The sequence below is a fragment of the Chlorocebus sabaeus genome, chromosome 14 (assembly GCF_047675955.1).
Source record: "Chlorocebus sabaeus isolate Y175 chromosome 14, mChlSab1.0.hap1, whole genome shotgun sequence".
NCBI lineage: Eukaryota > Metazoa > Chordata > Mammalia > Primates > Cercopithecidae > Chlorocebus > Chlorocebus sabaeus.
Genome location: NC_132917.1, coordinates 24591569 through 24648137, shown reverse-complemented (window position 1 = coordinate 24648137; position 56569 = coordinate 24591569). Strand labels below are relative to the sequence as shown.

At 43.4% G+C, this 56569-nt stretch overlaps 2 protein-coding genes and 1 long non-coding RNA gene across 6 annotated transcripts; 1 reads left to right on the top strand and 2 right to left on the bottom strand.

The window, feature by feature from the left end:
* Nucleotides 1–942: 942 nt before the first annotated feature.
* On the bottom strand, nucleotides 943–3892 carry LOC140713299 (uncharacterized). The gene is made up of 2 exons (XR_012095233.1): nucleotides 3821–3892; nucleotides 943–3504 (listed from the first exon to the last, which is right to left on the bottom strand). It is a non-coding gene; the product is annotated as an uncharacterized lncRNA (long non-coding RNA).
* Nucleotides 3893–4052: 160 nt separating this feature from the next.
* DNAJC27 (DnaJ heat shock protein family (Hsp40) member C27) lies at nucleotides 4053–33422 on the top strand. 4 transcript variants are annotated; one of them, XM_038006646.2, is made up of 7 exons: nucleotides 4053–4328; nucleotides 9171–9253; nucleotides 13276–13345; nucleotides 19353–19517; nucleotides 20165–20287; nucleotides 25479–25639; nucleotides 29311–33422. In XM_038006646.2, exons 1-7 carry the CDS (start codon nucleotides 4242–4244, stop codon nucleotides 29441–29443), a joined length of 822 nt encoding a protein of 273 aa, XP_037862574.1. In that variant the 5' UTR covers nucleotides 4053–4241; the 3' UTR covers nucleotides 29444–33422. The 4 variants fall into 4 exon arrangements, with proteins under 4 accessions (XP_037862574.1, XP_072878932.1, XP_037862576.1 ...); XM_038006648.2 differs by lacking the exon at nucleotides 4053–4328 and adding an exon at nucleotides 4377–4590; XM_073022832.1 differs by lacking the exon at nucleotides 4053–4328 and adding an exon at nucleotides 4737–5498.
* Nucleotides 33423–34501: 1079 nt separating this feature from the next.
* On the bottom strand, nucleotides 34502–35715 carry LOC103220662 (large ribosomal subunit protein mL45). Its single transcript, XM_007971277.3, has one exon. It carries the CDS (start codon nucleotides 35611–35613, stop codon nucleotides 34864–34866), a length of 750 nt encoding a protein of 249 aa, XP_007969468.3. The 5' UTR covers nucleotides 35614–35715; the 3' UTR covers nucleotides 34502–34863.
* Nucleotides 35716–56569: the final 20854 nt, after the last annotated feature.

The following is a 56569-nucleotide window of genomic DNA, read 5'->3' as shown; positions in this document are numbered from 1 at the left end:
TACTCACTTTCCATCACAACCAACTGGAAAGCCCAGATGCCCCAAGGTATGACATAGACAAGGAATTTGGCGCCATCTATTGTTGAAACTGTAAACAACCTAGTAGCTAGTAGTTTTGCACAGTCGTTTAGATTTCATTTTGTTTGCCTTGAAAATTTAGAATGCAAGCTATTCCACAGATATCCCCCTGTGGATTTACTGTGGGAATGTGAGGTACCTCAGTGCACAGTTTGATTCAAACAACAGGATTTTATAATACTGCTGTATAAATACTGCATTTTCTGATTTTGATAAATTACTGTTGCCATGTAGAAGAAAGTCCTTCTGAGGAAACACACATTTAATTATTTATGGATAAAGAAACATGCTGGCTGGGCGCACTGGCTCATGCCTATAATCTCAGCACTTTGGAAGGCTGAGGCAGGAGGACCGCTTGAACCCAGGAGTTCAAAACCAGCCTGGGTGACATAGTGAGACTCCTCTAAAAAAATGAAATATATATATACACACATATTTATATATATATACCCATATACATAATATATACACATATGCATATATTATCCACTATATATATGTGTACATATTATATATGTGTTTATATATATTTCTGAACAATTCTCCTGCCTCAGCCTCCCAAGTCACTGGGATTACAGGTGTGTGCCACCACATCTACTAATTTTTGTATTTTCAGTAGAGATGGGGTTTCACCATGTTGGCAAGGCTGGTCTCGAACTCCTGACCGCAAGTGATCTACCCGTCTTGGCATCCCAAAGTGCTGGGATTGTAGGTGTGAGCCACCGAGCTGGGTCTGTGTTTGTTCATATCTATCTATCTATCTATCTATCTATCTATTAAAATGTCTGCAAATAAACCTCAAACTACTCAGAAAAATGTGAGTATACATGTACATATAGACAGCACAAGTGATAGAAAAAATGGGACAAAATGTTAACAATTTATGAATTTGGATAAAGGGTAGACAAGATTTTTTTGGTACCATTCTTGAAACTTTTCTGTGTAAAAATATTTCAAAATAGTTTTGAAAGATGAAAGGCAATACTACCTTTTAAGGTATATATTCATACATAGTAAAACAATTTTAAATGCCTGGAAATTAAAGCAGCATTCAGATTGTTGCAACTGTTTGTTGAGAGTGAAGAGGGATGTATTGGGAAAGGCTATGCACAGTATCAGTGATGTTTTCTTTTTTCATTTATTTATTTTTAGACAGGGTCCAACTTTGTTGCCCAGGCTAGAGGGCAATGGCACGATCATAGCTCACTGCAGCCTCAACCTCCCAGGATCAGGTGATTCTCCCACCTCAGCCTCCTGAGTGGCTGGGACTACAGGCTTGGGCCACCACACAGCTAATTTTTTTTTTTTGTAGAGACAGGGTTCTGCCATGTTGCCCAGGCTGATCTCGAACTCCTGGGCTCAAATGATCCACTGGGCCTTGGCCTCCCAAGGTGCTGGGATTATGGGCATGGGCTACCATGCCCAGTGGTGATATTGTATTTCTTAGACTGGGTGGGGGATACATGGCTATTCATTCCATTATACTTCATACCTTTAAGTATGTCCAAAATATTTCATAATTTCCTTTCTAAAAATACACATTGCCGGGCGCGGTGGCTCAAGCCTGTAATCCCAGCACTTTGGGAGGCTGAGACGGGCGGATCACGAGGTCAGGAGATCGAGACCATCCTGGCTAACACGGTGAAACCCCGTCTCCACTAAAAAATACAAAAAAAAAAAAAAACTAGCCGGGCAAAGTGGTGGGCGCCTGTAGTCCCAGCTACTCGGGAGGCTGACGCAGGAGAATGGCGTAAACCTGGGAGACGGAGCTTGCAGTGAGCTGAGATGCGGCCACCGCACTCCAGCCTGGGTGTCCGAGCGAGAGTCCCTCTCAAAAAAAAAAAAAAAAGAAGAAAAAAAAATACACATTAAAAAGATGTAGGATTTTTCTTAATACATAAAAAAAGTATGAGCTAATGAGAGCATGTAGCTGCTGTATGCTGGGGACTACTACGTACTTCGTGTGCATTATCTCCTACAATCCTTATCACCACCTCATGCCTACAACACATGCCAACATTAAGTGTATCGGGCTGGCTCCAGAATGCATGCTCGCACCATACCTCCCAGGTTCATACTATGGAAAGAACAGCTAACTTGTGCTCATTTTTATTTTTTTTATATTCAAAGAGTGGGGGAAAAAAACAACTTTCTTGCTCTTTCAATTCCAAACTAATTTAATACATACAGTAGAAAATGTAGCTATATATAATAAAATGTCAAAAGCATCAATATGGGCTGGACACTGTGGCTCATGCCTGTAATCCCAGCACTTTGGGAGGCCAAGGCAGGCGGGTCACCTGAGGTCAGGAGTTCGAGACCAGCCTGGCCAACATGGAGAAACCCCATGTCTACTAAAAACACAAAAATTAGCTGGGCATGGTGGTAGGCACCTGTAATCCCAGCTACTGAGGTGGCTGAGGCAGGAGAATCGCTTGAACCTGGGAGGTGGAGGTTGCAGTGAGCAGAGATTATGCCACTGGACTCTAGCCTGGGCAGAAAGAGTGACACTGTCTCAAAACAAAAACAAACAAAAAGAAACCCATCAATATGAAAAAAATAGTAATCAATTTTAATCTCTGGCATGTTTTACTGCTTAGTCTCAACAGTACCACACTTAAATCAGTCGTTAAACAGCTGAAGATTTGACATTTTACAATTATTCTTCCACAATACCAGTTACCCTATTACAGGGCCAAAGATGAACTGCCGAAGAAATCAGATGTTTAGCAGTTTGATTTATTAAATCATACTGAGAAGTTAGCATGTGGATTCTTTTACGCTTTAAAACTATCCAAATTCTAACCAGGACTTATGTTTCATATTTGTAAATAATTTTAGAAGCTTCAGTGAATTAAGTTATATTATTTGATTATCAAAACAATCCAGAATAAACGTCTTAAAAAAACTTAATGTTTAAAAAATACATTTTAAAATTAAAATGTCGAAAATCTGACTTTACTATGAAATGTTGAGCCTTTGTTCATTGCCTTCCCGTAATGCACTTCCCTTAAGATGTTTAAAGTTAGGTGAGAAAAGAAGGAATACTTTGTAATATACAAGGAAATTGGCAGCCATTCTTTTTCAGGGCACTATAATCATTGTCAAGTTCTATTTATCTTCTGTAACTGAAGATATTGACTGAAAAAATAAATTACCATTCCTCTCAGACTGACTTTTATTCAAGCAGCTGCTTTTCTCATCTGCTGGAACGTAGCAGAAAGGTGGTTATCTTAGGACTCTTTATTCTTCCACTGTTACATTGTCAGCTAAAGGGAAGGGGAGAGCAGACCTCGAGGTCACGTTCGAAGTGAAGAGCTGGGAGCTGAGGAAACTGACGTCCACAGCTCCAGCATGGCTTAGCGTTAACACCTGCAGCAGGCCGAGCCTTTCTCACACAGAGGAGTCAACAAATCCATCAGATCTCTGTAATAGGAGGGCCAAGACTAAACACTCTTGCCTTGACTCCAAATAGACAACTCCATTTAAAATGAAAAGCGATAGGAACCAGATTCAGAATCGCTTCCCGCCTTGCCCAAGGCCCTCTTCCAGAACCAGGGTTCCGACCTCCCCACTTTCCTGACTCTGGGGTCCGCCTCTCGGAGATCTCGAGCAAGGGGAACATAATATTGGAGGGGGAAGAGGAGCAGCAGACCGGTCCATGGAACCGAAGAAAAATCCAGGAAAAAACCAAACCAAACAAAAAACAAAACACTCCCCAAAGGACCAGATACTACCAGACCTGCCCTGAAGAGCCAATACATTTCCACCACTCGGCTGCGAAAGCAACAAACGCCTCCCGTCCGGGCGTCCCTGAAAACAAGGCCGCGCTCACCTCGAAGGGTAAACCCAACCGCCCCCCAACGCCCCCTTCCCGTCAGGGGACGCGGCCCCAGAGACCCGGTAACCCCGGCCGCGTATCCAGGGCCTGCAGATGACGTCAGCAGCCCCGCGCTAGCATCGCGAGACTCCCGCCTCCCTCTCCCGGCTCCCCGCGCTCCCAACCGCCCGCGCCTGCTGCCAGGCAGCGGCTGGGATGGCAAGCAGCGGAGGCGAGGCGGTGACGAGAGCAGCGGGTCCGCCATTGGACGAGGAGGCCTGAGGGACGGGCCAGCGGTGCACAAGGAGAGACCGAGGCGGGTGGCCCCGAGAGAACCAAGGCCATGGAGGCCAACATGCCGAAGCGGAAGGAGCCCGGCAGGTCTCTCCGCATCAAAGTCATCTCCATGGGCAACGCCGAAGTGGGGAAAGTGAGTACTGCGCGCCGGGAGGGGCGGGCCCCAGCCTGGCGGGGCGACGTGCCCATTGGCTGGAAGGGCGGCCACTCAACGGCCTGGGGCCCGGCCTCCTCTCCGCCCCCGAGCAGGCCCGGGTCTCCGCCGAGGGGTGCGGCTCCGCGAGCGAAGCTCCCCGACCTTTTTGACCTTTGCGTTGCCCCCTCGTCCTCCGACGTCACTCTCCCGGAGATGGAGTCTGGGGTGGCCTCTAGGCCTTGAATATGTCCCCAAAAGAGTAAGGAGGCCTGGGTCCCCATGTGGGGCCGTCGGCCTAGTTGCCTTGCCCGCGTTCTAGGGGGCTGTCCGGGACCAGGAGGTGGAGGATGAAAGTTTAGTTCCCCCAGCCGGGCCTGGGAGTTGGCGGAACATCATGGGGTGCGTGTGAGAATTTGGGGTTCGCGAAATGGTGCCCGGCAGCCCAGATTCTGCATTCCCGTCACGAGAGAGTGTAACTGACGTTGACGTGTTTCACAGGGCAGGTGCCAGGGATGGCCGGGGTCCGGCGCTGTTTTGTTTTGCGTTGTGTTTTATTTCTGGTTGTGTTCCCATATCTATTAGTTCCACCGCCCTTCTCTGCCCCAGCTATGGTTCACCAGCTATAAACTCTTCTTTAGTATGCGGGAAGGTAAGGCCAGAGGTAACCTGAGGCCTTTTCCCTGACGAATTCCAAGACGGCCTTCTCTTCACCCAAATTATTTCCTTCTGGGCAAGTGGAAGCTGTTGGTTAAGAACTTCCCAACGACATCAAATCAATGACCGAGAAAAGATTAGAACCTAAGTTTTCACATTCCCACTGCGGTGCTCTTTCCATCGTTGTCAAAATCAACTCCGAAAGAGCTGTTAAGGCAGTGCTTAGGCCAGCGCCTGGCACCCAGGAGATGTTCAGTAAATGTTTACTTAGTGTTTTTTATTTCTACGTAGCATGATCCTGTACTGCCTGTGTGTGTATGTGCTAGCATAGTATTCACTGAAAGTCAACATTTTTTTGAACGTCAGCTGTGTACGTGCGAGGTTTTTTGTTTGTTTTTTTTAAGCCTCTAGGGACCGCGCACGGTAGCTCAGGCCTGTAATCCCAGCACTTTGGGAGGCCGAGGCGGGCGGATCACTTGAGGTCAGCAGTTCAAGACCAGCATGACCAACAAGGTGAAACCCCATCTCTACTAAAAATGCAAAATTAGCCAGGCATGGTGGTACACGCCTTTAATCCCAGCTACTTGGGAGGCTGACGCAGGAGAATCGCTTAAACCTGGGAGACAGAGGGTGCAGTGGGCCAAGATCGCACCATTGCACTCCAGCCTGGGCGGCAGTAAGACTGTCTCAAAAAAAAAAAAAAAAAAGTTATTTATTGTGTCTAATGATGCAACATTAGAAGCAGCTCAGAATGCCTGGTGTCACCACATCTATTTAACATTTTTCTAGTTTTATTAGCCAGTGCAATTAGACAAGAGTAAGAAAATACAAAAATATTAGAAAAGAGAAGGTAAAATTAACATTATTTGCTAATAATGCGATTGTTTACCTGGAAACCTAAAGAGAATTAACTGAAAAACTATTAGAAACATGAAAATTCAATAAAGCAAATACCCACAAATTAATAACTTTATTATGTCCAAATTATATTCAGAATTATATTGGAATTACACATTCCAAATGTGTAATTGAAAAACAATTTTAATTTACAGTTACAACAAAAACAAAGTGCCTAGGTTTAAACTTAACATGAAGTAGGCAGCACCTATATGAAGACAAGTTTCAAACTCTACGAAGAGACATAAATTACTTAGGCAAATGGAAACATATACTTTTTCCTTAGATAGGATTATGCAATATTTTATAGATGTGAATTACTCAACCTACAAATGAAATTCAATTCCAGTGAAAACATCAATAAGGGTTTTTTTTGTTTGTTTGTTTGTTTTTTTCCAGAGCATAATACAAGACTACTAAAGTCTTTTTGAAAAATTAATGTGAAAACAACAAAGAAAATTTTTTGGGAAAAAAAGAGAAATGAGAGAAGACTAACTGTTATCAGCCTTGTTAAAATATTTTTCAGGTCGGGCACAGTGGCTAACGCCTGTAATTCTAGCACTTTGGGAGGCCAAGGCAGGCGGATTGCCTGAGCTCAGGAGTTTGAGACCAGCCTGGGCAACACGGTGAAACCCCATCTCCACTAAAATACAAAAAATTAGCCAGGCATGGTGGCACATGCCTGTAGTCCCAGCTACTTGGGAGGCTGAGGCAGGAGAATTGCTTGAACCTGGGAGGCGGAGGTTGCAGTGAGCTGAGATCTTGCCACTGCACTCCAGCTTGGAGACAGAGTGAGACTGTCTCTAAAAAGAAAAAAATTTTTTTATTCACAGTGATGATGGCTTTTCAACGTTCACAATTTCCACCAGAAAGGTTTTCCTTAGTGTTGGGTAAACCTTCCTTGGATGTCTGTGAGAGCTTTTTGCATGCATTCCCATATTGGTTTCTGTGATGTATAAAAGTAGACTCCCATGTTACAAATAGGAAACTATGCCGTGATACCTGAGTCTTGACATCATCACATTCACATGTTTGGTGTTGGAAGTTAAAACATGATTCCCTTTTCAAGTGTGGTTCTTGAGAGACTCAAGTACGTTTTGTGACAGGCAGTAGCATCTTAAGAATTCTTAAGTCCAAGAAGGGACTTGCTCCTGATCTTCCTGAAGATCCCTACCATTTAATTAAGAAGTAGTTGTTGTTCGAAAGTATCTTGAACAGAAAGAATATAAGGATGCTAAATTCCGTCTGATTCTGATAGAGAGCCAGAGTCACCCTTTGGCTCAATATTGTAAGATCGGCCGGGCGCGGTGGCTCAAGCCTGTAATCCCAGCACTTAGGGAGGCCGAGACGGGCGGATCACGAGGTCAGGAGATCGAGACCATCCTGGCTAACACGGTGAAACCCCGTCTCTACTAAAAATACAAAAAACTAGCCGGGCGAGGTGGCGGGCGCCTGTAGTCCCAGCTACTCCGGAGGCTGAGGCAGGAGAATGGCGTGAACCCGGGAGGCGGAGCTTGCAGTGAGCTGAGATCCGGCCACTGCACTCCAGCCCGGGCTACAGAGCAAGACTCCGTCTCAAAAAAAAAAAAAAAAAAATATTGTAAGATCAAGTGAGTCCTCCCTCCCAATTGGAAATAAGTGATCTGCAGCCTCTGTCCTGGTCACATAAATTTGTCTATGTACTCAAGCAATGAAATGATTGTGTAATTTAAAAAAAAATTTTTTTTCAAGCTACCAAACTTTTCCCATTGGTATTGGGAAGGAAAATGGAGACATCAGTGGAACAGAGTAGAGTCCAGTAATAAACACAAATACATAAGGAAATTCAATTTACAACAAATGTAGTAAAAGTATGGGAAAATAGAGACCATTTAGTAAATATTGCTGGAACAACTATGTACTATTTGAGAGTAGGTTCGATTCCTATTACATTCCTTTCTCAAAAATAAATTCTAGGCTGGGCACGGTGGCTCATGCCTGTAATTCCAACACTTTGGGAGGCTGAGGCGGGCAGATCACGAGGTCAGAAGATCGAGACCATCCTGGCCAACATGGTGAAACCCCATCTCTCCTAAAAATATATATATAAATAAATTCTAGATGGATAAAAGTTTTAAGTGTAACTTTTTAAAGAACTTATTATTTTTCCTTAGTAGGAAAAGTAACACATACTCATTTTAAAGCATTTGGAAAATATAGGATGATATACAGGTAAAGCATTTTAAAGTTAAAAATTAAGGAATGCCTTAGTAATTAATCATTGGCTCAAACAGCAAATCAAAACAAATGACAAAGTAACTAGCTAGCAATGAAAAGGAGGGAATATTTGTGTATCACAGACTATTGTGCAACCATAAAAAAGTGAGTAGAGCTATTTTAAAGTTAACTTGGGAACCATAATTTGTTATTGCTAAGAGAGAAAAGCAAACTCTAAAAGTACGTGCAATACTCTATGAAGTGAGTACTTTTTACTGCAAGTAGGACAAACCCAATTCAACTGATTTAACAGGAAATTTTTTTTTTCTCTTTTTGAGACAGTGTCTCCCTCTGCCACCCAGGCTGGAGTGCAGTGGCACCATCGTGGTTCACTGCAGCCTCTCCTCCTAGGCTCAAAAAAAAAAAAAAAAAAAAAAAAGGAACTAATCTAATAGATATTTGGAGATGTGGATCTCATCTTGGCAGTGAGGTCAAGGCTAGACAGGTATCATTGAAAGCGTAAGAATAGAAGACATCTTCAAAAGAAAAGAGCACAGGATTGAGAACTCAACTGAAAACATATGCGTATTTAGTAATAAGGGAAGAATTTAAAAATAATTTTTCTTAAAATCTTTTAACACTTGTTTCAGTTATCTTATAGTTTTGTCTTTTTTTTTTTTTTTTTTAGGACAGAGTTCACTTTTACCACCCAGGCTGGAGTGCAATGGCAGCAATCTCAGCTCACTGCAACCTCCGCCTCCCAGGTTTACACAATTCTCCTGCCTTAGCCTCCCGAGTAGCTGGGATTACAGGTGCCTGCCACCATGCCTGGCTAATTTTTATATCTTTGTAGAGAGGGTTTTTGCCATGTTGGCCAGGCTAATCCTGAACTCGTGACCTCAGGTGATCCGCCCTCCTCAGCCTCTGAAAGTGCTGAGATTACAGGTGTGAGCCACCACGCCACACCACTTTTGTCTTTTGAAAATGCTTTTACATGGTGGTGAATGGAGGAACTATAATGAAGAAATATACTTATTATGTGTGTGTTCTCACTGTATATTTACTAAATGCCTGTATTTTTTACCTTTTTAGAGCTGTATTATAAAGCGATACTGTGAGAAAAGATTCGTGTCTAAATACCTGGCAACAATTGGAATTGACTATGGAGTTACAAAGTAAGTATATTGTTCCCCTGGGTTTGTAAGTTACATAGAAGTTCAGAACTTTCCAAAGTGATCTACATTTGCATCAGTGCACTTGTGTAGGTAATCTTGAAATGGAGACTTTGCAGATAAGTTGGGAAAGATGGGAATAGGAGACCTTTAAAGGTATCTAGTGATCATATCATTCATTCAGCCCATGTATTGGTATTGAGCGCATCCAGTTCGCCAGGCCTCATGTTAGGTGTAGGCTACAATGATGAAGATGTCAACACGAAGCCTAAATGGCAGGTGTAACTTTCCAGGAAACATGTTTTTATATTAGCAGTTCCTTCTAGCAGGTGTGTTTTTAGAGCATTTTGAAATATTCTCTCTAAAAAGTCTATAAATACTGTGTGAAACATTTTCTACCAGATAACTTTTTTTATTGGTTTATGATCTTCATAGCTATTAGAATCCAGCAAAAATGGGCCAGACACGGTGGCTCACACCTGTAATCCCAGCACTTTGGGAGGCCGAGGTGGGTGGATCACGAGGTCAGGAGTTCAAGACCAGCCTGACCAACATAGTGAAACCCTATCTCTAAGAAAAATACAAAAATTAGCCAGGTGTGGTAGCACACATCTGTAGTCCCAGCTACTCAAGAGCCTGAGGCAGGAGAATCACTTGAACCTGGGAGGCAGAGGTTGCAGTGAGCCGAGACCGTGCCATTGCACTCCAGCCTGGGCAACAGTGAGACTCCATCCCAAAAAAAGAAAAAAAAAATGAACAGGTAAAAGTAAAGTTGGGTCTAATTGGGGATTTATCTGGCGATGAGTCAGGAGGGGGTTGAGCTTGAAGAGTTGGATGTAATTAGCAGGAAATAGCCATACAGTAGAATTGGAGTAGGTAGCGTACTCCCTAAACATGAAATTTCAGGTGTTCACTGTCTTGGCCCCATTCTGGCCTTCCCCCTTTTCTCTCTTCCATTACACACTTTACTTTCCATCCACACTGAACTGCTACCCTCAGACTTTCTACCTCAGCATCATTATGCAGCCTGTCCACTTGGAACACCTCTGCCAGTTTCTCTGAGATATAAACATTCTCCTGTTCCCGTAAGGTCTTCTAAACATGCCCTTTATTGGTCAGTACTCTTTTTGGTTGCAAATAACAGAAATCCTAAACTTCTCTATGCTATTTATGGTACTTACCAAAAATTGTCTTGTATTGTTATTATTTGTATATGTTTAATGTCTCCTTCTAGATTATAAACTCCCTGAAAATGTATTAGTATAAATTTTCTCCAAGTGCCTGGCATAGTGCTTATACCTAATAGGTACTCAACAAATATTTATTGTTAGGTAAGATAGATACATCTAAAGAGGAAGACTGCCAGATTAGACTATGAGGGCAATTTTTAAGAAGGTAGACTAAAGTCATGACATATAGCTAGCAGAATGTCAATTAGGTGAAGAGTGGAATCAAGTTCAGATGTATTCTTCATGGCTATTTAAAGTGGCCCCAGTAAATGGTAAAGTAAAACTCAAGAGTTCTGTGTAATGCTCTTATAGCACTGTTTTTCAACTGACAGCAGCAGAGGGTATTTCTGCAAATTTTCTTTAAAGAATGAAAATTGTAGCTCTTGGCAGTGAAATGTACGAAGCTCTTCATTTGAAATTCACATTTCTGGCTTGGCACAGTGGCTCACGCGTGTAATCCCAGCACTTTGGGAGGCCAAGGTGGGCGGATCACCTGAGACCAGGAGTTCGAGACCAGCCTGGCCAACATGGTGAAACCTCGTCTCTACTAAAAATACAAAAATTAGCCAGATGTGGTAGCAGGTGCCTATAATCCCAACTACTTGGGAGGCTGAGGTGGGAAAATCACTTGAACCTGGGAGGCGGTGGTTGCAGTAAGCCAAGATTACGCCACTGCACTCCAACCTGGGCAGCAGAATAAGACTCCTTCTCAAAACTAAATAAAAATAAAAATGAAATTCACATTCTTTCTTTTTTTCCCCCCGACACAGAGTTTCGCTCTTGTCACCCAGGCTGGAGTGCAGTGGTGCAATCTCAGCTCGCTGCAACCTCCGCCTCCCGGGTTTAAGTGATTCTCCTGTCTCAGCCTCCCGAGTTGCTGGGATTACAGGCACGTGCCACCACACCCAGCTAATTTTTGTATTCTTAGTAGAGACAGGGTTTCACCATGTTGGCCAGGCTGGTCTCAAACTCCTGACCTCGTGATCCGTCCACCTCAGCCTCCCAAAGTGCTGGGTTTACAGTCATGAGCCACTGCATCCAGTCTGAAATTTACCTTTTTTTCTAGTTTTCTTTTCCTCTTTCCTACTTCAAAGCATAGGATTTCATCAGTGATGTAGTAGGACATCCTGTTTAGGATAGTTCTGTTCTGAATTCATATAAGTAGCTAGTTCATTTATCTAAGATGTGAGAATTACCATATTATGCCATAGGACCGTGGTATATTCAACAGACTATTTTGTTTCTGGCAGAAATTTTTTTGGAAGAGATGTTTGCCCCATGGTGAATCAGGAGAATATAATTGACAGAAACCTATTTCAAACCAACTTAAGCAAAATAAAAGAAAAAGGATATTAATCAGTTCACATAATCTAGCAACAAGGGTGCAGCTGGGCCTCACAGAGATGGCTGGAATCAGGGAGGATTATAGACAGGTCATTTCACTACATCTCTCTCCCTCTCTACCTATTGGCCTGGAATAACTTTTTTTTTTTTTTTTTCCGAGATGGAGTCTGGCTCTGTCGCCCAGGCTGGAGTGCAGTGGCCGGTTCTCAGCTCACTGCAAGCTCCGCCTCCCGGATTCACAACATTCTCCTGCCTCAGCCTCCCGAGTAGCTGGGACTACAGGCGCCCGCCACCTCGCCCGGCTAGTTTTTTGTATTTTTTAGTAGAGACGGGGTTTCACCGTGTTAGCCAGGATGGTCTCGATCTCCTGACCTCGTGATCTGCCCGTCTCAGCCTCCCAAAGTGCTGGGATTACAGGCTTGAGCCACCACGCCCGGCCTGGGATAACTTTTAAACATTCATCCTTGTGTTTTTCTTTAGTGTTTGAATTATTTCTAATGTTCCTTTATCATTTTCCAATGGTGATTTTTCGTGGGAAAAAAAAGACTGGAAGCAAATATGCTATGATGTTAACAGTAGTTAATTCTAATATGAATAGTTACTGTTTCCCCTTTGGTTTTATTCTTTATTTCCAAATATCTGAAAACAAATTCACTATTGCTCTTGCTCAAATAAAGATCTCAAGAAAATTAAACATACATGATTCATATACATCTTTGTTATTCTACTGTGTGATAACCAAATATAACCAGTGGTAATTAAGATGTCTCTTACTAAGTGAAATAAAAGTTTTCATTTTCCTTCATCTTGCTCCTACTTATCCCAAATCAATTTTTCTTAATACCATAGTAATAGCTACCCTTTGTTGGTTGGGAGTGGTGGACCAAAGTTTCTAGAGGTGAAGGTGAAAGTGAAGTAATTGAGAATGCCTACTGCATGTGGGTTCAGTGTTCTTGGGATAAGAAAGCAGGATGGGCCGGGCACGGTGGCTCAAGCCTGTAATCCCAGCACTTTGGGAGGCCAAGACGGGCAGATCACGAGGTCAGGAGATCGAGACCATCCTGGCTAACACGGTGTAACCCCGTCTCTACTAAAAAAATACAAAAAACTAGCCGGGTGTGGTGGCAGGCGCCTGTAGTCCCAGCTACTCAGGAGGCTGAGGCAGGAGAATGGCATAAACCCGGGAGGCAGAGCTTGCAGTGAGCTGAGATCTGGCCACTGCACTCCAGCCTGGGCAACAGAGTGAGACTCCGTCTCAAAAAAAAAAGAAAGAAAGAAAGGTCATCTGTCAGGTTGCTGACTGCTGTTGTAAAGATGATTTGGAATGAAGAAGAGGCACTAAGAAAGCTTCATAAATTGCATACACATACCCTTTTGAAATTTATAAATGATACTAAGGTAAATGGAGAAACCATGACTTTCTTTGGGATTGTTTCCATTTGAACATTTCAGGGTACACGTCAGAGACAGAGAAATCAAAGTTAACATCTTTGATATGGCTGGACATCCCTTCTTCTATGAGGTAAGAAAGCCTTTTTGACAAAAGCTATATCCAGTATTGGTGGTGGTTTGGGGAGAGATCCCAAATTATATGAAACAACCAATATTGATATCATGTGTAAAATTGCATAATTTTAGCTTGATCGTGGCTTGCCTTCAGAGCCTTAAGTTAATAGACACCTGTTGATCTTTTAGGTTATCCTGTTAAATAGTGGTAGGAAATTTCATTGCCAATATTTCAAACATTTCGATAAGACATTTTGACTTTCAGAGGACTTTTGCTTTTTACCTCATACTTTAGCCTAAAATGTGAAAAAAAAAAAAAATTACATTTATGCTTGGACTTAAGAATTCAGTGATGTGACTTCTTTGACAGCAGAGTACTGGAGTGATCGTTCCTATTCATGCGTAGTCATCTGCATTCTTTCCAGAGAAGAAGCTAAAGCAACCACTTGGTTTATTTTCATCTGCTTGCCAGCTCTAAGTAATCCCCACATGAATCTCATGACCATTCTCTTTTGTTTTTCCTTCCTTGGGCTTTGTCATTTTTCCTAAGGAGGTTTTTTAGTCTTTTCTGGTTTGGCTGTTTCACTTCTGCCCTTATCTTCGTCATTTCCTTCTCTCTGCTTGCTTTAAGCTTATTTTGCTCTTTTTGTTTTAGATTCTTGAGGTGGGATCTTAGATTATTGATTTGAGACTTTTTCCTTTTTTAATAAATTCATTTAATGCTACATATTTCCCTCTCAGCACAGCTTTGTGTCCCACAAATTCTGAGATGTTGTATTTTCATTTTCATTCAGTTCAATGTATTTCTTTAATTTCCCTTGAGACTTTGTGTTTGACGCATGAGTTATTTAGAAGTGTGTTATTCAGGCCGGGCACAGTAGCTCATGCCTGTAATCCCAGCACTTTGGGAGGCCAAGAAGGGTAGATTACCTGAGGTCAGGAATTCGAGACCAGCCTGGCCAACATGGCGAAACCCTGTCTCTATTAAAAATACAAAAATGAGCCGGGCGTGGTGGTGCATCCCTGTAATCCCAGCTTCTCAGGAGGCTGAGGCAGGAGAATCACTTGAACAGGCGGAGGTTACAGGGATCCAAAATCGCGCCACCTCACTCCAGCCTGGGTGAAAGAGTGAAACTCCATTTTGAAAAAGAAAGTGTGTTATTCAAAAACAAAAAAAAAAAACACAAAAAATTGCTGGGCGCGGTGGCTCACGCCTGTAATCCCAGCACTTTGGGAGGCCGAGGCGGGTAGATCACCTGAGGTCGGGAGTTCAAGACCAGCCTGACCAACATGGAGAAACCCCATCTCTACTGAAAATACAAAATTAGCTAGGCATAGTGGCACATGCATATAATCCCAGTTACTCGGAAGGCTGAGGCAGGAGAATCGCTTGAATCCGGGAGGTGGAGGTTGCAGTGAGCCGAGATCACACCATTGCACTCTAGCCTGGGCAAAAAGAGCGAAACTCCGTCTCGAAAAAAAAAAACCACATACACACATACAAAAACAAAAGAAAAAAAGTGTGTTGTTTAGTTTCCAAGTGTTAGGAGATTTTCCTGTTATCCTTCTGTTACTGATTTCTAGTTTGATTCCATTGTGATCAGAGGCTGCCTCAGTGATTATGGCTGCTGACTAATCAGGGTGGTGGTTGATGTGGCAGTTTCTTAAAATAAGACAACAATAAAGTTTGCCACATTGATTGACTTCCTTTCATGAAAGATTTCTCTGTACCATGCAATGCTATTTGACAGCATTTTCACCCACATTAGAACTTCATTCAAAATTGGAGTCAATTCAGTTAAACTCTGCTGCTGCTTTATCAACTAAGTTTATGTAATATTCTAAATTCTTGGTTGTCATTTCAACAATGTTCATAGCATCTTCACTAGGAGTAGATTCCATCTCAAGAAACCACTTTCTTTGCTCATTGATATGAAGCAATTCCTTATTTATTTTTTACTGTGAGACTGCAGTAATTCAGTCACATCTTCAGGCCCTATTTCTAATTCTAGTTTTCTTCCTGTTTCCACCACATCTGCAGTTACTTCCTCCACTGATGTCTTGAACAACTCCAAAGTTATCTGCAAGGGTTGGATTCAACTTCCAAACTCTTGTTAAGGTTGATACTTTGACCTCTCCCCTGAATCACAAATGTTCTTAATGGTATCTAGCATGGTGAATGCTTTCCAAAAGGTTTTCAATTTGCTTTGCCATGCAAATTGAATCACTATGGAAGCTATAGCCTTGCAAAATGTATTTCTTTTTTTTTTTTTTTTTTTGAGACGGAGTCTTGCTCTGTCACCCAGGCTGGAGTGCAGTGGCCGAATCTCAGCTCACTGCAAGCTCCGCCTCCCGGGTTTACGCCATTCTCCTGCCTCAGCCTCCCGAGTAGCTGGAACTACAGGCGCCCACCACCTCGCCTGGCTAGTTTTTTTTGTATTTTTTAGTAGAAACGGGGTTTCACCATGTTAGCCAGGATGGTCTCGATCTCCTGACCTCGTGATCCGCCCGTCTCGGCCTCCCAAAGTGCTGGGATTACAGTCTTGAGCCACCGCGCCTGGCCTCAAAATGTATTTCTTAAACAGTAAGACTTCAAAGTCAAAATTACTCCTTGATCCATGGATTGCAGAATGGATGTTGTATTAGCAGGCTTAATAAAAACAGCTTTAATCTCCTTGTATATCTCCATCAGAGCTCTTGGGTAACTAAGTGCATTGTGAATGAGCAGTAATATTTTGAAAGGAATCTTTTTTTCTGAGTAGTAAGTCTCAATAGTGGGCTTAAAATATTCAGTAAACTGTGCTTAAACAGATGTGCTGTCATCCAGACCTTGCTGTTACATTTATAGAGCACGGGCAGAGCAGATTTAGCATAATTCTTAAGGGCCCTAGGATTTTCATTATGGCAAATGAGCATCAGCTCATTTAGCCCCTAATAGCTCTGTTAGCCTGTAACAAGAGAGTCAGCCTGTCCTTTGAAGCTTTTGAAGCCAGGCATTGACTTTTCCTTTCTAGCCTTGAAAGTCTTAGATATCATCTTCTTCCATTAGATCTATCTATTCCAAGGCTGTTTCATCTACATTGAAAATCTGTTGCTTAGATTAACCACCTTCATCAATGATCTTAGCTAGATATTTTGAATAATTTGCAGCACTATATCAACATATGCTGCTTCATGTTGCCCTTTTATGTTGCGAAGATGGCTTTTTTCCTTAAACCTCACGAACCAACCACTGCTAGCTTCCAACTTTTCCTCTGCAGCTTCCTCATCTCTCTCAGCCTTCATGGAAATGAAGAGAGTTAGAGACTTGTGCATTAGGTTTTGGCTTAAGAGAAGGTTGAGGCTGGTTTGGACTTCTATCCAGACCACTAACGCTTTCTCCATGTCAGCAATATGCTGTCTCACTTTCTTATCATTCATGTGTTTACAAGAGTAGCACTTTTAATTTGGTACAAAAGGCCCAGCTTTTGGCCAGTTTTCGAAATGCCTTCTTCACTAAGCTTAATCATTTCAAGATTTTAATTTAAAATGAGAGATATGTGACTATTCCTTTTACTTGAACACTTAGAGGCCATTGTATTGTTATTAATTAACCTACTTTCAATATTGTTTTGTCTCATGGAATAGGAAGGCCCAAGGAGTGGAAGAGAGATGGGGCAACAGCCATTTGGTGGAACAGTCAGAATATATACAACATTTATTAAGTTTGCTGTCTTAAATGATCTTATATGTTCATGGTACCCCAAAACACTTAAAATAGTAACAGATATCACTGATCACAGATCATCATAACAGATATTATGATGAAGTTTGAAATATTATAAGTGTTACCAAAATGTGACACACACATAAAATGAACACACACTGTGGAAAAATGGCACTGATAGACTTGCTTGACTTGGGGTTGCCACAAATCTTCACTTTGTAAAAAAACACAATATGTACATACCGTGCAATAAAGTGAGGTGTGCCTGTGTGCCTTACATAGGTGCAATAAAGTGAGGTGTGCCTGTCTCTGCTAGGCCCTGTGGGTGACACAAGGGTGGATACATGAAGATACATGTCTTCACATTTCTTCTAGTGTAGGAGGGAAGACAGCTGGATATGCTACTAACTGTAAAACTGGGCAGGAAGTGATAGCACTATTAGGAGTACAAAACCATATGGTACTCCAGGGGACGTAGAGATTACATTCTGTTTTGCAGGAGTAGGGGGCTGGATGGTGAGGAATGGGACAGAGAAAGCTGCATGAGAGATACAGCATTATAGCCAGGGCTTGAACAATTAAAGACAAAGAGGTGTCTGTTTCCAGATGGAATTAGAAAGGCATGGGGCAGGTTTGGGGAATGAGAGATTACCCACTTTGAAGGTCGGGGATAGTGGGAGGATAAGACTCAGAAGGTTGGTGGAGGACTGATCAGAAACTTTTAACATTGTTTGAGAAAGTTGGAACTTTGGAGAATAGTTTAAGAAGGAAGAAGTTGAAGGGTTTCCTGTGTGCATATTGAATTTGAGATTCCAACAGGACATTCAGCTGGAAGAATCTGGTGCTAATTAGAAATGGAAGTCTGGAACCTCAGAGGAGAGGGCTCATCTTGGAGATTCTCACAGTTGAAACTGTATAAGTGGTTGATGTTGCTGATTTGGGAGGAAGGATTCAAAAAGACAGGAAGAGGGCACAGGACAGGATTTGGGGGATTTTGGTGGTAAGCTGGAGTGGGAGCAATAGAGAGAAGAGGAGTTGGTGAAAGAGAGTTTAAGAGCCTAGGGAATGTAATGTATGGAAGCCAAGGCAGCAAGAGTTTTAAGAAAGAAGAGAGAGCCCATTGTTACTACTGTAGAAGGGCTAAAGACCATGAGTACTGAGGAAGGGGACTGGTGGCTTAGTCATCTTCAGTTCTTTCTGATTTTGTTGGCTTTAACTTTAGGGGATAGCTTCTTAGTTTTCTGTAAACAAATAGGAGCACTTAATATCTTTGGTGCAGATACCTGCCTATGCCCAGAAACCCTACCTGATATGTATAACATGTTTTCATTTCTTATACTACATAGCCTGTGTGGGTTTGAGTACATTTGGGAATTCTGTGAAAAGAATGTATAATATATGGCCTCTGTCAGGGTTCTTTCTGGAACTTTGTCCCGGAAACCCTGTCTGTCAATGCTGCTCCTCACCCACTTAACCTCTCTCTGGCCCTAATGTTTGAGTATGCCCATACTTCATGCTGCTTCTTCCCGGATTTGGAATGAAGCCCAGAGAATGGATGCAAGGAAGGAAGGGGAGGGTGTTAAATAGACATTGTTTTTCAGGCACCGTGCTAAGTACTTTGCCTGCATTATCTCATTTAACCTTCATAATAACCCTGTGAAGTAAGTAGTATTATCCCCATTTTACAGATGAGGAAACTGAGACGCAGAGAGGTTAAGTGACTTGCCCAAGATCACACAACTAGTAAGTAAGTGTGAACCCAGATCTGTCTGACTCCAGAGCCTGTGCTCTTTTCCATTGTATTACACTGAGGCTCTGAGTTTGGAGTTCTAAAGTTGGTGTGCAGACCCGAGAGTCAGGGAAGCTCTGTCTAGCACCCTGGGGGAAGCCAGCTTTGGGATATGATTTATAAATGGCTGTACCCATTGCTGACACTTGTGTCATTTTTGCCTTAAGTTCTTTTGAATTGCTCACTCACCCTCCTAATTCTTCCTAAGAAGAACTTTATATAATTGGTGTTCTTTTAAGGTCTACTAATAATTAAAGACTGATTTCCTCTAGGGAGTGGAACTGGAGGTGGGATGGGGTGGGGCAGGAGGCTATTGTTTTCCATTGTAGGTCCTTTCTATACTAATACATTTTTAGAATGATGTTACTTTGATTCTATAAAAAATCCTCTGAAGACCAGTAGAAACAGATGCAATAGCAAACACTAAGAATACATAAGAGAACACACTTTGCCAGGTTAATGACTATGAGATATATTCTTATAACATCACAAAAACTACGTTTTGTGTATCTGTCCTTTTATTTGAAGGTTCGAAATGAGTTTTACAAGGACACACAGGGTGTGATACTGGTCTATGATGTTGGGCAGAAAGACTCCTTTGACGCCCTTGATGCATGGCTGGCAGAAATGAAGCAAGAGCTTGGACCTCATGGAAACATGGAAAATATTATATTTGTAGTTTGTGCCAACAAGGTAACCCCTCTGGAAATGGTGTGTTCAGGTTTCTAGGGGAAGAGTGGAGCTTTGAGTGTTGGGAAACAAAAAGAAAAGAAAAATTCCTTATTGTATAATATGGGAGTCAACAACCTTTCAAAACCTAACGTCCCTAAGACAAAAAGAAAACAGCACAGCAACCTAAAACCTGCTACATCAAGATTTGTGTACTTTTTTTTTTTTTTCCTGGTGCCATACTTGGGGAAGGATGTTTGTGACTGAGTGGGAGCAATGGGTCCTAATAATCACACTCTGACCCGACTGGAGTAGGGGCATTAATTGGGTGATGTGGACTATGGAAAGGTATGAAAAGCAGACTGTGGCCCCAAGGGTATGGCAGATATCATGAAACCAACTTTCACACAACTGAGTAACAGCTGAGTAACAAGGGATCAGGTGGGACATTACAGCAACAGGCATTCGTCCTATTGCCATAGAATATCAGTCTACATTCAATATTAGGTTTTGTTTGTGTCCCTTTGGTCCTGGTAATTTTACATACTAGTGCAGACGTTTACTAAGAATAGCTTTGCCTTAGTAAAGGATTGACAAAGACCCTCACTAGGTCCATTCTAGTAGGACAAGGTTGTAATCTTCTCTCTGCCCCCCGGCCCCTTCTATTTCAGATTGATTGTACCAAACACCGCTGTGTAGATGAAAGTGAAGGACGTCTTTGGGCTGAAAGCAAAGGGTTCCTGTACTTTGAAACTTCAGCACAAACTGGAGAAGGCATTAATGAGATGTTCCAGGTAAGCTAGCATTTTGTCGTTTTAAGGTTTGTGTCAAGGCCACTGTGCCAATTTTTAGTTTAAATTATAGGAAGCAAAAAAGTAATAGGAATTTCTCATTAGAATAAGCTCTTTCTTTTCAAAGAATCTAGTGAGATAGAAATAGAGAACGGGAGAGAGAAAGGAAGAGAGAGTGAGAATGAGTGATCTGCCTGCTGTCTATTTTAGATGAGACTTAGCTGATCATCAGAATTACCTGAGGAAATTCTTCAAAATACATACCTCTGGGCTCCAGACCTACTGGAAGCTTATGTTGCAGTGGAGCCCAGGAAGCTATATTTTGAAAAAACTCTCCAGGTGATCCTGAAGATCATCAAGTTTAACAGCAGTTATTATACACTGCTTAAGCAGGACAGAGATTTTCTTCAAAGCCGCCTTTAGCTAATTGTATTACATTTATATGCATAATCAAATAGAAGCATTACTGTGGCAAAATTGCCTTGCCACAGCTCGTATAATCCTATATTGTAGCCCACAGGGGTACAGTTAGAGAATAGGAGGCTCTCAGTATAGACTCCAGCCAGTCACACAAAAATAAGGCCTTGCCAATCAAGCAGGAAATGGAGGGAGATGCTCATATTGCAACCTGAATAGATGGCCACTTTAAAAAAACCTACTCATCTTGAGTAATTTTAAGGGAAATAGGCTATTTAAAACAGTAACTTATAAAGTCAGCCCTTAATTATAGATACATTTGGAGGTAAGTGGTAGCATGAATAATGTATTTTTCTTCTTATGAATATATCTGATATTTTGGGAATTTTTAGCATTTCAAATAATATAGTTACACTATAAAGAGTTGTTCTTAATTGTTGAGTGGGATTGTACTTAATCTTTTATGCTGAATTTCCTTCTCACAAGATGTCACTCCTCCTACTAGAAGACAGATTTCTTCCTTGGCTGACAGGCTGAATTAAGCAAAAGTATTTTCTATTTCAAAATGAAATAAAGTTGATGCTGGTTTGCCATGCTTTCTATTCTTTTGAGTACATGGAGCAATGTGAGTTTGTGCTTGTATGTGTATAATAATGATACCTAACCATTTGACTAGTACTTTACCATTCTGGAGAAGTTATACATTTCATCACATGGAGACTTATAACAACAATGTATGGCAGGTATTGTTATCATTTCATATATGAGAGCATCTAAGGGTAGTAAAGTGATTTGTCCAAGGGACATAATTGTTAGAAATGAAATTTTTTTCAGCACTTTAAAGATGCTGGTCCATTCTCTTCTGGCTTCCATTGTGTTTCATGAGATGTTAGCACTCATTCTGACTCTTACTAATCTCTGTGCCTAATGTGCCCTTTTTTCTCCCTGGCTGCTTTCAAGAGTTTCTCTTTTCTTTGGTTTTCAGCAGTTAGAATATGATGTGCCAAGATGTGATTCTCTTCATTTTTATTCTATTTGGGATTTACTGAGTTTCTAAGATTGGTAGGTAGGTGTTTTTCATCAAACATGGGAAGTTTTTTGTTTTGTTTTTGTTTTACTGTTATTTCTTCAGATTTTTTTTTTGGCCACATTCTGGCTCTCTTTACCTTCTTGGCCTCCAATTACATGTATATTAGACCATTTGATTTTGTCCCAGAGTCCCTGAGGCTATATTTATTTTTAATCTATTTTTTTCTGCATTTTTCAGATTGCATAGTCTCTGTTGATTTTACTTCACCACTGACAATCTACTGTTAAATTCACTGAGGGAAGTTTTCAGCTCTAGAATTTGCATTTGGTTCCCAGTATAGTTCTCAGTTCTCTATTAGATTGTCTGCTCACTCATTAAGAGTATATTTTCCTTTACTTCTTTGAATGTATTTTTCTTTACCTCTTTGAAATATTTATAATAGCTGTTTTACAGTCTTTGCGAAGTCCAACATTTGAACCATCTTGGGTTCAGTTTCTATTTACTACTTTTTTTTCCTAACTATGGATCACATTTTCATGTTTCTTTGTATGAATAGTGGTTTTTGATTGAACACCAGACATTGTGGATAACACATTGTAGAGACTCTAGATTCTTTTATCTTCCTCAGAAGACTGTTGATTCTTGATTGAAGACTGTTTAGTGTTGATTTTTGATTCCTCAGGAGGCAGTTTAATTATTGGCAAATTACAATGAACTTGTGTTGACTTGGTTTTTTTTTTTTTTTGCCTTAATAGCAAGGATTTGAAGAAAGCTCAGAGTGTTTCCCAAGCCCTTCTAATTTGACAGGACTCAGCTTCCAAATTCTGTCTCTTTTGCAGATCTTGTCAGCTCTTGGTTTTAGGTTTTGTTAGGATGAGTCTATAATTTTTAGGGCACAGCCTTTCTGTGGTGCCTCAATAGGTGGTAGGGCAATTAATGAGGGGTTAAGGCAATATCTCCACTCTGACAAGGCTAAACCATACTGTTCCCAGGATAGCTCTTTCTGTAGCACCACTAGAACTCAGGATATTGGTTTTGTTCTCAGCCCCATAGCAGCTGTTACCTGGTAAGCCTTGAGTGATCTCACCCTATGCATATTATAGCCCAGCCTTTGGCCACAGACTCATGAGAGACCCCCATATGGACTTGGTGCCCAGCTCTGCACAGCTCTCTTCTCTCCAATGGCCTGCTTTGCAGATTCTAGCCACCTCCTCAGCTCAATGAGACTTGTGTCTGCTCAGACTCCAGCTCTCTGTGACGTGGTCAGGAAATGGACTCCAAGTAGACAACCAGGTGATTGTGGGGCTTATCTCTCAGGGAATGGTCTTGTGCTTGCTGTTGTCTACTACCAACAGTTTTTTTTCCAGTTCAATAGTAGTTGATGGCAGGAGGTCTAGTCCAGTATTCATTACTCTGTCATAGCTGGAACTCAGACATGAAATTTCAACAGGCTTTGGTCTCAATCCTAGTATTCTGTAGCCCACACCATGGCTTGTCTTCTATAACCATGTGTGTGATGAATGAATCCTTGTGCCTTCAGAAATCTATGAATACTCATATTTCAGGCTAACTCATAGGCTAGAAGACAATCTTACTGACACACAGCTAGCAAACATCCATGAACTGTGATCCCTTTTATGTGACTTGTATCTTTTTAGATACATCTTGTATAGAACTAATGGATAAATTAGTCTGTTAAAAAAAAAAAAAAAAAAAAAGACTAACAAGAAGAGAATAATTACAGTATTTTATAAGTAAGTACTTAAAAGTAGTGCTTTCCTGTTGGTTCAATTTAATAAATATTTTCTTTATTTCCTATCTACTTAATAGACATTTTATGTCAGGAAGTAACTTGGTTTTATCTGGTTGATGCTGTTAACAAAGAGAGCAATATTAAGATAGACTAAAGCCAAGCTAATACGTCTTGTGTCTTGGTCTCTAGTGGTATTCCTTTGACACCCCTTTTCAGACGTCAAGGCTTCTTGTTAGGTTACCAGGTTGATTGGCTAATACTAGAGGTAAGAAAGAAGAGTCTGAAAGAAAGCTAAAAATTTTAGAAGATAACAAGAACTATAGAAGAATCCAAAAAAGAAGAGGAAGAGATTTTTAAAGAAATTAGAAGAGGAGATATGTCCATTTAAAAGTAGCTGTAGTGTGGTAAATGAGTATTGTTCAGTAATAATTACAGTGTGCACAGAACATGAAACAGGAGCAGGGTCAAAAAAGCTTTCACTTTAAAAAAAATCAGAAAAGTGTAGCCAGGTGCAGTGGTGCATACCTGTAATCCCAGCTGCTTAGGAGGCTGAGACAGGATCACTTGAGCTCAGGAGTTTGAGACCAGCCTGGCCAACATAGAGAGACACTGTCTTAAAAAAAAGAAAACACAAAATTGTAAAAATGGGCAAAGAATATAAAGTTTGCAGAAAAAGAAAAGGCCATAAGCATTTGGAAAGATACCCACTTTCACTTATAATTAAACAAATGCAAATCAAACTATATTACATATATATCAGATTAGCAAAAATTAAGATGTTTGATAATGGACAGTGTTAATGAGGGTATGGAGAAATAGGCACTCTCTCTCACACACACAGTGATGGAATGTAAACTGGTACAGCTTTTTTTGGACAACGGTTGTCAGACTCAAAAATTAAAATGTGCATATACTCTGGCTCAACAGTTCTGCTTTTAGGAATTTATCCTAAAGCAGTATCCCCACAAGCGTACAGAGATGTATACACAAACACTGTTTGTAGTAGCAAAAAAATTAGAAACAACTGACTTGTCCAAGAATGGAGAGTTGGTTACACAAATTATGGTACAGCCCACACCATACAATACTGAACAGTCATTTAAAAGAACAAAGAAAGTCTCTACATGTAGCTATAGAAAGATTCCAGGATGTATTATTATGTGGAAAAAAAATGCAAGGTGCTAAGATGTGTTTAATCTGATCTCCTTTAGTACATGTTGAAAGGTTATGGGTCTGTGTATATACTGGCATACTCATGGTAAATTTTTCTAGAAGGATGCTCAAAAAAAATTAACAACGGTTACCTCCAGGAGAGGAACTTGAGGAGTAGAGAGACACAGTTTTCATTTTACACTTTTCTTTACTGTTTGAATTTTTCTAACAGTGTTCATCTATTACTTTTGTTTTGGTTGGTTGGTTGTTTTTTGAGACAGGGTCTGGCTCTGTCACCCAGGCTGGAGTACAGTGGCATGATCTGGGCTCACTGCAGCCTTCACTTCCTGGGTTCGAGCATCCTCCCACCTCACCATCCAAGTAGCTGGGACTACTGCTTGGGTGGTGCACCACCACACTTGGCCAATTTTTTTTTTTTTTTTTTTTTTTTGTGGAGACGGTGGTTTGCCGTGTTGCCCAGGCTGGTCTCAAACTCCTGAGCTCAAGCAGTCCGTGCGCCTCAGCCTCCCAAAATGCTGGGATTATAGGCATGAGCCACCATGCCCAGCTCATCTGTTACTTTTTAACTTCAATTGTGGTTATCTGAAAGTAGGATTATCAGCCACTTTAATTTTATTCCTTATACTTTTTGTGTATTAAAATATATGAATATATATATTTAAATAGTGTAAAAGAAAAAAATCTTCCAAAGTATGTATTTGCTTTATACATGACTTCTAAGAGTTGCTGGAATATATTAAAAGTATTTTAAGTTGATGTTTAAAAAGAATTCCTATTTTCACAAAATCATTTCTACCCTGGGATGTGTTTTCTTCTTGCAGACCTTTTATGTATCCATAGTTGATTTATGTGAAAATGGCGGGAAACGCCCTACCACAAATAGCAGTGCTAGTTTCACCAAAGAACAAGCAGATGCCATTCGCAGAATTCGAAATAGTAAAGACAGTTGGGACATGCTGGGAGTCAAACCTGGGGCCTCAAGGTAAGCACTCTGGGATTCTCAGTGCTGACTTCTATCATAAAGAAAGACCCCATCACCAAAATTATAGGTGCAGTACATCTTCTTCCAATTGGCTGGAAATACGAAGATGTATGAAAATATATCAGAATGACTCTGTTTCACTGAATTAGCTGAATACCAAAGAGATAAAATAGAGGGCACAGTTGCCCGGTAAGAAAATTGTGTCATGTATGTGCATAAACACCTCGTGAAATGGTATGCTCTGCTTTCATCTGTGTGGAACAAGAAGAGCCTTGAAGCTAATGTAACTTTAAAAAAAAACTAACAAGAGAATTATTCAATCATAGAATGTTAGAGGAGGAAAGCATGTTGGCAATCAACTTGTACAAACATTTCATTTTGTAGGTGGGAAAACTGGGATTCAGTGAGATTAAGCATGTTCAAGAATCTCAGGAGTTGGTGGTATAATTGGTTCTTACCCTGGAACACTATATGTTCAACTGTCCATCTCTAAAGCCCTGCACGTTCCTCATCTGTGTGTGTATTTGTTTGTTTATTTTATTTTTTATTTATTTTTATTTTTGAAACAGAGTCTCACTCTGTCACCCCGGCTGGAGAGCAGTGGTGTGATCTCAGCTCACTGAAACCTCTGCCTCCCGGGTTCAAGCAATACTCCTGCCTCAGCCTCCTGAGTAGCTGGGATTACAGGCACATGCCACCATGCCCGGCTAATTTTTGAATGTTTAGTAGAGATGGGGTTTTGCCATGTTGGCCAGGCTGATCTTGAACTCCTGGCTTCGGGTGATCCAACCGCCTTGGCCTCCCAAAGTGCTGGGATTATAGGCGTGAGCCACCGCTGCACCCAGCCCTCTGTGTGTGTATTTATGTTAATTATTTTATTTAAGTCAAAAGAGTTATTCAGGAAAAAAAATTCAATCACTATTTGTTGCTTGTACAAAAATTAAATTATTATTCATTATGGTTATGTAACTTTCAATGGTCTAATTCCACCGTTACTACACATATTGTAATTTGTGTGTCTTATTTTGCACCCAGACTCCCCCCACATACTTCACCCTTCCTACTTTGTCACCTTGATTCTCACAAAAGAAAAAAGTATGTCTTGAAATTGCCATGTCAGCACCCAGAGCACTACACATCTCTTCTCCATTCTGACCTCACAGCATATCTTCAGGTCCAGAAGGAAAGAGGAGAAGGGAAGGGGAAGACTGTTATTGAGCACACTCATTCACCAGGTGATATTGAGGATGCTCTAAAGCTGTCAGGGGATTCAGATGACCTCATGTGTAAGGCGTAGAGTTTATTGGGATCTTTTTTTTTTAGTGCTATACTGTTTGGTTTATTGTAGATTTTTAGTGAGTTTTGAAATTGGAAAATGTGTCTTCCTATTTTCTTTTTCAAGATTGTTTGACTATTAAGGATCTATTGTAATTCCATATATATTTTAAGATCAGCTTCTCCATTTACAAAAAAAAATAAATAAGCCAGTAAGGTTTCAGTAAGATTGCACTGAATCTGTATATCCCTATCTTTTAAATTTCTTTTTAGACCTCCATAGTCTCTTTCTGAATTCTTCTGTGTCATCTCCAAGGGATGCTGGCTCTAAACTTAAGAAACGATTACTTTTTCTACCTGTTAGTAGACTGAGAACAATATTCATTAAGAAAGAAGAAACTTTTGGTTCCTTGTGTATTCACTTTGGTTAATTGAAATTTACCAGAACTTACAGGCCCCTATAGGTTTCATATCTTTAACCAATAGAAATATGTGCTTCTTACCTTTGTTCCACTGGGCCTAGCAAACTAATTTTTTATGGCACTAAGTACATTTGGGAAAAAAACCTTAAAACATTTTTTTCTTAAGTTACAGAGAGTTTTGATATTTGTTGAGTGTTAACTGTGTTTACTGTTCTTGAACTTTAAGAAAATCTTCATCTTCAACAGAATTGATGTATTGTTACATCTTGAGAATTTCTCCTGCTACCTGCAAATCTTGAAAGGCACTCTTAGTGCAGAGGACCAGGTGTAACTACTGACCCCATGTGCACACCCTCTCTCGGGAGGCAGAGTGGCTGGAAAGGCCCTTCCCAGGACTCCCTCGTGGAGAAGAGGGAGGATGCTGTACCTTCCTCAAGGATATGGGGTCTTTGGGACAAATAAAAATTCTGACAATTCGAATTGCTTCAGAGAGGGAGAATGTCATTCTTGTTCGCAAATTATCAAAATTATACATGTAGAAAAACAACATGCAGGGCACCAGGAAGGCCCCCCCCAGAGTAGCCTTCTGAAAGAACAAGGTTCTTGCTAAAACAAGAAAATTCAGGACCCCTCTAAGAGCAGAAAGCAGAAAAGGCCCTAGAATGTATGCCTAAGACTTGGAGGACTGTTAACATGACGCTATGACCTCAGTCCTCCAAGCTGATACATAAAACTTTCCATCATAGCCAAGGTATCAAAGGCCGTCTGATTTGGCGAGCCACATTAGAAATCCTTCTGATAAAAAATAAAGGAGAAAGGCTAGGGCATTTGATAAAGCACCGTATCCATGCTTATAGGATCACTGGAACCCTGAATTACAAAAGGAAGGTGAGAAATAAAACCATCTGGTAGAGACAGAGCTTAATCTGACAGGGGAGTGGCTGGGTACTTAGAACCTTCTGGGAGGCCTGACATCAGATGATGATGACCAGTGGGGACAGGGACAGGTGTATCCAGGCCCCTCCCCAGCCAGTTTTGGCTCTTTGAGGCACTCAGAAGCCTGCAGCTCTCTCCTGGAGCACCGCTGGTTTATAGGAACCGCTGGATTGGAAAAGCACAGCTACTGCTCCTTTCCTCTCCGGATAGTACTGATCTCTGTCATGTTTCTTCTTTGGTCTCAGTGAGCTCATGGTCATTCTGGGCTACCCCTTTCCAGCATCCCTTGCTTACTCAGTGGTGTCACCTTCTTGGGCCTCAGATTCCTCATGACCTTGACCCTGGAGCTCATTTCAGCCCCTTTCCTTTCATCTTCTCCTTCTGGATATTCAGCTCATCATCCACTTCTGCCATTTCTTTCTTTATATTTTATCTTCCCTTGTTTCCTTCCACAAATACCTTAATCTAAACTCTTGTACTCACTCATGCCTGGGTTATGTAACAACCTCCTGTATCCTAACTTCGAGAAACAGTTTTCCCAGCACACACTTGTCATGAAGCACCTACTGTTGTGATTGTTTATCAAGCCCAGGTGTTGGGGTTGTTTTGCTTTCTGTCTGTGCTGTGTTCGGGCTCCATTCCAGGCTGCTGTTGGTTCTCTCCCAGAACCCCTACTTTCAGAAGGCGACTCTGGGTGCCTTCCCTGATGCCCAAGCCCTTATTCTTTCAATCAGCAAAGATATGCTGAGTGCCTGTGAGGTGCCAAGTACTGCCTGTTTTCATCTGATTATTCTTTTACTAAGTGTTTTGTTAGCATTTACATACTTTTTGCATTGTGTAATAATAATTTTTTCAATTTGTGTTATAACGTATTATTTATTGGTTCATTGTCTGTTTTCTAGTCCTTTAATCCTGCCTTTGAGAAAGGGTAATAATTTAGGATATGTTCACTGCAAGAGATATGTGTATCGAAACAGCTAACATGCAGTGGGTTGGGCTGACTTTGTTACTAACATAGATCTTGGCTTCTTTTCCCAGGGATGAAGTCAATAAAGCGTATCGGAAACTTGCTGTGCTGCTTCACCCTGACAAATGTGTAGCACCTGGCAGTGAAGATGCCTTCAAAGCAGTTGTGAATGCTCGGACAGCCCTCCTGAAAAACATCAAGTAGAAAGTAGAGAAAAAAGCCACGTGTGGGACTCAAATGCAAACAGACTTTCCCTAGAGGTGAAATAACCAACATGGAGTTTTCCTTCCCAGAATCTCACTGCTCTTTTCATTCATGTGTTGTCATTTGTATATCAGTAATTCAGGTGCCCATTTCATAGACATTTTACTGAGAAATGACCTGCATTTGTATGAAGTGAAGAGAACTGAGCGTCGCTTACTTCATTTCATATTTCTAGATAATCTGATTTTTTTCCTCATTCGTCAGCTCTGTAATTATAGTATCCCTTAGACATTTCACTTGGGGAAATCCACGAGGTTCCTGGAGGTAGGGAAGAGAGGACAAGAGGACCCTTTCACTTTTTGTTTTTTACTGAATTCCTCATCAGAGAAGAAAATAACAAAAATGGAAGCAAACAACATCAGAATCCCTGTAAGTTTGGTGTGACCTTACAGAGAAGTTGCTGCTTTTACGATGAGTTCCTTAGGTGATATTTTAACCATTGATCTGTAATGATGACTCTTGGCAGCCCTTTGGGAGTTTGTAAAATGAGGTGATACAGTTCTGAATTGAGCAATCCTTTATGATATTCACTCTGTTCCTCTTCTGCAGCCACCGGGGGAGAGACAATACAGTCCTAAGAGAAAAGGTGGTGGTAGCCACAAATTCTAGGTACACTAGCTGCTGCTCATCCTGTCCCTGGATCTGAGGCCTTTCCCTTGCCATAGAAATGGTTGCTGGTAGCAGTAGAGAGCATTGTGTACTTGGGAATGAGGAATCAGACCCCAAGACAGAAGTACTTGCAGGAGCTAGGTGCAGTAGTATCTGTCTGTAGTCCCAGCTACTCAGGCTGAGACAGGAGGATTGCTTGAGCCCAGGAGCTCAAGTCCCACCTGGGCAACATAGTAACACCTTGTGTCTTAAAAAAAAAAAAGATACTTACAAGTCGCACTTGAAGATTATGCACATCGGCAGAGGAAAAGGCCAGCCAAGCTCAGGGCAAGCTTGATGCAGTAGGAGAGACTCCCCGTGAGGCTTAGCCTTTGTCTTATTGCCAGCCTTTGCCACAGGCAGGTGAGAAAGGCAGGGCCACTCCTCAGCAAAGCTGGCCTCTTCTGCACTTCCTCACCAGTCTTGTTTCTTCCTTTTTTCCCCTCTTCCCCTTCCCCTCTTGTGTTTTTTCTGAACCCCACATCTGCCATCGTTTCTCTCCTCTTGAGTCCCTGGCTTCTGGCCACTGCCTCCTCCCTCTTCTAAGCCTTGACCTGAACCTGGTTGACCAGAGACAAGTGTGGATCCTTTGGGTGGCAGTCAGGGGAAATCTCAGGGCCTTTATTGGGAGGAATCTCTGTAATTCCTGTTTGGGCTCCAAATTTCTGAAGAGTAGTATTTGTAAACTATAGCTTACAAAATACATTCTCTGGCCACAGTCTCCTCCTTGGTGTACAAGGGATGGATGAAGTTCCCGTATTAGGACTGGCACTCCTTACGGTGCTTATAGAACCAATCTCACCACTTGACTCATTACGTCATCACTCTTGTTACATCATATTTTTAGCTACAGCCACATTAACTAACATTTTTATATACTTTCAATTAGCTGTACTAATTGGGGCTTGAAAGTATATAAAATCTTCCTATCCTGTGGATTTTAAAAAGCTATCCCATATCGGTAGATATTAAAAAGCATCTACCTTACCACCTAAGAAGAAAAGCCACTCTCTTCCAATCCAAGCCCCTGCAGTCTTGTGGATTTTCCACACAGCAGCTTTTCACTGTATGCCTGTACTCGTGCTGCACTGAGCTTGTCATCAGGAAACCAGAACATTGCTTTATCATAGCACTTTTCATCTTGGTAATATCAAAACAACTTTATAAATGAACTGATTGATATATGTTATTTCTTGCAAGATTTTCCTCTGGCCTTTAACTGGCTTCTGAGGCTACAGAACTCCAACCCAGAGTTCTTCAGGACTTAAATTTTGCTTAAGGAAGGCCTTTATCATGCTGAAAGCACTCAGACATGTCTGCCCTCACAGCAGAATGTAGAAGTCATATGAATGAGGGATCATACATGGTAGTGTCAGCCCAAATTGACGTGACAACTCACTGAATGTGTGGCCCTGTATAAAAGCCGGTGCCGGTTTTCATCACTGTTATTACATAATAGATTGGGAACCTCATTCAGCCGTATTGCACAGATGAGCAATTATAGCAGAGAAAATTCATTAGTGCTTCCACTCACATCCTTATGTGTGAGTTGGTGAAATTTAGCCTGAGCTTGATTCTTAGGTCTTGGGACTCAGTTTCCAACCTTCGTATTAATGCTAAGAATGGCCATATACCACTTCATTTACGTAAAAGGAATAAAATAAGCAAGTTAAGCTTCAGGGTCCTAGAATTTTTCTGACTCCTATAATCCTTCGGCAGAATATGAAGAAATAACAAAGCATGATCTGCAATGGAAAAGTTTTTTTTTTGGCACTAACTTCATGCAAAATTTCACAGACATCTATGCATTAATTTAAATTCTTGGTGCAAATGTGTGCTTTGTAGTTCAACCTTATTAAAAATTCTTCAGCCAGTTAGGATTTCAAAATACATTAGTGAGAGTAACAGCTAGCAGAATAATTACAATGGCTAAAACGTTTTTATAGAGGATCTTGTTTTTCAAAAAAGAATAAAAAGTTTGAATAGCTATTATTAAAGAAAAGCCATGTCTTCAACATCTGAGTCACCAAGAAGTAACACTTTTTAAACTTGTTAGAAATCCCTGGAGGCATTTTAAATTCATCTTCTAACCTACCTAAGCACTTTAAAATACAGGCTCCTTCTGTTCCTCTGTTCCCCTTCATGCCTCCTTTTGAATTGATATCTCAGCTGTCAATATTTCTTTGACTTCAGCATTGTCATTTTATTTCTCTATATCAATGTATCCTTAGTTTTGTTAGCCTGTTAATTTAAAAGTCCAGACTTGGGGGTCATTGTGTTGCTACCCAAGAGAAAATGCTATGGTTCTATAGATTGCACATCATTCTTTAAGGCATACATTTACCTCAGGAAACTTACTCTAGTATGTTCTCATATACTGAATTCTCAACTGAGTAATTATTTCTTTATACCTATAAACTAGTACCTAATTCACTGTTAGTTAAACGAGCCATAGATAAGGCAGCTAAATTTCTGAAAGATAGCCAGAGTAAGTAAGCAGCCACTGCAAGCTCTGAATCAGTTTCAAAAAAAAAGAAGAAAAAAAAAAAAAAGGAGCTGCGCCCCATAGAACAATGACAGCATCACAAGGGGAAGGGAGGGATTTTGCCAAAAGTTAGAAAGGGTGGAGCTGTAAGCCATGTGCATGGTGCCTTTGACAGTGACAGTGCCCCCTTACAACTAATTCCACTAGGCATGGGAATGTCGCCTCCTTTGCCACTGTACCCCATCAAGCTTACTCTGAATCAAATTTTTGTAAAACTTGAAAATGAACTTAGCTGCAAAATATAGCTAACCACCTATCATTGCAAGCTTTGCAAAGCAAAGAGAGGTTCGTACTTCTCATAATTGGTATTTAGCACAATTGTAAGACACAGTTTTACTGTTTGTTCATTGTTTTTTTCCATTAAACTTTTCTAGAGAAGACAAAAGCTTACACTTCTGACATGGATAAGTGAGATGGTGTCTAACGAGCAGTGCAATATTAGGCGGTGCAATAGAGGCCCTGTTGGCGAGATGAGTTTTGCTGGAGAGCTGGACGGTGTTGGTTAGCTTCCTGCATTGATTGCCCCTGGGCATTCTTCCCCCTTAACTGTGAAAGCAGAGTCTATAAATGAACTCTTTACTCTTACAAGGTAATTTACATATTTTCTTTCTGTTGAAATAACTGAAAATGTTAAATCTACCAGTTGTTTATGTCTTGTAAACAGAGTGTCATATGTATTTAAGTTGTGTATTTTTATAAAGTAAAGCCAAATATCAAGTAAAGCCACACTGGTCTGTGGGCTGCATTTATTTGTAGAAACACTGGTCTTTAATGGAAAACATACTAAGCTAGAAGCCAATCCAGTTCCTCACCAACTGTGACCCTCAGTAAGACATTCCTGAGCATGGCCCACCCCTCTTTCAGGGGAGCTACTCTGTCCTCTTCATCCTGCTAACATGGTCTAAAGGGGAGACGTTCAAAATGTTCAAGGTCTTGTTTTTTTTTTTTTTTTTTTGAGATGGAGTCTCACTCTGTCACCCAGGCTGGAGTACAGTGGTGTGATCTCAGCTCACTGCAGCCTCTACCTCCCGCGTTCAAGCAATTCTCCTGCCTCAGCCTCCCAATTAGCTGAAATGACAGGTGCCCACCAGTACGCCTGGCTAATTTTTGTATTTTTAGTAGAGATGGGGACAGGGTTTCGCCATGTTGGCCAGGCTGGTCTCAAATTCCTGACCTCAAGTGATCCACCCACCTCGGCCTCCGAGAGTGCTAGGATTACAGGCGTGAGCCACTGCTGAGCCATTGCGCCCGGCCTCAAAGTTCAAGTTCTTTCCGATCTTTCTTCCCTGGTCACAGACACTCGTCCACAGGACAGGAATGTGACCCCAAATAGGTCACATAGGTGTCGCTCCCTAGGATCTCTCTAACTGGAGCTAGGAAGATATTTTCTCTCAGGAAAGGAAGAAGTCCCAGTGATGCTGACAACCTTGATTCCAACCTCATGGGAAAAAATTGAGAATGAAGCAGACATCCAGCGAGAGGCAGAGTCCTGATGGTTTTCAGCCTTGCCTTCTAGTCCTTGAGGGAGGGCCCATGAGCTTGTTTGTCAAGCTCATCAGTCACCTCAGAGTCCTTCCACTCGTTTACTGCTTCAGTTTAGTTGGGATTGCTTTTTGTTACCTGCAGCCTAAAGAATGTTAGAAAATAAAAGCCAACAAGGATCATAAGCAGGGATGAGAAAGCTATGGTCAATAACATTTAACAAGTGTAACATTTTATATATTAAAATATATCTAATTACTTGGTTTTTCTCAACTGGGGTGTTTGGCTGCCCTTTTTTTTTTTTTTTAACCAACACTGACAGCGTTTTATTTCAAACTCTGATCCCTGCCCTGTGATTACAAAGAGGATGCTGCTGGTTCTCTCTCACAGTCCCTGCTGTGGAAAAAACTGGTATCCAATGTTCTCTGAAACATACTGTCTTTCATCTAGACTCAGAAGCTTGACATAAAATTTTAAAAAGAAGAGTGTACATGGCCATGTTATACCTGCCAGCTGCTAGGGCCCAGCCATCAGCCATGGTTGCTGAGGATGAGACTACTGAAAAGACCTGAGCAGGATGGGAGAGAACAAAGGTAGTTCTTTCTATAGCATGATGGGAATGGGAGACTTCAAAGCTTCCAGCAGCCTCATCACCCAGGCTTCACCCCAGAAGTCATTTTTGTCATCAGGCTAGCTGAGGCTTCTGGGCCTCTCCTTGTGCCTCTTCATATTCTTCTGGTTTCAGCTGAGGGCCAGGGATCATCACCGTCTTAAGGATGGGCTGCTTAGGGGGTGCCCATGGGGGAACGATCTTGCTATGCATTCTCCAACTTCCATATGGGTTTGTCAACTGCTTTTCGAATACAACATACTCCAGGACATCCTTGGGTACATCTTCCTGTCCATACATCAACCGGCCAAACCGGTCATAGATGGCCAGAGTCTGCCAGGTGTGCATGCGTACGGTGACCTGGCCGTACACGTTGCCCTGGTTCATCATACTTGAACAGCGAACTTGAACAACATGGAAGGGCTCTGAAGATTCCACAAAGCTCCAGCGGACGGTCTTATATTTGATGTCCCAGGTCATGTCTGGAAAACAGTGTTCAGTTACCAAGGTATGAAGTCGGTCATGGTCTGAGTTGTTGAGACAAAGGTGAGCTTCAATAAAGATATCCTTAGCTTTTTCAGGGAAGTCCTTTATTTTAAAATTGGCATCATAGTCTTTTATCCTCTGGATTGACATTTGCGATGCCATAGTCTTCTTCATTCGTTCAGTTCTCTGTATCAGTCCCTCCTTTGAAAGAGATGATATGCGTGCATCACCCTCAGGAGGAACATAGGCATCAAATATACCAGCTGTACAGGCCAGATGTATGGGACGGTCCGATTTTTCTGGAGGAATAACCAATCTTGCTTTCCGGGCATGTTCCATAAACTCTTTTTCTGTTTTAAATTTAGGTTGATAAACAGGAGATGTGAAACGTTTTTTAGTTCTTACTGGAACTATAGCTGAGGACTGAGTCACCAGAACTGGCCTTGAGGTATGAGGGCTGCCATCTTGTTCCTGCAAAGGCCGCCGGGAAGTGGCCGCTTTTTAAACCAATAACCAGTTGTAAATGGAAAAGAAAAACTGGACTTACTCAATTTGTTTCAGGGTCAATTTAAGATGCAAAATTATCTGGCTTTTTAGTTTCCAGTTGATCGATTGCCTATCGAGGGCACCTGTAATTTCTTAAATTTTTAATCAAACTTTATTGTTGAAAATGTTCATTCACCAGCCGGGCGCAGTAGTTCATGCCTGTAATTCCAGCACTTTGGGAGGCCGAGGTGGGTGGATCACGAGGTCAGGCATTCGAAACCAGCCTGGCCAACATAGTGAAACCCCGTCTCTACTAAAAATACAAAAAATTAGCTGGGCATGGTGGCCGGCACCTGTAATCCCAGCTACTCTGAAGGCTGAGGCAGGAGAATCGCTTGAACCTGGGAGGCAGAGGTTGCGGTGAGCCGAGATCGCACCACTGCACTCCAGCCCGGGCGTCAGTGCGAGAGACTGTCTGAAAAATATATATATATATTCATTCACTATGTATTTACTGAGCACCTACCATGTGCCAGGCCCTTTTCTAGGCGCTGGAGATCTAGCAGAGCGCAGAAGTGACAAAAATCCCTGCCCTGTGGAGCTTACAGTCTAGTGTCATTTTTTTAAATTTGTGTTTTTTGAAGAGTTTCTTTTTTTCTGTAATTTATTTCTCAAGATTGCATTTTTTAGAAATCTTCAAGATACAATTTCAGAATTAATACTCATTGCTACTATATACTGAAGATCATGTAGGTTGTTAAATGCTTTTATTTATTTTTTTGAGAGCTCAACCATTATCATCATGCCAACCTCAGTTTTTCAGGTTGGCCTAAAGGAAATAGTTCCGGCCGGGCGCAGTGGCTCACGCCTATAATCTCAGCACTTTGGAAGGCCAAGGTGGGGGCGGGGATCACTCGAGGTCAGGAGTTCAAGACTGGGCTGACCAACGTGGCGAAACCCCCGTCTCTACTAAAAATACAAAAATTTGCCGGGGGTGGTGGTGAACACCTGTAGTCCCAGCTACTAAGGAGGCTGAGGCAAGAGAAGCACTTAAACCCAGGAGGCAGAGCTTGCAGTGAGCTGAGATCATGCCACTGCACACCAGCCTGGGTAACAGAGTGAGACTCCGTCTCAAAATAAAATAAAATAATAAAATTAAATTAAAGGAAATAGTTCCAACCATTTAGTTAGGGATTTCTTTATATACAAGTTTGTATATTCATAATGAAAGATATCAACATATTCTTCTAAAGCAGTTAAAAGTTGGGTTCATTTTAAGGGAAAATATCTAAAATCTAAGTTTGTTGTTTTAGTTATATAAACAAATATGTACCATAATATCACCTCGTTAAAATTCTGGTCAGTTGACTGTTCTAAATGCTATGACTTGAAGAAAATATCTCCTTGCATCCAAAACCAATTCGTTGGTAATTATAAAATCAGCAGCTGTAACTCATGAACGCATTTATATTAGGAAGAGAATGTAAAAATCTGCTATGATTAAGAGAAATTAAGATGAGAGGGTCTTGTGTCCTCAGATGTCAGGATGTAAACATTCTGCTAGTTTTGGAGTATGAGAGAAAAAAAGTTAATTGAATAAATACTGAAGAAAGAAAGGATCTTTGTGGTTCAAAAGGAAAATAAGGCCAAGTACGGTGGCTCACGCATGTAATCCTAGCACTTTAGGAGGCTGAGGTGGGTGGATCACCTGAGGTCAGGAGTTCGAGACCAGCCTGGCCAACATGGTAAAATCCCATCTCTACTAAAAATATAAAAATTAGCTGGGAGTGGTGGTACATGCCTGTAATCCCAGCTACTGGGGAGGCTAAGGCAGGAGAATTACTTAAACCTGGGAGGCAGAGGTTGCAGTGAGCTGAGATCGTACCATGCACTCCAGCCTGGGCGACAAGAGTGAAACTCTGTTTCATTAAACAAAAAAAGAAAAGAAAATAGAACAAACTGTCTTCCTTCTGACTAGCAGGGAGCAAACAGAAAAGCCCCAAGTCAGTGGTTGTCAACTGTTTTTTTAGTGACTGAACCCTGTATTTCTAGTAAACTCCAACATGGGATCCCTATATATTAAAGAGCTAAAAGCAACATTTTATTAGGACAAATCTGTAAGTTCACATTGGTAACTTCACCCCTTCTAGAAGAAGCAAATAGGCAGTTGTGCCTCCTGAGGAAGATGGCAGGGTTTAGATCTGAAGATGGTAATCTCTCCTGCTCACAGATGCTGGTGGAGGAGAGCACCTTGCCCAAGAAAGTGAATCGTATTCAAGGACACTGGGTTAAGAGCTTTTGCTGGGCCTTGTGCTAAAGGCAGTGTTAGGCAGAGGCTCTGTTTAATACTGCTTCCTGATGAAATTTTAGCTCTGAGGGAAGGTACTCCGGCATTGTGCTGTGAGGCAGAGAGCTAAGCTGCTCTTCCAAAGAAATGAACAAGACTCCCGGAGGCTGGGGACTGCCTAAAAGAAGAGAAAGATTTGATTAGCTGGAGTAGAAGACTGGAGTCTTGAGAAGGGTAGTTAGAAAGATGCTAGATGGTAGAAATTATGAGATATTAAATCACCTTAGACAGCCAAAGAGGGCCGGGCGTGGTGGCTCACACTTGAAATCCCAGCACTTCGGGAGGCCGAGGCAGGCGGATCATGAGAGGTCAGGAGATTGAGACCATCCTGGCCAACATGGTGAAACCCTGTCTCTACTAAAAATACAAAAATTAGCTGGGCATGGTGGTGCATGCCTGTAATCCCAGCTACTCGGGAGGCTGAGACAGGAGAATAACTTGAACCCGGGAGACAGAGGTTGCAGCAAGCCGAGATCGTGCCACTGCACTCCAGGCTGGTGACAGAACAAGATTCCAGCTGGAAAAAAAAAAAAAAAAAAGTGAAAGAATTGAGTACAGTGAATGGAATAAATGTTAAAAGAAAAAGAAAGAGAGAGAGAGAAAGAAAGAAAAAGAAAGTCAAAGAGAAGTTCCAGAAATAACCAATGACTCTTAAGAATATGGATGTCTTTTATTTTTATATTGTTATCCCTGTTTTACGGATGAGAAAACTGAGATTCAGAGAGATTAAATGCCTCATCGGAGGCCACACAGGAAGCTATTCATGCAGGGAGAGGTGGCTTACACCTGCAATCCCAGTACTTTAGAAGGCCAAGACACAGAGGATTGCTTGAGCTCAGGTGTTCAAGATCACTCTGGGTAACATGGTGAAATCCTGTTTCTACAAAAAACACAAAAATTAGCCAGGCATGGTGGCACACGAGTAGTCCCAGCTACTCGGGAGGCTGAGGTGGGAGGATGACATAAGCCTGGGAGATCAAGTGAGCCGTGATTGCACCACTGCACTCCAGCCTTGGGGGCGGGGGAAGAAGCTATTCAAACCCAAGACTGCCCATTTTCAGAACCCAGCTTCCCACTATATACTATCAGGCTCAGGATCCAAATTTTAAAATATTCTGCTTCCCACTTGTAAGTCATATTGTACCTGCTTTACCAGGTTGCTTAGATTGACATAAAGATATATATATATATTTTTATTGAAAGGGAGTTTTACTCTTGTTGCCCAAGCTGGAGTGCAATGGCGCGATCTTGACTCACCACAATCTCCACCTCCTGGGTTCAAGCAATTCTCCTGAAGAGGTCTATATACTTTTAAAAGACCACCACAGACAATTTTCCTCATCAAATCCTGCATGTATGCAGAGGAATGACGGAAACTTCCTTCTGAGGTGTGCCCAAACCAAGAAAGAGTTAACATGAGTGCTTTAGAATATGGAATTTGGTGGATGTACTTACTATGTTTTCTTTTTTTTTTTTTTTTTTTTTGAGATAGAATCTCACTCTGTCGCCAGGCTGGAGTGCCTCTGTCACCAGGCTGGAGTGCAGTGGTACGATCTCGGCTCATTGCAACCTCCGACTCCCTGGTTCAAGCAATTCTCCTGCCTCAGCCTCCCAAGTAGCTGGGATTACAGGCATGCACCACCGCACCCAGCTAATTTTTGTATTTTCAGTAGAGACGGGGTTTCACCATGTTGGCCAGGATGGTCTCGATCTCCTGACCTCGTGATCCGCCCATCTCAGCCTCCCAAAGTGCTGAGATTACAGGCGTGAGCCATCACACCCAGTCTATGTTTTCTTTCTTTTCTTGCTTTCTTTTTTTTAATTTTTTTTTTTTTTTTTTTTTTTTTTTTTTGAGACAAGGTCTCACTCTGTCACCCAGGCTGGGGTGCAGTAGTGCAATTTCGGCTCACTGCAACCTCTGCCTCCCCGGCCTAAGTGATCCTCCCACCTCAACCTCTTGAGTAGCTAGGTCCACAGGCACACGCCACCACGCCTGGCTAAGTTTTCCTATTTTTTGTAGCGACAATGTCTCCCTGTGTTGCCCAGGCTGCTCTCGAACTCCTGGGCTCAAGCAATCTACCTGCCTTTGCCTCCCAAAGTGCTGAGATTACAGGCATGAGCGGTCATGCCTGGTCACTTTTTTTTTTTTTTTTTAATGAAATTTTAAAGTCTTATGGGACCTCTAATGCCTCCAGAATGGCTTGAAAATCATGTCTTAAGGGACCTCCACCCAGGCCAGTAACTGAGAGTTAAAGAACCTATGAGGCAGGAGATAGGGAGAGACCCATTCTAAGGGTTTTGTTTCTGAGTGATTTTCATGTTCCTAACATTCTTTTGTCATAGTGAAAACCCAGGAAGCTCTAAAGGGGCTGTTTCCCGCCCCATCCTCGCCCCCAGAAGTGGCCAGGCATTTTGTGTTAGAATCACTAGCACTATACAAGGAAAAGGTGGTTTGTATTCACCAGACTCTAAAGCTTGTCTCCAGGAAGTGCAATTTAGGGAATGGGGTTAGGATAGTTTCACTTTTCGTCCAATCCTGTCTCTATTGTTTGAGTTTTCCCAATGAATGTCAACTACAGTGTACTTTGGTCATCTAAAAACTATACAAATCCAAAAGCTAAGCATAGCACCAGTTTTTTTTTTTTAACTCACTCTGAAGCTGTTTGTGGGGACCTCTTATAGTATGGTAACTCTAGGCTGTCATGAAATCCTGCTTCTTTACATTAGTAGAAATTTCAGACTACAGGGAAAACAAGCTTTTAATGGCTTAGAAGTTTTTCAGAAAGCTAACATAGCAATCAGTGCTCCCTGGCTGGGATTTCAAATCCACTTAAGGTAGTTACATATCCGCAAACTCCACTCTCATATAACACAGCAGCAGCAGAATTGAAATTAGAAGACTTGGGATAGTCTTATCTCTCCTGTTCATTAATAGAGTAGCCTTGGGCAAGTGGATTCACCTTCTGAGATTACGTTTCCTCCGTTATTAGATGAGGCCATTTAATTAGATAACACCTGAGGTCGTTTTTAAAGACCATTATTTTATGAAATTTTACAAAGTGAGTAAAAACTAGGTTTCCCAGGCTTCTTGCACATAATTCCACTGCAACATTAACTGAGAGTTTAATAATCTAAGAACAGGTGGGGAGGCTAGGAGAGACCTACTCTTTGGGGGGATTTCTTCAACACCTCCCACCCCGGCAAAAAAAGGAGAGGAAAAAATAAAAATTAATTTTTAAAATATTAGCAAATTGGCTGGGCAGAGTGACTCACACCTGTAATCCTAACATTTGGGAGGCCGAGGCAGGTGGATCGCCTGAGGTCAGGAGTTCGTGACCAGCCTGGCCAATATGGCAAAACCCCGTCTCTACTAAAAGTACAAAAATCAGCCAGGAGTCGTGGCAGGTGCCTATAATCCCAGCTACTTGGGAGGCTGAGGCAGGAGAATTGCTTGAACCCGGGGAGGCGGAGGTTGCAGTGAGCCAAGATCATGCCACTTCAGCCTGATCATAAGAGTGAAACTCTGTCTCAGGGAAAAAAAAAAAAAAAAAAAAAAAAAAAAAAATATATATATATATATATATATATATGTGAATTATGCTTTTCCTAAAGTTTGGAATAGCAGGCATTGTTGAACGCTTATTTTTTAAGCAATAATATACACAGATTGATGATAGTTTTTTTTTGAGACAGTCTCCCTCGGTCACCCAGGCTGGAATGCAATGGTGTGATCTCAGCTCACTGCAGCCTCCACTTTCCAGGCTCAAGTGATCCTCCCATCTCAGCCTCCCGAGACCACAGGTGCATACCACCACACACAGCTAATTTTTGTATTTCTTTTTAGAGATGGGCTTTTGCCATGTTGCCCAGGCTGGTCTCAAACCCCTGGACTCAAGGAATCCACCCGCCTCAGCCTCCTGAGGAACAGGGGCTATAGGTGTGCATCACCATGCCTGGGTAAGCCCTCTTTTATTTTAATTAAAGAAAACCCTTAAATTTCTACTACATGAAATAGTGATTATGACATTTCATTTTACAAAGGTTTGAGATGAAATCACAGGTTTGACATTTTCAGTAGTATGGGTGTAGTGGCTTACGCCTATAGTCTCAGCACTTTGGGAGGCCAAGGTGGGAGGATCACTTGAGGCCAGGAGTTCGAAACTAGCCTGGGCAATGTAAAGATCCTGTCTTTTTTTTTTTTTTTTTTCTTTTTTGAGACGGAGTCTCGCTTTGTCGCCCAGGCTGGAGTGCAGTGGCGCGATCTCAGCTCTCTCTAAGCTCCGTCTCCTGGGTTCACACCATTCTCCTGCCTCAGCCTCCCTAGTAACTGGGACTACAGGCACCCGCCACCATGCCTGGCTAATTTTTTGCATTTTTAGTAGAGACGGGGTTTCACTGTGTTAGGCAGGATGGTCTTGATCTCCTGATCTCATGATTGGCCCGCCTCGGGCTCTCAAAGTGCTGAGATTACAGGCATGAACCACCGTGCCCGGCAAGATCCTGTCTTTATAAAAAGTTAAAAAATAAAAATTTTAAAAATTAGCTGTTTGCGGTGGTGTAGTGGTTTGGGCCTGTAATCCCAGCTACCCGGGAGGCTGAGGAGGGATGATCACTTGAACCGAGGAGTTTGAGGCTGTAGTGAGCCATGGTCATGCCACTGCACTTTAGCCTGGGTGACAGAGTGAGATCCCAACTCAGAAAAAATAAATAAAAGAAAGGAAAAATGTTTCCTGGAAAAGAGCTCATCCTGACTTGATTTTGGTGGGGGTGGGAGAAGCAAAAAAAATTTTTTTCAGTAGCAAGTCCATAAGATTCAGATGTTCAAAGACATTCTTTTATGAAATAGGAGTTATCTTGGCTCCGATGCTCACATTTTCACCAAGGATGGGAAAACTTAAAATTTGCCTCTTAAGGTAAGTTAGTCACTTCTGGTTTCAAACACAATTAACTCAAGATTAAAACTCAGTAAATGCAAGATCATCTCGCCCTCGCATTTCTGCTCCCCTCGTTCTCCCCAGGGAAGACCTAAAGTTGGGGCTGGGGTACCTCACCTCTCATCTTGGCCAGGAGAAACGTTTTCTGTCCTCTTGCCATCCCCTACCCTCACGGCCTTGACTGCCTCTAGCTGGTCCTACTGGTCGATCTCCCACTGATGTCATTGGTCCCTCCATGGCCTCCAGACTGGAGGTATGAGCACTGGTCCTCCTAGTTGTCCCGGCTGGCCCTAGGCCTCCCCTGCTCTGCCCCCTGCCCCCTGGAGGGTTGGTAACTCTGGGCCACTTTTCCCATCCCAGACACGAGGCCCATCCCCTCAGGCCTCTCTTCCAGCCATCACCACCGTGAGGCTCTGGTGCCACATCAGACCCAATTTCATGCCACGCTCCTCTTGGAAACTGCAACTGCAACCTCCCAGGCTGCTTCAAGTTTTCTACTAGGCCCGAGGAGTGACTGGTGCGCTGGCAAACTGGTTCCCTTGGGAGGGGGTTGGGGGAAACCCTGATTTGTAGCTTTTGCTTGGCTCCTGTAGTATAAATACTCATTATGGTTGGTTTCAAGTTGAGGAGAAATAACACCACCGACCAATAAGATCTCATAAGCTGTGACAGCAAACTGTGGCTTGGCACTTTATTGACTCCAGGAAAGGGGGAAAGTGAACTTGGCTCTAATGCAGCCTCCAGCAGCCAAGCTTTCCTCCCACCCCTCAGGAACCTTCCCTCTGATCTCATCTCCTCGACTACATTTTTAGTGCTTGGGGTGGGGATTATGTCTCAAAGTCTTCTCTCTCATAGGATTCCTCACAGGGCACTTGAGGAGGCACTAAGTATGCTGACTGATGACAGTGTTTTAAAATATAGCTGTTAGGCCAGGCGCGGTGGCTCATGCCTGTAATCCCAGCACTTTGAGAAGCCAAGAAAGGCAGATCACCTAAGGTCAGGAGTTCAAGACCAGCCTGGTCAACATGGTGAAACCCCTTCTCTACTAAAAATATAAAAATTAGCCAGGAGTGGTGGTGGGCATTTGTAATCCCAGCTACTTAAGAGGCTAGGGCAGGAGGATTGCTTGAACCCAGGAGGCAGAGGTTGCAGTGAGCCAAGATCATGTCATTGCCCTTTAGCCTGGGCAACAAGAGTGAGACTCCATCTCAAAAAAAAAAACAAAACAAAAAAAACATATATATATATGGCTGTTAAAGGCAACACCACACCGTTTTTCACTATCAGAGGCATAAAGGCTACTCACCTTTTGTGATTTTCCCTATAGACCTGATGAAGTTAACCAATGCCCCAAAGCTTCTCAATCTTGCGCCAGAGAGTATCCCTTACATATTGCCAAGGAATGTTTAATGGAGCAAGGTTTGGGATTTTGTAAAGTGTATTTATTAGGATGGATTTGGCTGAAGTCTAATTAATTGATATCATGATTTAAAGTCATATGCAGGAAGACCTGACAACTCACTAGCAGTCTGCAGTCGGCATTATTGGTATTAAGTCTTGAATAGTCTTTGTCGCCCTAAGAGAGAAGCTTCATTTTAGAAAGTACAGGATTCGGCCGGGCGCGGTGGCTCAAGCCTGTAATCCCAGCACTTTGGGAGGCCGAGACGGGCGAATCACGAGGTCAGGAGATCGAGACCATCCTGGCTAACACGGTGAAACCCCGTCTCTACTAAAAAATACAAAAAACTAGCCAGGCGAAGTGGCGGGCGCCTGTAGTCCCAGCTACTCAGGAGGCTGAGGCAGGAGAATGGCTAAACCCGGGAGGCGGAGCTTGCAGTGAGCTGAGATCCGGCCACTGCACTCCAGCCTGGGCGACAGAGCGAGACTCTGTCTCAAAAAAAAAAAAAAAAGTATAGGATTCATTGCAAAAAGGACTTATTGAGCATCTACTATTTGCAAAGCACAGCAGATGTGCAGGCCAGTGATTTTCAAAGTGGCCTCAGCATTGCCTAGGCGCTTGCACATCCCTGGCCGGGTGCGGTGGCTCATGCCTGTAATCCCAGCACTTTGGGAGGCCAAGGCGGGCAGATCACCTGAGGTCAGGAGTTTGAGATCAGCCTGGCCAACATGGTAAAACCCCGTCTCTACTAAAAATGCAAAAATTAGCTGGCATGGTGGCACGTACCTGTAATCCCAGCTACTCGGGAGGCTGAGGCAGGAGAATCGCTTGAACCCAGGAGGTGGAGGTTGCAGTGAGCGGAGATCGCACCACTGCACTCCAGCCTGGGCGACACAGCGGGACTCTATCTAAAAAAAAAAAAAACAAAAAACAAAAAAAAACAAACAAAGAGGGCAAATTTGGAAAGCAACTTCTTTTTCTCCCTCCTCAAACACCTACTTTATGAAGCTTTCTGTTGCCTATAGGATAATATCCACGTTCCTACCATTTATTGAGCACTTATTATAGACCAAGTACTTCCTAAGCAAAGAAAAAGCATTGTATTTGAATCTCACAATAACCACTTAGGATAAATATTTTATCCCTATACTTTGCATAAGGAAAAGTGCTTGGAGAGGGTAAGTTAATTATCTAAGACTACTGTAGTGGCTGCATTACGGTCTACCAAAGATGGGCCTACCAGAACTTCAAAGTGTGACCTTATCTGGAATAGGGTCTTTGCAGATGTGATTAAGGTAAAGACCTTGAGATGAGATCATCCTGGGTTAAGGCAGGCCCTAAATCCATTGTCAACTCCAAAGGGAAGGGAAGGGAAGGGAAGGGAGAGAGACAGAGAGGCATACAGAGAAAGGGAGGCTTAGTGAAGCCAGAGGCAGAGCATGGAATTTTAAAGCCCCAAGCAAAGGAGCACCTGAGGCTGCCAGCGGCCACCAGCAGCTAGGAGAGAGGCATAGGCTGGATTCGTCCTCAGAGGCTTCAGAGGGAAACAGCCTTGCCAACACCCAACATACCCCCATTTTGGACCTCTGACCTTCAGAAGCATGAGCGAATAACTTGTTTTAAGCCACCCAGTTTGTGGTAATTTGTTATGGCAGCCCTGGGACATGAAGGCAACCATTGAGCTGTTGCAAAAGTGGGACCTGGATTCAAACTGGGGCCTGACTTCAGAGCCCGTCCCTATCCGACCTCCTTCTATTTTCCGCCTCTGTGTTTCCACCTCTTTATCCTCTCCTGTCCTCTAGGCACGCTGAGCGTGGTGTTCTCTGAACACACCATGGCACACGGCCTGTGCCTTTGTCATGCTGCCCTTGGCCCAACACGCCCTCCCTCCCCCTCTGTCCACCTGGAAAACTCTTAACTTTTACATCTAGCTCCAACAACTCCTTTTCTGAAAGGTTTTCCGGAGTCTTCCCTGCTACCCAGGCACATTTAGTAGATCTTCTCCTTAGGAGGGCAGGGTCTCCACAAAAACCTGAACTTTCTAAAAATATTTGTATCTGCAGTGCTTAATAAAAGCATAATAAATATTTGATAAATGAATGAATGAATGAATGAATGACATCTGTTGCTGAACTGTGAAATAGATTGTAGATCCCTCAACCACATCATTCCCAGCCAAATGAAAAAAGTCACAGAATACAACTGAAAATGTTGAAAACAGGGTTCTCCTTGAGAGTAAGGAAGCAAGAAAAGTGGGGGTACCCTTAACAGCTAAATGTATTTCTCATTAACTGATCAAATATTGGTGTAGCTTTCTCAATGAAATGTGTTTAGCTAGTTCCCTGGTTTATAAAATCTCCTAGGAAAATGACTAGAGTTGGCTTTGTTGGGAATCAGACCTGGCCTTTGAGGGGCGCCAGAGCCAGCACTGTAGATGGCCCATCCTATAGCTCTCTCTCCCTTTATCCTTGCTGGAAGGGTCCTAATGTGTTTAGGTGTCTCTACCTCTGCTATACGGCTCAATTGTAAACCACGAATGATTGAAATTGTCCACAGTGGTACCAGTTCTATTGCCAGTGTTAGTTTGGAAGTGGGCATGTGACCCCACTCTGGCCAAAAAGGTATAAGGGAACAGGGTGTGGTGGCACATGCCTGTAGTTCCAGCTACAAAGGGTGGCTGAGGTGGGAGGATCACTTAAGCCCAGGAGGTTGAGGCTGCAGTGAGCCAAGATCACGCCACTGCACTTCAACCTGAGTGACAGAATGAGACCCTGTCTCAAAAAAAATATATATATATATCCCATATATTATATTAAAAATATATTTATAAAAATATATACATATTTTATATATATAATATATATGGGACATTTTTCTGAGGAGCTTCTGGTAAGGTATTCTGAAGTCCTGAAAGAGAGGCAAGGGAAGAAACTGTTCCTCCTCTGTTCAACACTGTCATGTCTGCATATGATGCTGCAGTTGTGGCAGCCACCTTGCAACCATGAGGAGTGTAAGCCTGTGATAGCAAAGCTGATACCCTCGAGGTAGCTGGGAAGAAGTGGAAAGTGCACAGACCTTAATGTCATTATTGAGCCACTAGAATAACTAACCTTAGACCTGTCCTATCCAAAGACTGCTTGTTTTAGAGGTAATACATTTTCTTTACTGGTTAAGCCATTTTAAATTGAATTGATCAAATCTTGGTGTGACTTTCTCAATGAAATGTGTTTAACTAGTTCCCTGGTTTATAAAATCTGCTAGGAAAATGACTAGAGTTGGCTTTGTTGGGAATCAGACCTGGCCTTTGAGGGGCACCAGAGCCCCTCAGCCAAAGAAATATTTCAGTTGCCTGAAATATTTCTGGTGCAACCTGGACAGACGCCTGAAAACTCTACCATTTGCAATTTATTAAAGAAAAGTTCTGAGTGTTAAATTACAAGTTTCACCCTTGAGAGGGATACATCACCAAACTATTAACATTACAGAATTTATTCATTTATTCTTTCCTCCATCAAGCATTTATTAAGCACCTTTTCTATAACAGTCACTTGGCTACACTCTGGGATAAGAAATGATAAGAATTGATAAGAATGAAGAGTATCAATTTACAGCTAACATTAAATCCTCCTTTATATCATTCTGCCTAAAGTTATTTAAATGCAGTTATTTTTAGTTTAAAAGCATGTTTGAATGTAGACTTGATTTAAAAAAAAAAAAAAAAAGGTTCCCACTTACAGCTACATTAATGCACAATTGTGAAAAAGAGGAAGGGCCTCCAGCTCTATCCATGTTAATGTGCATGACTTGTGGGGAGATTGTTAATGAGAGAAACAAGAAAATATGGACCCCTAAAAGCCTGCCCTTGTTCTAGGAAGGTGATAAAAAATGGGGGTGCAGACCAAAGCCGAGACAGGCAGGGAGAAGAGAAGCGTCTCTGAGGATGTGAGCCCGAGGCTCCTGCTGAAAAGGCAGACAGCCTGAGAACCATCAAGCAGAGGGCGTGAATCCAGCAGAAAGGCTGACTCAATGTGAGCGCTTCCTAAAAATAGCAGAGCAGGGTTGTAAGGCTTCCTGTCCAAACAGATGTAAAACTGGCAGGTAGTGTGGGCTGGGGGTGGGGGGTTGCGAATGAAAGAGAGTGGGGGCCGCCTTGACCAGAGACCTCAACACTGGGGTTCCAGGTGCACACTCGGCTCTGCCACTTGCTTCCCATTCAGCAGGGGGTGGCTGCACGTGGCGCCAGCAGTATCTTAGAATGGGTGACAGACAGAATTGCTAAAACCACTCTGAACCCATTTCATGGAGATGAATTTTAATGGAGTGAAAAAGAAATTTTTTAAATGAAAATTAAAAAGTGTAACTTTTTTTTTAAGGCCTGATTTTGCAAAAAAAGCTCAGCACATATTCTACTGAAAAGAACACTTTCAGAAAGGTGCCCAGCAGAGCCTGGCATCCCCCATGGGACACAGCAAGATTGGAAAAGGGGTGGCAAAGCAGGTGGCTAATTTATTTTCACCACTGCCTGTGCGGTAAACAGCATCTTTTTCAAGAACACAACAGGGAAAACAATGTCAGCATGAATTATTTAATAGTTATAAAAATTACTATCTGCAAATACTCATGGATATGCTCAACCCAAAACCTGAATGTGTCTAATGTGAGTGTAAGTCAGCCTGAGATTTCATGAGACGCCTGAGACCCTTGTGGAATGAATACTAGAGAGCATTACTTAGATTCGGACCACTGTCTTCCAGGAGTGATTAGTTTGCATTTTCTCAGCGGTTTTCTCCCTCTTTTTATTTTTTATTTTTATTTTTTTATTGAGACAGAGTCTCGCTGTGTCACCCAGGCTGGAGTGCAGTGGCAAGATCTTGGCTCATTGCAACCTCCGCCTCCCAGGTTCAAGCGATTCCTCTGCCTCAGTCTCCCGAGTAGCTGGGATTACAGGCATGCGCCACCATACCCCACTAATTTTTGTATTTTGAGTAGAGACGGGATTTCGCCATGTTAGCCAGGCTGGTCTCAAACTCTTGATCTCAGGTGATCCACCCGCCTGAGGTGGGAGGATCGGCCTCCCACAGTGCTGGGATTACAGGTGTGAGCTGCCGCGCCCGGCCCAGTTTTCTCTTGACAGTCTTTCTTTTTTTTTTTTGAGGCGGAGTCTCGCTCTGTGGCCCAGGCTGGAGTGCAGTGGCCAGATCTCGGCTCACTGCAAGCTCCGCCTCCCGGATTTACTCCATTCTCCTGCCTCAGCCTCCCGAGTAGCTGGGACTACAGGCGCCCACCACCTCGCCCGGCTAGTTTTTTGTATTTTTTAGTAGAGACGGGGTTTCACTGTGTTAGCCAGGATGGTCTCGATCTCCTGACCTCGTGATCCGCCCGTCTCGGCCTCCCAAAGTGCTGGGATTACAGGCTTGAGCCACCGCGCCCGGCCGACAGTCTTTCTTTTCCAAACCATCTTTTATCCCAAATCAATCCTCTGAAAGAATGTAGCAGGTCAGGACATGTCATCTACTCAAAAGAATCCTCAACAACTCCTATAAAACACAAAGCCCAAATTTAGATGTTTTAGCTGGGCATCCAAGGCCTTCTGTGATCTAGCCCCTTCCTACCATTCCATATTCCCCAGGCAGGCTCCACCCCTCCAGGGAGGCCTGTGGCAACCCACTTGCCTGTGATGGGGTGAGGAGTTCAAGTCCAAAGTGAAGCATTATCCCAGGCTGTGGCCACACACCTAAGCCCCAGCCTCCAACTCAACTTTCATCCATCTGAAACTGATCTGTTGCGCCCCAACTGCCTGATTTCTGGATCTACTTCCTAAGTGGTTCAGAGCAGAAGCATGAAGACACAGAATTAAAGACCCAGCCTTAATATTCAAATCATTGTCACCTCCAGGTGGGGCACTCTCTGGGATCTGGTCCTGATACAGTGTTTTGAGATGGGAGAGAGGGAAGAAGGCAAGAACTGGGGAGACCTGGACACTGACAGGGGAACAAGGAGAGGGTGCCCTAAATGACCAAGGTGAGCAGAGAAACCTCAGCTTCCACAAACGTCAGCCTCACTCTGCTCTGATTTGATAAATAGAATAGCCGGAGCTTGTACTTCTGTTTCTAATTTTTTTTTTTTTTTTTAAATTTGAGACAGAGTCTCACTCTGTCGCCCAGGCTGGAGTGCAGTGGCCGGATCTCAGCTCACTGCAAGCTCTGCATTCCAGGTTCACGCCATTCTCCTGCCTCAGCCTCCCAAGTAGCTGGGACTACAGGCGCCCGCCACCACGCCCGGCTAGTTTTTTTTTGTATTTTTTAGTAGAGACGGGGTTTCACCGTGTTAGCCAGGATGGTCTCCATCTCCTGACCTCGTGATCCCCCCGTCTTGGCCTCCCAAAGTGCTGGGATTACAGGCTTAAGCCACTGCACCCGGCCTTCTGTTTCTAATTTTAAGATATGAAAATGGATCAGCAATATGTTTTTTTGTTTGTTTGGTTTTTGTTTTTTGTTTTGAGACAGAGTCTCGCTCTGTTACCCAGGCTGGAGTGCAGTGGCACAATCTCGGCTCACTGCAAGCTCCGCCTCCTGGGTTCATGCCATTCTCCTGCCCCAGCCTCCCAAGTAGCTGGGACTACAGGCACCCGCCACCATGCCTGGTTAATTTTTTTTTGTATTTTTAGTAGAGACGGGTGGTAGCCAGGTGGTAGCCAGAGACGGGTGGTTCACCGTGTTAGCCAGGATGGTCTCGATATCCTGACTTCGTGATCCGTCCACCTTGGCCTCCCAAAGTGCTGGGATTACAGGCGTGAGCCACCGCACCCGGCTGGGTCAGCAATATGTTAATCAAGCTGACCTGAGCCCTTCCTGGCCAGGCGGCAGCCTCCACTGAGCCAGGGTTGGGTGTTGCACTGTTGTAGATCTGTTGTCCGGGGCTCCACCTCTCTGACTGGGCTGCTTTCCTGCCTCCCAGGGTGGAGAAGATGTCTCTGGATTTGAACAGACAAGGCCGCTAAGATAAAGGCCCTGCCTCCCCTCCAGTACTGCTAATTCCTCCTGCTTTGTCTTTCCCATAGGCCACCCCTTCTGGTCCATAGCTTAAGTTGGACCCCATCGAAGCAGAGGAGAAGGCATGAGCCCCCCGATTCCTCTAGCAATGACCCAGGATGTTGAGCAGGCCACAGTGTCTATGCACTGGGCCCAGGAGTCAGAGATGTGGGTGTAAACATGGGCAGTACCCTTTGCCAGTTATGGAACCTTGGGCACGTTATGAATCTAATCTCAGTGTTTTCATCTGTAAAATGGATATGGCAATTGTACTTACCTCATATGACTGGTGTACAGATTATATGAGAGAATAAGTAGGCTGGGGCCTAACCAAGGAAAAGCCTGTCTGAACTGTGTTTCTGGGAGACAATTCCAGTGGCAGCAGAAAGGGGATTTGGAAAAGTCTTAGAATCCATGAACCTCAGGCATCCATTCAGCTGCTGACTCCAGGTGGCCCCTTGTTCCCAACCACCCTTCCTGGAACAAAGGATCTGGCCTGTTGCAGCTAAGGGTAACTTGGGAGGGGTGAGGGTGGCAAGGAACCACAGGTGGGAGTTCTTTCTACAGCATTCTCTTGCATTAAAAGATTTTTAGGGTGGCCGGGCGTGGTGACTTACGCCTGTAATCCCAACATTTTGGGAGGCCGAGACGGGTGGATCACCTGAGGTCAGGAGTTTGAGACCAGCCTGGCCAACACGATGAAACCCCATCTCTACTAAAAATACAAAAATTAGCCAGGCGTGGTGGCGCATGCCTGTAGTCCCAGCTACTCAGGAGGCTGAGGCAGGAGAATCATTTGAACTCAGGAGATGGAGCTTGCACTGAGCGGAGATGCTGCCTTTGCACTCCAGCCTGGGCGACAAGAGTGAGACATCTCAAAAAGTAAAAATGTGTAGGGTCTCTTCTCAAAAATCACCCTTTCACAGACCTTTGCGATGATTTCCTCTCCTCTGATTTAACATGGCAAAGGCTCGTTTATTTCAGCATGGAGATTAGAAACATTAGAGAAAGTTGTAATGGGAGGAATTAAGATGAGTCCTTCCTCTAATCAGTACTACAGGGATCTATATCACATTAGGAGCCTGCTGTGATAGGCAGAATCATGTCCATGCAAAATGTCACCACCCTAACCCCCAGAAACTGTGACTATGATGCCTTACATGGGAAAAGTGACTTTGCAAATGTGATTAAGTGAAGGACCTCGAGATGGAGAGATTCTCCTGGAATATCCCGGTGAGCCAGATCTAATCACAGGCGTCTTTAAGATCGGAGAACCTGTGCCAGCTCCCCAGGCTGTCTTAGCCTTGCTCTTCTGGGTGCTGGTGACTTTCCACCCATGAGAAAGACTGTGGGGCTGGGCCCTTCATCTCCTCCCAGCCTGAGCCTTTTCTAGTCACTCCCGTTGTTCTGAAAGCTTCCTGCTCTCTCCTATCCCCCGCAGGCCGCGGGAGGCTTGTTAGCACACATTTCTATGGTGCCTCCTCCTGAAGGGGCAGGGCTCGGGCGCTTTTGGAAACGTGACGTCCCGCAGACGCCTCGGAATTACTCAGCATTCACATGCCGTTTCACGCGCCGTGGGCACGTGTCCTTCTCTCCCCAAATTTAACCCCTCTGGGCCTCAATGTCTCCACCTGGGCTGGAGCAGAATGGTGTTTGGAGTCTCTTTCAACTGCCAGCAGGGAGCTGTGACTCTCCAGGATTCGCTCTGAGTCCCTGAGGCACCCTTGGCTACAGAGAAGCAGTGACAACCAAAGGAAGCTTCCTGAGCCTTCCTTGTATGGCCGAACTTCTGGGTGGCCAGAGCCTGGGCCTCTCTCTGCCGCTTCCTAGCTGGGGCCGGAGCGAGTTACCTCATGTCTCTGCGCTCCCGCTTCCCCACCCGCAAAACAGGGACGCCAGGGGTCTCTACCTGGGAAACCAAAGGGAAGAAGGCAGCGCGCAGTGCCTGGAGGGCAGGGTGCAGGAAGGGGAGCTGCTGCCGCTGTCTGGGGATCGGGCCCATGGGTGTCACTGGCACTGTGGCTCGTGTGCCATTGACATTATTTCCATGACATATTGTGGAATAGTCACTCTGTTTCAACGACTGGGCAGGAGGAACCAGGGATCCTGGTCCTTGCTCCCGAGGAGACGCTCACACCTGCCGAGGGGCACAGACCACGCCCAGCCCCAGCAACGCTGGTGTCTGGAGTCTTCACTGCGCATCCTCAGCCCGCTTCCCTCTGCCCGCGCCAGGGGCCTAGAAACAGCACCCGAGGGCAGCCAGCAGGGCCCACGTCCTGTGCAGATGGCACCGAGCGAGGAGAGGGAAGGAAGAGGTGAGGTGGGCACCCACCAGGACGGATGAGGCAACCGCCAGGCACATGCATGCACACTCACACATGCACGTGAAGGTTCGTTCTCACACACAATTATACACACAAACGTGAAGGTACATTCTCACACACTCACAATCACACATACCCACTCACACACAAACATGAAGGTACGTTCTCACAATCACACACCCACTCGGAATCACACACAAACGCAAAGGTGTGTTCTTACACACAATCATACCCACTCACATTCACACACAAACGTGAAGGTACGTCTCACACATAATCATGCTCACCCACTCGCACACACGAACATGAAGGTACATTCTTACACCCAATCACACACCCATTCACACACACAAATGTGAAAGTATATACAATCATACCCACTCACATTCACACACAAACGTGAAGGTACGTCTCACACAATCATGCTCAAACACCCACTCGCACACACAAACATGAAGGTACATTCTTACACCCAATCACACACACCCATTCACACTCACACACAAATGTGAAAGTATATACACACAATCACACCCACTCACACTCACACAAAGGTATGTTCTCACAATCAGACACCTATTCACACACAAACGTGAAGGTATAGTCTCACACACACAATCACACCCACTCACACAAACGTGAAGGTACATTCTCTCACACACACACGAAGGTACGTTCTCACACGCAATCACACACCCACACACACAAACGTGAAGTACATTCTCACACAATCACCCACCCACTCACGCAAACGTGAAGGTGTATTTCCACACACAATCACACTAACACACCCACACACAGAAACATGAAGGTATGTTCTCTCTCACACACACCCACTTATACTCACACAAACATGAAGGTGCATTCTCTCACACATACACAATCACACACACAAACGTGAAGTACGTTCTGACATAATCATGCTCATACACCCACTCGCACACACAAACACGAAGGTACATTGTCACAAGCACACGATCACACACACCCACTCACACTCACAAACATGAACCTACATTCTCACACACACTCGCACTCACACACCCACTCACACACAAATGCGAATGCATTTTCACATGCACATTTACACACCCACACACAAACACGAACATACATTGTCACACACGCACTCACAAACATGAAGGTATAATTCTCACACACACACAGGCCGACGTGAACGTACATTCTCAGACATGCACACTCACACATCCACTCATGCACACGTATGTGAAGGAACGTTCTCACACACCCCCCACTCTCACACACATTCCTCACACCCCTCCTCACATTCACAGTCCTGCACACACGCTCTCACACCCAGCCACAGTGCCCAAGGAGTGACCCTGTGAGAGTCAGGGAGACTCCAGCACGGGGCAGAAGAAGGGAGAGACCAGGAACAGAGACAAAGAAGTGAGGACACAGGGACAGACTGGCCCGTGCTGTCGATGCTGTCAGAGGAAGACGGCGCTGGAGTCGAGGGGCCCCAGATGCAGTCATGGAGAAGACTGGGGGCAGGCAGCCAGCCCAGCCATGCAGGCCACGCTGGGGCAGAAGTGCTCAGGGCTGCCCAGTTGTCTGCTGTGAGATCCTGGTAACTCCAGTTGACTTGTTCCATTGAGATCTGTGCACCATGTTGGTACCCATGAATCCCCTCCTTCCTGACAAGGATCCTGAGTAGGGGTTAGTGCTGTCACTGCACCACAGAGACACAGGCTTGGGGGGCTCAGTAATTGGTCCAAGGTCCTCAGCTCTCATCAAGACCATGCTCAAAGCTGAGCTGATTCCAGAGAGCCAGCTTTCCCTAGGGTACCATACGCCTCTCCACCAGGTGACAGGATCCAAGCTGCTGAGCCTCTGAGCCAGCAGGAATGGATGAGGGGTGTGGGCCCTGCGCAGGATGCTTGAGTATCCCATGCCACATTCCCCCGGTCCCCCTCTCTACTCCCGTTACTGCTGCAGGCACACCCCAGCAGCACCTTGCCAGGTATCTGCACTGAGGATCCATTTCCTTCCCAGGTGCTCACCACTTAGCCTCCTTTGCACAAACCTGGAAGAGCCAGGGAGAGAACACCCTGACTGGCGACCCTTAACCAACAGGGAAGGATGGCAGGAGGACGAATACCCACCTCTGCCAGCCCTTCAGTGGAAAGCTCTGAGGTGCCTTCTGCAAGGCTCGTAAGACAGTCCCAGCAGGATCAAGGCCCCCTCCCACACCAGTGGCCAACTCCGTAACAAACCCTCATATTTACCAGCTTTCCTGCCTTCTCTGTTTTGAACTTCCCAGGCTCCTGTTCTGTTTCCCTGGAATCACTTCCCCAGTTAAACCACCTGCATGCAGGCCTTGTCTCAGGTTCTGCTTTCAGGCCCCAAACAGGGCTCTCCTGGTGCCCAGCACCAGGGCAACTAATGATCTCTCTCCCACTTCTGTTTTCCCCCAGGACACAGAGTTCTGCTCTGATCTATTGTTTGCTGGATTCAAGAGCCACCGCATTTCCCGGGGGGTGGGGGGGGGAACCATTCTTGTTTATCCAATAACAATTAATTCTCAGCCATCATCTCTAGTCTTGAACCACACAAACAAAAAGGTACCTTCAGCAAAGAGGTATCCCATCCAGGCAGATGCTGGGTTGAGGTTGAGGGGTCGGGATGCCCTCCAAGCTTTGACTTAAGTCCATGATTCTGTCTTCCTTTTAGGACAAACTGCAGGGGCAAGTCACCCGTGCAGCCATTTGAGGTCCTGAGTTGTGTGTGTTTAGATTTCCTGTATCATTTGA

Coding starts and splice junctions, on each gene's coding strand:
- DNAJC27 (XM_038006646.2), top strand. CDS start 4,242: ATGGAGGCCAACATGCCGAAGCGGAAGGAGCCCGGCAGGTCTCTCCGC. Junction 13,346..19,352: donor GACATCCCTTCTTCTATGAG/GTAAGAAAGCCT, acceptor TTTTATTTGAAG/GTTCGAAATGAGTTTTACAA. Junction 19,518..20,164: donor TTGTAGTTTGTGCCAACAAG/GTAACCCCTCTG, acceptor CTTCTATTTCAG/ATTGATTGTACCAAACACCG.
- LOC103220662 (XM_007971277.3), bottom strand. CDS start 35,613: ATGGAACATGCCCGGAAAGCAAGATTGGTTATTCCTCCAGAAAAATCG.